At 40.5% G+C, this 70727-nt stretch overlaps 3 protein-coding genes across 12 annotated transcripts in view; 2 read left to right on the top strand and 1 right to left on the bottom strand.

Moving 5' to 3' along the window:
• The window catches only part of ZMYM3 (zinc finger MYM-type containing 3), a 14837-nt gene extending 5259 nt beyond the window's left edge, over window positions 1-9578 (bottom strand). The window contains exons 1-18 of one of the 5 annotated variants that reach the window (XM_077146127.1): window positions 9504-9578; window positions 7612-8297; window positions 6565-6608; window positions 6159-6231; window positions 5440-5734; window positions 5028-5205; window positions 4464-4682; window positions 4006-4156; window positions 3601-3716; window positions 3357-3443; window positions 3090-3240; window positions 2658-2830; window positions 2289-2454; window positions 1513-1610; window positions 1267-1426; window positions 876-988; window positions 552-726; window positions 213-359 (exon numbers count right to left, since the gene is read on the bottom strand). In XM_077146127.1, coding sequence (XP_077002242.1) covers window positions 213-359; window positions 552-726; window positions 876-988; window positions 1267-1426; window positions 1513-1610; window positions 2289-2454; window positions 2658-2830; window positions 3090-3240; window positions 3357-3443; window positions 3601-3716; window positions 4006-4156; window positions 4464-4682; window positions 5028-5205; window positions 5440-5734; window positions 6159-6231; window positions 6565-6608; window positions 7612-8278 — 3013 coding nt within the window. In that variant the 5' untranslated portion in view covers window positions 8279-8297; window positions 9504-9578. Of the gene's footprint in view, window positions 1-212; window positions 360-551; window positions 727-875; window positions 989-1266; window positions 1427-1512; window positions 1611-2288; window positions 2455-2657; window positions 2831-3089; window positions 3241-3356; window positions 3444-3600; window positions 3717-4005; window positions 4157-4463; window positions 4683-5027; window positions 5206-5439; window positions 5735-6158; window positions 6232-6564; window positions 6609-7611; window positions 8298-9052; window positions 9193-9503 lie in introns of those variants that run through there. The other 4 variants (XM_077146128.1, XM_077146125.1, XM_077146129.1 and 1 more) reach the window with 4 other exon arrangements.
• An 18183-nt stretch (window positions 9579-27761) lies between these two features.
• NONO (non-POU domain containing octamer binding) lies at window positions 27762-42072 on the top strand. Of its 3 annotated transcripts, XM_077145566.1 has the most exons (13): window positions 27779-27887; window positions 28562-28622; window positions 31493-31565; window positions 33448-33609; window positions 34982-35175; window positions 36419-36720; window positions 37372-37467; window positions 37660-37856; window positions 38154-38238; window positions 38658-38760; window positions 39299-39338; window positions 39523-39632; window positions 40413-42072. In XM_077145566.1, the coding sequence occupies exons 4-13, from the start codon at window positions 33456-33458 to the stop codon at window positions 40545-40547; spliced, it is 1416 nt and encodes a 471-aa protein (XP_077001681.1). In that variant the 5' UTR covers window positions 27779-27887; window positions 28562-28622; window positions 31493-31565; window positions 33448-33455; the 3' UTR covers window positions 40548-42072. The 3 variants fall into 3 exon arrangements, with proteins under 3 accessions (XP_077001679.1, XP_077001681.1, XP_077001680.1); XM_077145565.1 differs by lacking the exon at window positions 31493-31565 and having other exon boundaries at window positions 27780-27887; XM_077145564.1 differs by lacking the exons at window positions 28562-28622; window positions 31493-31565 and having other exon boundaries at window positions 27762-27887.
• Window positions 42039-61163, top strand: ITGB1BP2 (integrin subunit beta 1 binding protein 2). Of its 4 annotated transcripts, none has more exons than XM_077145570.1 (11): window positions 42039-42143; window positions 42384-42433; window positions 42520-42576; window positions 42652-42797; window positions 43572-43666; window positions 43780-43838; window positions 43967-44037; window positions 44147-44246; window positions 44504-44617; window positions 44841-44903; window positions 60550-61163. In XM_077145570.1, the coding sequence occupies exons 1-11, from the start codon at window positions 42080-42082 to the stop codon at window positions 60574-60576; spliced, it is 846 nt and encodes a 281-aa protein (XP_077001685.1). In that variant the 5' UTR covers window positions 42039-42079; the 3' UTR covers window positions 60577-61163. The 4 variants fall into 4 exon arrangements, with proteins under 4 accessions (XP_077001685.1, XP_077001682.1, XP_077001683.1 ...); XM_077145567.1 differs by lacking the exon at window positions 60550-61163 and adding an exon at window positions 45232-57254; XM_077145568.1 differs by lacking the exons at window positions 42520-42576; window positions 60550-61163 and adding an exon at window positions 45232-57254.
• Window positions 61164-70727: the final 9564 nt, after the last annotated feature.

Genomic DNA, 70727 nt, shown 5'->3' with positions numbered 1-70727 from the left:
AGGAACCAGCAAAGCTACACCAAAAATATGCTTAGAAGTCCGAAAGAATGGACCTGTCCTGGTATCTCTGGCATTGCTCCCTGTGAGAACCTTCTATCTCAGGGTCACAATGCAACACTCATCAGGATTATGCGCAAGGTCATGAGGAACACTGTCTTCCTGATTGCATGAATGCAACTGTACTCAGCAAGCACGCCTTGAACCCTACTCACTCTTGGGAAAGTCCGCCTCCAGGTCTTGCCCAGGCTCATCCAAGACATTGGCCATCTTGACAGCCATCGCCAGGACATCGTCTCGAGCCGGCCCAAACAGGTCACAATCTTCCAGAAGTCCCTCCGCGCTCTGGTTGCTTACAAGATCTGGAAAGCCGAGAAACTCGCTACGTCATTACAGCTCCTCCCCCTGATGCTTGGGGACTGTCAGGGGCCAAACCCCACTATGAATCCCTGTCCAACTAGGAACCAAACTACCACTTGCCACCCCCTGGGGGAGACGAGTATCACCCTGTCCCCACCCCCCACCCCCACCTCTGTGCCTCTGTCCATGCATACCACAAAGGTCAGAAGAGGCCTTGTCTAACTCTTCAGCCTCTGCGATCATTTCGGCCATAGCCAGGATGTCGGCCTCCAAAGGGTTGGAAGGGATCTTCACCTTTAGCTCCTCAATGGTCTCTACAATCTTGTCTGTGCTCTCCAGGGTGGTGGGAAGGAACATGGGCACAGGCACCTGGGGACACAGATCCAACTAAATGCCAAAGATCCACATTAGCAGGTGAGAGGGAGAGCAGATGAGAGTGAGGGGAAGAGATGGTCTCATTACCAGAAAGGGTAAAGGAGGAAAACCTACCACCCCAGAGGAAGGGAGGGGGAATTTACCGGAATAGGCATTGAGAAAGGCACCGGGACTTTCTGGCAGTATAGATGCATAGGCACTGGCACAAAGATGGGTACTGGAATGGGCAGCACAATCACCTGTGGCTTCCACTCTTCTGCCGATGAGAAAGGGTTCTTCTCAGAGCCCCTGCTAGATGGAGCACCTCCTACCCAAGTGGCCTAATGCTGGCTTGTCACTCCCAAAAGCTCTAACACAAGCCTGCTTTCACCCCGCCACCCTCGAAGCAGAGCTACAGACAACTCTGTGGTCCTAGGACACCACATGCATCATGCTTCAACAACCGAAGAAATTCCCCTGTCCAGCTTTCAGGCATGGGGCTGGAGGCCTGGGACAAGGGGACACAGCCCGTGATGTCCAGCTCCCCTAGCTTACCTGTCTGACTTCCTTTGGACTTCATCTCCACCTTACAGGAGACCCCCCGATTCTGCATCAGAGGCTTACACATGGCAGCTTTGTTTTTGCGAGGCGTTGCGGGAGGTGGTGGGGGAGGAGGGGTGGGAGCAGTTGGAGCTGATCGGGTCTTAGCAGGGAGCTGCAGAAACAAAGGAACAGTAGTGCTGCCAATCTCCTTCCCCTCCTCTGAGATGTTTCTCTTTCCCCCTTGGCTTTGGCCCTGACCTTGCCCAAATTCCCATTTTCCTCTGGGGTCCTCACTGTGCTGTTGTTCTCCACTTTGGTTTGAGAGGGAGTCTGGGGCTTCAACTCAGAAGACTGACCTGCAGATCAAAACAAATGAACGCTTGCATCCAAAGAACCAGTTCTCCATTTGCCTCACCTCTGTTCCAGCAGAGTGTCACAAAGAAGCACAACAACCATAAATGGGAAATCTAGGATTTTCCCTTCTGGCCACCCCAGGTCCTGTGTTTTTTAGGCTCCAGAAACAGTGGCCAAGATGATATTTTACTCTTGGCTGCCCAGGAGATGGAAAAACATTACATGTTTTCCACTACCCCACAACTTGAGACCTTCCATTCAGAGGGCCTTCAGGAGTTCGGGACTCCTTGAGTACCCAAGGGACAGGGTAACATTCCAGACTCAACAAAACTCTTCAGTCTTGCTAAAGGGAAAGCGTACCACTGACACTTCCTTTCTCTGAAAACAAGGATCATGATTATCACAACCCCCACACTCTCCATCCAAACTGGGTAAATATTCTTCCCCCCCCCCTCAAAATATATGTACTTTATGGAAAATCAGTACACTCTAACCCCCAAAGCCTTTTAAAAAGACCCTCCCTAGTACTTGCAGGGTCCAGAAGCCAAAAGAGAATACCACACCAAGAGCTCTGGCCAAGGATGAGATGGAAGCACCCGAGGAAGGAGAAAGGAGCTAGGCCTGGGATTAGAAGATTCTGGCCCAGTTCTAACAGCATGGGCCCTCTGCCCGAGACTCACTGTTAAGAAGGCTCTCAGGCCCACTCTGGGTATCTAAGTTGGGTTGGTTCTGTTGGCTGTAGAAACGCAGAAGACACTGCTGGTTGCAGAAATGACGGATCTGTCCACGCCAGTGGATGGTCTCCAGCAACTTCCCCTGACGCTTACAGGCATGGCACCGGGCAGCCTGAGAAGGTTGTCAGAATGGTCAGACCTGCCTCCCTAAAATGCACCAGGCACACTTTCTCCTGATATAAACCAGGCCCCACCCCTTGGAAACTGGGCCGGCTACCAACATCCCCTCCCAGGAGCTCTACCCATACCTTGATCTCCCAGCCCCACAGTCCATGCTCCCTGCTGCTCCCGTTCTAACCTGCCAGCCCTCCGTACCTTGCAATACCACAGCAGGTACTTGCTCTTACAGTCTTCACTGCAAAAATCCCAGGTGCTGCCATCCAGTTGCTCGGTGACTCCACGCTGGCAGGTCTGGGAGCAGTAAGTACAAGTGATACAGCACAAGCCCAGCTTCTTAGTGAAGTCCTGTTTGTACAGCAACACACAGCCTAGAAAGAGAGGGAGAGGGGAAAAAAAGAGGCCAGAGACACAAACTTTTCAAGGTGCTGCACCTGAAACCTCTAACTGTTCCCCTTTCACCCATCTCCCATGGCGTTGTACCCACAGCCTTAGACTGGGTGGGGATGGAGCCTCCTGAGCAGAAGACTCTGCCCCACAGACTGCATTCCACCCCTTCCTCCCTTCCTTCTCCACCATTCTCCATGGCTGTGAGGTGTGGGGCCTCCTGGCCCTTCGCCATCTCCTTACCTTCGCTGCAGAAGCTCTTCTCCACCCCACTGAATCGGAGTTTCTCATGCAGGAGTTTTTCTTGCCGGCAATGCTCACACTGGGACACCACACCCCGAAGCCGCTTGAAGTCCTCACAGCAATCACGACAGCAAAACTGGAACACCTGGTCCTGGGGTGGGGGCACAGGGCGGGGAGGACAGAGCTGTAACATTTGGGCCTGGCAGGAACCCAGAGGAAGGACCCCTTCAGACTGAAAGCGTGGCAAGACATGGGGGGGGGTCTTACCTGCCAGTCCAAGACCTCAGGCTTGCCACTGAAGAGGCTGTGGCAGTAGTGACAGCTCAGGTGAATGCCCCCCTCAGGGCTTGTACGCTGGAGGGAAGGAAGACAAGTAAGGGAGGGGCAAGATGTGCCTGGTAGTGGTGGGGGCGGTCAGGCTTGTTCTTTGTTCTGCCCAGGCCTACCTACCCCATTTCTCCTACCCTCTGTGTTGCTACACCCTCTGTCCCTGGTCCAGGGTCTGGAGTACCTGGAACTTGGTCCAGCAGCTGGGGCTGCAGAACTGGTAGACTGTGCGATCAACCTTGTTGTAGTAACAGGGGTCAGAGAGGCTGCGGCGGCAGAAGCTGCAGGGTCGGGGAGGGCCTGGGGCACAGAGAGAGAGAGAGAGAGACAGAGAGGGACAGAGAGAGAGAGACAGAGAGACAGAGAGAGAGAGAGAAAGAGAAGGAGAAAGAGAGAGAGAAAGAGGAAGAGAGAGAAAGAGAGAGAGAGTACACAGAGGGTGTAAGGCAGTGTAGAGATGGAACAGGAAATTCATGGGAAGATGTGGTTGGGGCCAAGGTTGGGCAGCAGGGATCACTTTAGAAGAGGGGAGTATGGGAGGTAGAAGGAAGGCCAGCAGGGGTCTCAGAGAAGAGGGCTTTGCACCTACCAGTGAGCCCTGCCTGCTTCACTTTGTAAGAAGTGGTACAGCACAGGGAACAGAACAAGCTGGTCTTGCCATTACGATCCACATGTGATAGCATCTCAAAGTTCTTACACAGGGTCTTGCACCAGACACATGGGTACACACGTGTGTTTTTCTGTGAGGATGGGGAAGGAGAGGCTGAGGCTGGGTTTGTCCCTTCGCTTTTATTTTTTTTTTAAGTTTTTTAAACATGAAATATTTCAGGCATACAAAAAAGTATAGATGATGATATAACAAAGACCTGCGCATCTACCAGCCAGCTTAAAAAATAAAACATAACAGATACAATTGAAACCCCCTTGATTATGATTATGATTATTTTTTATTTTTCCCAGCCCTCGACCCATCAGGCACCTTTATTTATCACCCAAGGACCGCACCCCCTTCCACAGCCCTCTAATTCACTACTCCCTCGGCCCCACCTTCTTGTATGCCCCCAAGCAGGTTGTGTTGCAGAACCGCTTTTGTTGGCCCTCATGGAAAAGGAGCTCGGGCCCAGGGCTTCCGGTCTTGGTGTAGATGTAAGCCCCACACTGGTCACAACAGTTGGTTTTCAGTCCCTTGTTGGCCCGAAATTTGGAGAAGCAAGAATCGCTGCAGAGCCGGTGTACCACGCTGCCATTGCTGACCTCGTGCAGGACCTGCCACACACACGCGTATCCTGAGCTAAGGCCCGCTGGCTACCGCCCACCCTGGCACAAGGTCCTCCCCCGACCTCCCCCTAAACCTTCACAGCAGACAGTGGGCCCAGGGACCCCCCAACCTGCACAGCGGGCTGCCAACTTGATGGTGAGGTCCTGGGAAGCAAGGAAGGCCGGCTGCACACATCCTGGAGAAGCTCTATCCTTGAATATGCTCCCTCATGATGGCTGCCTTTCCTCCCCACTCCCCTTTTCCACAGGGCCTGGCCCCTCCAGCCCTGGGATTGGAGGGGCAGGGCAGGCTGGCCAGGCTCTGTAAATCAGCCCCCAACCAGGCTTCCTCACCTCTCCAGTCTTCTGGCATATGCTGCAGCGAGTGGCATCGGCAGGATCCCCAGCCTGAGGGATTGGGCGCTGCTGCTGGGCCTCATACAGGGAGAGGCAGACAGATGTGCAGAACTCATGGAAGGAGCCTCCTGAACCGGTCTGTGCCACAACTGAGTCCTTGGTGTTCCAGATCTCCCTGGAGGTGGGAATAGGTTGGAAAACTTGCTTGGTACTACCCTCTGATTTCATCAGCTTCCACTCTTCCTGTGGGATAAATGACCACAGAGCCAAATACTCTCTGATCCCCCTCCCTAAATGGCTCTCTCTCCCACAGCTCAGTTCTGGTAGGATCTTGCCAATGTCACCTCTGTCTTATCTGCTACTCCCAGTCTGATCCCTCCCCACCCTGTGCCCTAGGATCTCCACGCACTTCTTGCAGAAAGTACAGGTCTTTTTGCCTGAGGGCTTCTTGGAGAAAGTTGTGAGGCAGGATGAGGAGCAGAAGAGCTGAGGCAGCCCCTTGCGCTGGTAGGCTGTCTGCCCCTTCTGCAGCGGTGTTCGGCAATGAGCGCAAGTCATCTTGGTGCCTACTGCGGAGCGCCCAGCCCTTTGTGCCACGCTGGAGCGTAGGGACATGCGAGGAGAGCGCCGGGGCCGGAAGGGCACAAAGTCCTCATCGTTGGGGTCATCTACCATGGCATCAGAATCCTCATCTGACACTGGAACTGAGGAAGTCAGGAGGGGCAGTGAGAAAAGCCACCAGCCCAGCTCTCCAACCATCCCAGGACCAACAGTCATTCAGATCAGCCAGGATACTGGGACACCACTGTTCCCCAACCCCTACCCCTACCCCAACAACACTGGTATCTTAAGCAATGGGTGTCTTGCTCCCTTGGTTGCTCCCTAATTTCCTAGGGAAGAAAGAGCTCTAAGTGAGAAGATTCAGGGCATAGGGATGCCATGGCCAAAAGAGGAAACCCTCCATGCTCACCACACTTGTTTTCAATTTCACCCACTGTCCCCAGTTCCCATGCCAACTTATAGCAGAGAGAGGCAGAATGCTAGACGATCTCTGCCCTGCCACATCCCACTTTCTGCCCTTCTCTCCACCCAGAATTCCCAGGTTACACTTCCTCAAGTCCTACTCACTGCTCTCAGTGGAATCCACAACCTCAGGTTTTGGAGGCTCTACTCTTCGCACGCGCTCGCTTCTCTTCTGCACCTTGGAAACAGGGAGAGGAGGAAAGCTGACACCAGGGGCAGGCTAATGGGCCAGCTGCACTAGCACTGGGTTGGGGAGGCGGGGGCAAGGTATGGAGATGGGAGGGGGAAGGGGGAGTAGGGACCCTTGGCCCAGCCCTTGAGAGGAAGAAAGAAAAGGAGGCTGGATTTTCTCCTGAAGAAGCAGGAGATACAACAGCTCCCACCCTCCTCTTCACTCCACTCACACACACCCTCCACAAAACAACATCTGGGAGGGAAAATGAAGGGCCTGTCCTTCCCAGAGCTATAGGGATAACCAGACTCCTTCCCCTCCCCTCCCCCACCCCCTCACCCTCTCAGGCGGCTTCTCACTCGCCTTCCCAGTCAGGCCATCTCCTGCAAAGGAAGCAGAAGGTAGCCTAAATCTTGAGCCTGCCCTTGCCCACCCCACCCTGCCCCAACCCCCACCTCCCAATTCAGGGAAAGAACTTACTCAAAACTGAAAGGGAAAACTCGAGTGTCTGTGGCTTCTTGGGGCCCCTCCCCTGGTTACCTTGGGCTCTGTACTAAGGGGGCAGGGCGCAGCTACTCTCTATGAAAACAAAAAGCACCCCTACCCTTCCCATCAGCTTTTCTGTCCTCAATCATTGGGAGTTAAGGAAACACAGATAACACACCTTTCATCCAGAATTTGTTTTACCAACAAAGACAAATGCAACCACCCAACAGCAGCAAGGGGGAAAGGAAGTACAAATGTATGGGTAGGTTCCTCTGGCCTCAGGTGGTTGGTTATATAAAAGCCCTAGGACCCTGGGCACACACAGCCTGGGAGAGGAACAGGACTAGGCCAAACAGGGGAGGAACTGGAGCTTCTCACGTTCAGGCTGCCCCTCCCACATCAGAGACACACTCTACATTTCTACCATTCTCCTGAAATCTTTATGCTCTTGGTGGCTCCAGAATCTAGTTGTCATTCATCAAACCCAGAAACCCCACTCCCATTTAGAATAAAACAGTTGCAGAGATCTTAGAACCAAGAAGCCTATTTTCTTCCCTAAATCCTGAGGGATGGATCCTGGCACCAAAAGCCCATTTGAGTAATAATAAAAGGGAACATCTCCCATCAAAACCACTCCCCCCAACCCACCACCCTGATACCTCACCCCTATCCCTCCCTCCACACCCCCTGTGCTTCCCCTCACCCCTACTTTCCTTCCTCTTCTTCACCACATCCCCACTCCTCCCTCCCAAACCTCCGCCTTCTTACCCCCTCCCACACCTCTACTCTTCCCTCTCCATTCTCCTCCTCTCCTGCTTCTTCCCCCAAACACAGAGCCACTCCTCCTTACACCCACCCTCTCTGCCCAGCCTCAATTCATCATCTGATTAGGCAACCTACCTGGCAAGGAAGGGTGTGCAGGGGGGCTGGGGCCCCTAGGTTTGGTCTGAGAACCGTTGATTCCATCCCCCAGAGTCTCTCCCACTGAAGGACTGGGGGGGCCATTGGGGCTCTGTGGCTGCCCTCGGGGAAGCTCCTCCTCCTGCCCAGGGGGATCCCTTCTCCCTGTAGTAATGGAACTGGTCTCCTCCTCTTCAATATGGGGAGACTGCAGGGTTATTGGAGAATCTGGGGCCAAAGGCTCTAGTAGCCCCTGGGGAGAAGAGGGGTTTGCCCCAGTCCCTGGGTCAGGTGGCACCACCTCAGGGGTCTGGCCCCCTGGTCCAGGCTCTAGGGTCTGATCCCCTGCATCCCACGCAAGGGTCCCCTCAGGACCATGGTCCACTTCTGGGGGTGAGGGGGCTTTATAGAGCAGCCCCCCCAGCCCCAGCAGCTCAGTGGCTCCACCTAGGACTCCAGGGTCTTTTTCCAGACCAGCAGGGGTATCAAGCAGGTCCAGGGCTCCAGAGGATGGAGAAGGGCCAGGGGGGACCCATCCTCGAGTCGGGGCAGTCTGGGATTCCAGCAGATCTTCTCCAAATTCCATGTCCACTGGAAGGTCTCCAGCCAGGGGTTTCTCTGGCAGGGTCAATGGGTCAAATGGACTGGGGAAATCACTGGGGTCCATGAGGAAGGCCGGATATGGGCTGGAGATCAGGGGTACAACAGAAGGCAAGTAGAGGTGGTCTTAGCCAGAATTCCTTCTCATGGAGGCTCTGAGACACACCCCAACATCCACTTGGATTTCACATGAACAGCCCCCATCACCACAACCAAAAAGCATTTCCACAGGCTTTAGTCCAAAAGACCACTCCCCCCCTCCCCATACAGCGCCCCCTGTGGGGAGAGGCGTTCCCCGCCCTGGCCCTGTGCCCACACTCAATAAGCCAGTGGGTCATTCAACCGCCCGATTGCAACCCCCACCCCCGACTGCAACTCCCACTTCCCCTCCCCCCTTACCTTTCAACCCCCCCCCCCAACTCGGCCTTAAGAGTCTCCTAGGGCCTTCGCCACCCGGAGGCTTTCCCGCCCCCGCGATCTCAGTTTCTATTTCCTTCCCATTCCCCTTAAAGCCCCCCCAGCTCCCCAGTCTTTACCCACCCTGTCTAGCCCCACCCCCCCTCCCCGCGTAGCATGGTCCTCCCTTGGCCCTTCCCCCGCCCCCACAAACTGCCCTTCCTAACCCCTCCCCCCCAATTACCTTTCAGGGTCGCCCACTTCCTCAACCCCGTCCCCTTTTCCTATTGCTCCCCCAGTCCTCCCTTCTCCTGTTGCCCACCCCCCACCTCAGGCATTTACAGGAAGACATTTTGGAGCTACGATCTCTCCTTAGACCCCCCTCCCGGCTACTGCGAGCTCCCGCCTGCAGGTTCGGTTCGGCTGGATCAGGCCCGACCCCTACCTGCGGCAGGGTTAGTGTAACCGCTACAAGCCTAGAACTGCAGACAGCGATGGCCCCGCGCTCCTTCTCCACCTCCCTCCCTAGCAGCCGGGACAGGGGTCGCGGCCCCTTTAAATGGCAGCGCCGCTCACAGCGCCCAGCGCTCTGCACCAGGCGGGCGGGCGGCGCCAGCAACCAACCCCATTGGCTGGCTCGAGGAGGGGGCTCGCGAGACAGCGCCGGCCCCCGGCGCGAGACTCCCAGCCCAGTGGCCGCCTGGAAATTGCGGAGTGGAGTTTGGTCGTTGGAGATGGAGCTTGAGCCCCCGCCCGGGGCCCCGTTAGTTGAGCAGGAAAAGATAGCCTCTGGAGCTTTGAAGCCCGCCCCCGGGAAAGGCGTCGCCCCCTTTTCACCAAGGGGCCGAGTACACTAACCCACAGAAAACACAGATCTACGCACCTGCTTCCCTTACCTGGCCCAAGAGTCTGGCCCCCGTCACACCCGTGCCCGCCCTACCTCCTGGAGCCCACTCTACCCGTGATCCCCTCCTCTCATTCAAATGGTTCCCGGTCCCCTCCCCCTCCCCGTGTCTCTCTTCTCTTCCCACTCGTGTTCAACCCTCCGGCATCCGCCCCCCCTCAACAGTCACTACCTACGCCATGCAGCAGGCGCCTGCCAAGCTTACCCTCCCCCCATCCCCACCTCTCCGGGGCCTGCCCCCGGGGCGACTGTTGGGGTAATGAGTGACAGCAGAGGGTGGAGGGAGGCAGGGACCCAGCCTTCACGTGCCCCTCCTCCCCTTGTCTACAGCCTCGGGCCCCCCTAACCAGTCGAAGGGTCGTAGTTTTGAGGCGTCTTAAGCTTGGTCTCCAGCCACCCCGGGCGGGTTAAATGGCTCTGGCTCAGTGTCAACGCCTATGCAGTGACCATTATTGCTGATGCCCCCCAAATCCAGGCCCTGCAAAGACACCCCCCCCTACACACACACACACACACTCCCTCAGCGGTCTTAGGGTAAGTTCTAGGATCTTCTTCCTGAGTCCTCCTACAAGAGCTCCCTGCATTATCTCTGGAATAGTTTTTCTCACCAGGGCCGATAGCCCTCCTCCCTCCCTTTCTGTCTCCCGTCTGTCTGTCTTTTGCTTCCACTCTTTCTCCCTCTCTCTTTCTGTCCTTGTCTGTCTCTTTTTGCTCTCTCTCTTCCTCGCGCGCGCTCTTTCTCTCTCTCTCTCCCCGGTCTCTTTTTGTCTCCGTCTCTGTCTCTTCTATGCACGAGCTTGCATGCGTGTAAATACACACGCACTCACACACACACGCTCCCCCCTCCTGGATGGTCCTTAACATGTGGGTGTGGCTGAGGTTGAGGCTAGAGAGGTGGGATGGGGGGAGGGGGCACTAGCCTTAGGCCAGGGCTTTAAACAAGTGTGCAAGGATCCTTTCTCAGTCCTCATTATAGTTAGAGCACTTTACAATCCCTGCTTCTCACCTTTCCTCCCCAGCTCTTAAGGGGTATTTAATAGCTGAGATATTGGAGGAGGCTCCTGCTGGAAGGGAGTTCAGCCACAGAACTTGTAGGCTTGGTGGCTGGTATTGAATACTGTAGCCTGACTCTTTGCCCTCGGGACTTTTCTCCTTCCCACCCTAAGCCTCTCCTAGCCTTATAGTCCTCCCAAGTTTTATCCTCCCTTTACTCATCCGCTTTTCCAGAAACCTTATCCCTCCCAGTTCCTCACATGGCCTTGAGGTTATCTTTGCTCTTTCCTATATACATATAAAGACAAAAGCAAAAGCTTTTTTTTTCCTTTTAAATTTCACAACTGCAGCTTTCTCCTTATCTCAATCAGTGTTCTGTGTACCCATCTCCCACCTTCTGCTTATTTCTATGTCCTTGTGCCTCCCTGTTGTTTTTCAGTTTGTTCCATCTCAGTTGGGCCACCTAGTTCTTTTGTATTATCTGTGTTCCTCATGCTTGGATCCTTTGCTGTTCTGGTTGTGGAGAGTGCTTTGTCACTAGCTTTCAAGTTGAGAGGAGAAAATGGAAGGGCAGTTAATGGTGTATTATTATTTCTAGAGCTGGTGTGGTGTATAAAGTGCTTGAGTTCTAGAGTCAGCTAGACCAAAATTCTAATCTCAACTCAGCCTGCTTTCTAGCCAGATAACTTGGGACAAGTGACTTGTCAAGTCACTGGGGTTTACTTTTCTCATCCTTAAACAGAGGTGAGGAAACAGTCTTAAGTGTCCAATAATAGGCACTAGGTTAAATCAATTTAGTTACTGTCATGCAATGTATGTCATCATTAACAACCACATTTTGAAAAACCAATTACATGCAAAAATACTCATAGAATATTAAATGTCAAAAAGGAGTTAAAATATCCTAATTTTATAGAAAAAAATCTATTTTTACCACGTATGCATACGAAATGACTGGAAAGAAATACATCAACATTTTTAGAGTAATTATGTGTGGTTGGAATATATATGAGTTTAAAAAATAGTTTCTTGCATTGCTTCTCTTTATTTTCTAAATTTGTCTACTAACACATATTGCTCTTATAATCAGGAGAAATATTAACATTTTAAAATGAGGATATTAATACCTACTTTGCAGGGTAAAGTAGGAAGGAAGTTTGGAAGGATTAGAAATAATGTGCCAGGCACATGATAGGCTTTCAATAATTTGTTTTCTAAGGAGCCAGTGTGCATAATAGAAAGAGACTTCCTTTTTCAGTCAGAAAGATAAGGGTCCAAATACTGATTCTGTGATTCAGTACTTATGGGACTATTCTGAATGTTAGTTGTCCACAAACATAAAGTGGGGATAATAATACCCATAGGCCTCATATCCATAAAGGGACTATTTTTTTTTTTTAAGTGGAAAGTAATAAAGTGCTGACGAGGATGTATTGGTTCATTGTTAGTGGGAATGTACAATGGTGCAGCACCAGTGGAAAACACCTTGGCAATTCCTCAAAAACTTAAGCATACGGCTACCATATGACCCGACAGTCCCACTTCTGGAAATTTACTTGAAAGAACAGAAAGCAGGAATTCAGACAGATATTTGTACACCAATGTTCATAGCAGCACGAGTCACAATAGCCAAAAGGTAGAAGCAATCCAAATGTCCATCAACAGATGAATGAATAAGCAAAATATGGTATATACATACAATGGAGTATTAGCCTTAAAATAGGAATGAAGTTCTGATGCATGCAAAAACATGGAAGAACTTTGAAGGCATCATGTCAAGTGAAATAAGTCAGACACAAATGGACAGATATTGGATGATTCCACGCATATGAAATAGCTAACAAAACTTGCAAATTCATAGAGACCGAAAGTAGAGTACAGGTTACCAGGGGCGGGGTGGGGAGAGGGGGAATAGGGAGTTGATACCTGATGGGCGAGGGATTTCTGTTTGGGGCGATGGGAAAATTCTGGAAATGGATGGTATGAAGGGAGTGCAACATTATGAATGTGATTAATCCCACTGAATAGTATGCTTGGGAGTGGTTGAGATGGGAAAGTTTATGTGGTATATATGCTACCATACAGGTACAAAAAAACAACTAAGGAAACAATGACAAGTAAATAATCCTGAATGAGGTCTAATAATGGAGGAGTAAAGGCCCAAAAGGACATTACTGAGACATATGAAAAAATTGGAATATACTTATAAGTTTTATCTCAATGTCAAATTCCTTGAAATTGATCATTGTACTTAAGGTGGTTACATAAGTGAATCTCCTTATTCTTAGGCAATATATGTGGGAGTATTAAGTGTTCAAGGAGCTGATATATACAACCTGCTTTCAAAGGTTTAAAAAATAGATAAATGGGTAGATAAATGGACTGATATGCTGAGTGATACAGCAAATGTAGAAGAAATGTTGAAAATTGGTGGATCTGAGTATCTAGGTGTTGGAGTTCTCTGTGTGGGTTTTGTGTTAATTTCGCATCTGTCTTGTAAGTTTGAAATAACTTCAAAACTAAAAGTTAAAGAGTAAAAAAATAATAACTCATAGGGATGCTATTGAGATTAAGTGAGATGTGACCTTTGCCTGACATATAGCAGGTTCTCAATAATGTTGGTAACTATTATCTTTATAAAAGAAACATGTAGCCAAGAGAGATCAAATGGAGTCAAGATGCTATTCTGGAGGTTGCTCTTATGCAAGCTTTAGTTACATAGTGCTAATTGCCATGGTTTGCTAACCCCCAACCAACATCACTCCTGTTGACTCTTAAAAACAACTACGCTCAGACTGAGACTCTATAAAAGTTTCATGCACTAAGTTTGCTTTCCTGGAACCTATAACTCCAGGAGGGTTCTTAGGTCAGATAAATCCTGAAACCCAGAGGGACTAGCCGGTCCAAGATAACCAATTAATTAGAGTCCCCTATTTTTAGTGTCGACCCCTTTCTGAACATGAAAAAGTTAAAACGGGTCTTGTCCAAAGATCCCTATAGATTGGGAGAAGAATCAGAAAAGAAGGAGGAGGTGTAACAGAATAGAGGATTTAACAAATGAGTTATGATTGCTGAATCACTAGTTTTTAAGTATTTTTATTGACAAATATTCACAAATGTACAGTCCATACATGGCGTACAATCAATGGCTCACAATATAATCACATAGTTGTGTATTCATCACCTTGATCGTTTTTAAAACATTTGCATCACTTCAGACTATAAAGTGTTCTAGTTTGCAAGCTGCTGGAATGCAATACACCAGAATGGGACGGGCTTTAAAAAGGGGAATTTAATAAGTTGCTAGTTTACAATTCTAAGGCCAAGAAAATGTCCTAATTTAAGCAAGTCTATAAAAATGTCCAAATTAAGGCAATCACAAGAGGTTACCTTAACTCAAGAAAGGCTGGTGAAGTTCAGGGTTTCTCTCTCAACTGGAAAGGCACATGGAGACCATAGTGATGTCTTCTAGCTTCCTCTCCAGGCCTTTTGCTTCATGAAGCTCCCCCAGGGGCGTTCTCCTTCTTTATCTCCAAAGGTTGCTGGCTGGTGGTCTCTGTAGTTCATGTGTCTCTGCTGTTCCTGTCATCCTCAAGCTTTCTCCAAAATGCTTCCTCTTGTAAAGGCTTCCAGTAAAGTAATGAAGACCCACCTGGAATGGGTGGAGAAACAGCTCCCTCTATTCAAAAGTTAATACTCAGAATTAGGTGAGTTACATCTCCGTGGAATAACCTAATCAAGTTTCCAGCCCATAGTATTGAATAGAGGTTGAAGAAATGGTTGCTCCTGCAAGATTGATTAGGTTTAAAACATGGTTTTCCTAGGGTACATAAATCCTTTCAAACCAACACAAAAGAAAGAAGCCTCATACATCCCCTTACCCTTACCACTCCCTCTCATTGACCACTAGTATTTCAATCTACCCAATTTATTTTACCCCCTATCGCCCCTGTTATTTATTTATTATTTATCCATACTTTTTTTTTACCCATCTGTCCATACCCTGGATAAAAGGAGCATCAGGCAGAAGGTTTTCACAATCACATAGTTACATTGTAAAAGTTATATCATTATACAATCGTCTTCAAGAGTCAAGGCTACTGGAACACACTTCAACAGTTTCAAGTATTTCCCTCCAATACACCATAAACTAAAAAGGGATATCTAAGTAATGCATAAGAATAATCTCCAGGATAACCTCTTGACTCTGTCTGAAATCTCTCAGCCACTGACACTTTATTTTGTCTCATTTCTCTCTTTCCCCTTTTGGTCAAGAAAGCTTTCTCAATTCCATGATGCTGGGTCCCAATGAATCCTGGGAGTCCTGTCCTACATTACCAGGAAGAATTTACACCCTGGGAGTTTTGTCCCACGTAGGGGGGAGGGCAGTGAGTTCACCTGCCAAGTTGACTTAGAGAGAAAGGCCACAACTGAGCAACAAAAAAGGTTCTCTGAGGGTGGCTCTTAAGCATAATTATAAGTAGGCTTAGCCTATCCTTTGCAGGAATAAGTTTCGTAGGGGCAAACCCCAAGATTGAGGGCTCGGCCTATTGATTTGGTTGTCCCCACTGCTTGCTGAACATCAGGAATTCCCCAGATGGGGAAGTTGAATATGTCCTCCTTTCTCCCCAGTCCCCAGGGGGACTTTGCAAGCACTTGTTTATTCGCTGCCCAAATTACTCTGGGATATATCAGGGCATCATACTGGACAACCTGGACAAACCAATAAGATCTCACACCCTATTCAAGATTCCATGTACTTATGGTATTCAACTAAACTGACCATACAAGTTAAATTAGGTAGTGTACTACCCAAAATACAAATTTTGCACCAAGTAAACATCTCTCCCTTTGGTCTCACACAGAAGTTGAAGTTTCATAATATGGGTGATATCATCCTTTACCCTATACTCTTTTTTTTTTAATCTACTAAGTTTATTTTAACATTTGTTCCCCCTATTATTTATTTATTTTTAATCCATATATTTTACTCATCTGTTGATAAGGTAGATAAAAGGAGCATCAGACACAAGGTTTTCACAATTACACAGTCACACTGCGAAAGCTATATCCTTATACAATCATCTTCAAGAAACATGGCTACTGGAACACAGCTCTACATTTTCAGGAAGTTCCCTCTAACCTCTCCATATTACACCTAAAAAGGTGATATCTATATAATGTGTAAGAATAACCTCCAGGATAACCTCTCAACTCTGTTTGGAATCTCTCAGCCATTGACACTTTATTTTGTCTCATTTCGCTCTTCCCCCTTTTGGTCAAGAAGGTTTTCTCAATCCCTTGATGCTGATTCATTACCCTATATTCTAATCTACCCCAGTCCTATCCCAATCAGCTCCATTCATATCTCTAGTAGAAGCTTGAGACCTTCTTCAACTTTTTAAACAGTTCCTGTGTGGGGTAGTGCTGATTTTCATGGCTTCAGAGCTCTAACTCTGAGTCTCTGGTGCCACATAAATACCCAAAGTTTCTGGGAATGACCAGGTTTTACACAAACAGGTCAGTATCTCAGAATTTAAAAATAACAGCTACAACTCCTGAATATATGTGACTGTTATGAGAGCTTACAATCGACCATTTATGGTAGGCCCCAACCTGATAACCCATGTTCTCAACTTCAGTTCTCTGAGTTTTTATATTATAGTTAGTCTATATGAGTGAAGCATGATAGTATTTGTGCTTTTTTTTCTGACATTTCATTCAACATACAGTCTTTAAGTTTCATTCACATAGTTGCATGCCTCACAATGAATCACTACATTAATATTCCTTCTAGCATCCAGTGTTTTAGAGCAGCTAGAAGGAAAAATCTGAGATGGTGGAATGGTAGCCCATGACAAACTCTGGGATCTGCTAGTTCTGTAACTGCTTGTCGAAGCATGCTTTGAAAATTATTGCTTTCTTCTTTCTTTGCTTTGTAAATAGGTTATATTTTACAATAAAAAATGTTAAAAAATAGAAACATCTGGTTTCATGCATGGTCTTGAACTTCTCACCCTGGAGCCTTCATATTCTTAAAATAAATAATGGATTTTTTTTGTCTTTGACTAAGCCAAGAGTACCCACAGTGAAAGGTTTGAGTATGTATCAGCCACTAATGAAAACCTCTAACATAAAATGGGCTAATATTTGGGGGGATTGGACAAGAACATGGCCTGCAATTCAATGCTCTCATTTTCAGCCTTGCTTACAGTTATTTCATAGAAATTAATTCAATACATGTTGTGCTGGTTTGAATCTGTGGTGGACTCCAGAAAAGCCATGTCCCTTAATCTTCATTCAGTATTGCTGGCTGGGAGCATTTTGATTGTTCCCATGGAGATGTGACCCACCCAATTGTGGGTAGAAACTTTTGATCAAATAGTTTCCATGGAGCTGCAACTCCACCCATTAATCCTTTAAAAGAGGAAACATTTTGGAGGGAGTCCCTTTTTAGAGCCATGAGAAAGCCACAGCAGAGCCGAGCAGAGCCATGAGGACCAACAGAGCCCACGCAGCCAGAGACCTTTGGTCATAAAAAAGGAAAATGCCCCTGGGGGAGCTTCATGAAACAAGAACCTTGAAAAGAAAGCTAGCAGAAGTCTCCATGTTTGCCATGTTCCTTTCCAATTAAGAGAGAAACCCTGCACATCATCAGTCTTCTTGAACCAAGGTATCTTTCCCTGGATGCCTTAGATTGGACATTTCGATAGCCTTGTTTTAATTTAGACATTTTTTTGGCTTTAGAACTTTAAATTTGCAACTTAATAAATTCCCTTTTAAAAAATCCGTTCTGTTTCTGGTATATTGTATTCTGGCAGCTTGCAAACTAGAACACATGTCATTCAGAGTTTATAAAGCACCCTTAAAGTTCTATATGCAATATAAGGCATGTAAAAAGCTCAGATTTTTTTTTACATGCTTATATGTGCATAGGAAATTTGTGGAAGGATACCCAAGGGACTATATTGTTTTTTATGATTACAAACATAAAAATAAGTGTTCATTGTTTTGCATGGGCAGGCACTGGAAATCGAACCCAGGTCTCCGGCATGGCAGGCGAGAACTCTGCCTGCTGAGCCACCATGGCCCACCCAATAAATGTTCATTGTAAAAATTTTGGAAGTACAGAAAAGTCTGAAGAAGAAAGCAATAATCACTTATATCCTATCACTACTTCAATAACCACTGCTATTCTTTTGAGGTGTACCCTTCTGGTCTTTTTCTTCATTGCATACATATATATATTTTCATTGGGAACATCTTATACGATATGTTCTATAACATAACTGTAACGTCTGTATATAGTATTCCATCATTCGGACGTACCATGCTTTATTTAACTACTTAATTACTCTGGATATTAAACATTTAGTTTTTCATGACAGGCAAGGCTACATATAACTTGGTCAAACAAATAAAAGTATAGTATTTTCTGAATTCAGATATTTCCTTGGACACCATTAGGGACTGTGTAGAATTCCAAATAAACAGGCATCTGAATGGTTAACTCAAAGTAGAGTTAAGCTGTTGACTCTTCGGTAATATTTGATTAGAGCAAGGTTCATTCTTTAGAACTAACTCTGGAACCACATAGATTCTTCTCTTTTTTTTCTTTACCACATAGATTCTTATGTTTTTGTAGAATTCTAAAATACTCTGGAATTAAAAAATTGAATAAATGTCTATTTAGCGAGATACTGGGAAAATGCTAGGCTGTGAGCTCTTCAGCAGTTGGGACCACATCATACTACTCTCTATCTCCAGCATCTGGCACAGTTCTTTGTAGATAATAAATGTTTATTAGATGGATTGATGGATGGATGAATAAAGGACAGAGAGAAAAGCTCCAATCAATTCAAAATTATAGTTAATAATTCTATAATATAAGGCTTAATAAGGAAAGAAATAACAGTGAAACAAGAGGGGAGCAAAGGCAGGCAGTCAAAGATAAAGACTCATCTTTATCTTTAAGAAGAAGGATACGTCATTTTCACGATACCCAAAAAGTGGAAACAACCCAAGTGTCCACCAACAGATGAATGGATGAGCAAAATGTGGTATATCCATAAAATGGAATACTGTGCAGTCACAGAAAGGAATGAAATTCAGATCGACACTACCACATGGATGAACCTTGAAAACATTATGCTAAGTGAAAAAAGTCAGTCACATAAGGACAAATATTGTTTGATTCCACTAAAATGAAGCATTTAGAAAAAACGAATTCATAGAGACAGAAAATAGATTAAAGGTTACCATGGGCCAGGGTTAGGGGGGAAGTTAATGGGTACAGAGTTTCTCTTGGTGATGAAAAAATTTTGGTGATATATGGTGATGATAGCAGCAAAACACTTTAAATGTAATTAATGCTACTGAATTGTACATTTAAAATGGTTAATTTTATGTTATGTATATACTACCAACATAAAAAATAAAGAGGAGGATACGTGAAATATAGTGAAAATGAATCCTTATTATCATCAACTGCAATAATGGCAATCAGTCTTGGTGGTGTGACTCTAACTGTACTTCAACTCTAACATTCACTCTGTCCTATCCAAGTATCTCTCTGAACTTTAGAGACAACATATGTTCCACAGAAGTTCAACTGACTTCATGTGCCCGGTGACCCTAGGGTGAATAGCAAGGTTTTCTAAGACATTATCCCTTGGGAAAATAACTTAGATTAATATTACTTTTTTGGGTACCATTTATAGTTATTTTTTAAAAAATAATAAGAGCCTTATTGAGATATAATTCATATAATATACAATTCACCCAATTCAGATGTACAATTCAATAGTTTTTAGTATATTTACAGATATGTGTAACCATCACCATGGTCAATTTTTGAACATTTTCATCACCTGGAGAAGAAACCCTCAACTGGGTATGTGAAGGGGAATATATGGGAACTCTGTACTTTCTGGGTGATTTTTCTGTAAACCTATGACTTCTTTAATTAAATAATAATAATAAATGAAAGAAAGAAGAAAAAAGCCCTTGCACCCTTTAGTTATCACCCTCCTATACCCACATATCCTCAAGCCCTAAGCAGCCACTAATCTACTTTCTGTCTCTATGAATTTGCCTATTCTGGACGTTTAATATAAATGAACTATATAATATGTGGTCTTCTGTGACTGGCTTCTTTCACTTATAATGTTTTCAAGGTTTATTCATGTTGTAGCATGTACTGGTTCTTCATTCCTTTTGATGACCATATATTTCAATGTATGGACATACCACATTTTATTTATCCATTCACCAGTTGATGGGTATTTGGCTTATTTCCACCTTTCAGCTATTATGAATAATATGTACAGGTTATTGTGTGGACATGTGTTTTCATTTTACTTGGGTATATACCTAGGAGTGGGATTGTTTGATCAAATGGGAACTCTATGTTTAATTGTTTGGGGAACGGCCAGATCTTTTACCAAAGCAGTTGCACCATTTTACATTCCCACCATCCTCACCAACACTTGTTATTATCTGACTTTTGATTCTAGCCATCCTAGTGAGTGTAAAGTGGTATCTCATTGTAGTTTTGATTTTTGCACTTTCCTGATGACTAATGACTGCTGAGCATCTTTTCATGTGCTATGGCCTTTTATTTTTAGATTTTGAGATTTAGATAATAATTTAATTAATTCATGATTACCATTAAAATGTTTAAGCATCAGTGGCATATGTGGACTGTTCCAGAAATGCACAAGACAAGGGTGTTGTATTCATTCACCCATATCAAATAGCAGACAAAAGTCCAAAGAACCCTGTGATAAGATGAAAGAAAATAAGTGGCAACCACACCAAATTTGCCTTAACAACAGCCAAATTGCAAATAAGATCTGGCTAAACTTTGATATGTCAAAGAATGACAAATGTCCCTTGAGATTTTGTGAAGAAGGGCAACTTTTAGAGATATTCTCTTAGGTGTCAGATAAATCTGATAAAGCAATAGGACTTTGTAAACAGCTAGTTGCCTGGAATTTCTTATTTCTTTTCCCTCTTCTCTCCTTCCTGAGGTAAATCTTAAATGTTATGTAAAGGCCACCTTGATGGAGAAATTCCCTAGCATTAGCCAGTCCATTATTGTGTGTCCATAATGAGCACAGCATCAGAAGGATAGAGTTCACGAGCTGTGTCTTCAGAGACCTGGCCTGAAATATGACTAATTAGCTCTTCACAAATCAAGAAATAGCTTTAGTTCACATTTTCTGCTTTGGTCTTTTTTATATCTCCCGTGAAGAAATATCTGTTCAGATCCTTTACCCATTTTTAAATTGGATTAATTGTCTTTTATTATTGAATGGCAAGGGTCCTTTATATATCCTATATACAAGGCCCTTATCAGATAAATGATTTGCAAATATTTTCTCCCATTCAGTGAGCTGTCTTTTCACTTTCTTGATAGTGTCCTTTGAAGCCCCCAAAATTTCAATCTTGATGAAATCCAATTTACCTATTTTTTCTTCGTTGTGTGTGTCATTGGTGTCACATTTTAGAATCCCTTGCCAAATATGAGGTCGTGAAGATTTATGCCTATGCTTTTTAAATAAGAGCTTTGTAGTTTTAGCTCTTATATGGTGTGTGGTAAGAGTCCAGCTTCATTCTTTTGCATGTGGCTATCCATACATCCCAGCAACATTTGTCGAAAAGACTCTTCCTTTACCTGTGAATGTTCTTGGCACCTTTGTTAAAATTCAGTTGTCCATAGACACATGGATTTATATCTGGACTTCAATTCTATTCCACAGAGCTACCTGTTTATCTTTATACCAGTACCACACTGTCTTCATTACTGCTGCTTTGTGGTAAGTTTTGAAATCAGGAAATGTGAGTCTTCCAACTTTTTTCTTTTTCAGCATTGTGTTGGCTATTCTGGATCCCTTCCAATTCCAAAGAACTTTAGAATCAGCTTGTCAGTTTCTACAACGAAGCCAACTGGGATTCTGATAGGAGCAGCATTGAGTCTGTAGATCAACTTGGGGGAATATTGCCATTGTTATAGATTGAACTGTGAACCCCAGAAATATGTTCAATTCCTAACTCTCAGTCTCAAAAATGTGACCACATTTGGAAATAGGCTCTTTGAAGACGTGATTAGTTAAAATGAGGCCAAATTGGATTAGGATGGGCCTTAATTCAATATGACTGGTGTCCTTATAAGAAGAGGAGATTTGGATGTAGTCAGAGAGAGAAGACAGCGATGCAGTGGGGACGGAGATTGAGTTATGCCATGGATTGCCGGCACACCACTGCCAGAACCCTACGAATACCAGGGGAAGTATGACCCCATTGACACCTTGATTCGGACTTCTAGCTCCCAAAATTGTGAGACAATAAATTTCTGTAGTTTAATTCTACTAATCTGTGCTACTTTGCTACAACAGTCTTGGAAAAGTAAGATGGCCATCTTAACACTATTGTCTTCCAATCCATGAGAAAAGGGTGTTTTTCCATTTATTTGGATCATCTTTAATTCCTCTCAACAATATTTAGTAGTTTTCAGAGCATAGGTTTTTCACTTCTTTTGTTAAATTGTCTCTTAAGTATTTTATTCTTTTTCATGCTATTGTATGTGGAATTGTTTTCTTAATTTCGTTTTCAGATTGTCCATTGCAAATATGTAGAAATACAACCGTTTTTCACATTTTAATCTTATATATTTTACAACCTTGCCAAACTCGTTTTATTAGTTCTAATGGCTTTCTAGTGGATTCCTTAGGATTTTCTATATATAAGATGATGTCATCTGCAAATGTAGTTTTACCTCTCCCTTTCCAATTTGTATACCTTTTATTTCTTCTTTCTTGACTAATTGCCCTGGACAGAACCTCTAGAATGATGCTCAATAGAAGTGGTGTCCAATTATAATTTTTAAGACCATGTCTTGCACACTGGGGACATTCATTTTTCTCTTGTTTCCTATTTATCCAGGTAGTAATTTTTTGGCATCATCATGTGATAAACCCCATATGATTAGGTTCAGTGCCTTGAAAGTATTCAATAAATACTATGTGATTGATAATGATATTTAGAAAAAATTGCCTTTGCCAGGCCTCCCTTGGATCCGTTTTCTCTGTTACTTTGGCCAGCTCCTCTCCTTCATCTTTCTCTTAATTGTAGATGTTTTCCAGGCTTCTGTCTCTAGGTCCTCTTTTCTTTTCTCATTCATGCCTTCAGCTTCTTCTACCAACTTTAGGCTGACAACTCACACATCTGTATCTCCAACCAAGACCTTTCTCTTGGACTTCAGATCTACATATCTAATCGGTTAACAAACAATTGCATGTTCTCTCCACGTAGATATTCGATGTACACCTTAAACACAACATGACCAAAACTGCACTGATTGATTTTCACCAAAATAGTTTTCTTCTTTTTTAAATTTATTACCCTGGCACAAGCAGATAATCAGGCACCCAGACCAGAAACCTGGGATTCATTCTACTCTTCTTCCATTTCTTACCCTCTACATTTAATTGGTTATTATGTTCTCTTGAGCCTACCTTCTAAATATATGGATTTGATTTCCTCTTCTCTTTCCCCACAATCACTGCCTTGTGCTAGGCCCTCCACATCTCTCACCTGATTTATTATTATTATGTCCTAACTGGTATCCCTACCTCCTAGCTCATGCCCACAAATCTATTTTACATACAATTGCCAGGTGACTGTGACAGGCTGAAAAATGGCACCCCAAAACATATCTACATCCTGATCACTGGAATCTATGAATGTTACCTGAAATGGTCAAAAGAGACTTTATAGATGTGATAAAGTTAAAGTTTTTGAGATGGGGAGATCATCCTGGATTATCTGGGTCAGTCCCACATGCAATCGCAGTGTCCTTATGAGAGAGGAGCAGAGATTTGACACTCACAGAAGAGAAGAAGGCCATGTGACCACAGAGAAAGAGACTGGAGTGGTGTTGCCACAAACCAAGGAATGTTGGTAACTGTCAAAAGTTGGAAGAGGCAGATGACAAATTGTCCCCTGGAGCCTATGGAAGGATCACAGGTCTGCTGACACCTTGATTTTGGCTCAGTGATACTGATTTCAGACTTCTGGCCTCCAGAACTATGAAAAAATAAATTTCTGTTGTTTTTGAAATTATCATTTGACCTGCAATGACACTTTGAGGTATATATTCCAAAGAACTAAAAGCAGGGACCCGAACAGATACTTGCGTACCAATGTTTATGGCAGTATTATTCACAATAGTCAAAAGGTGGAAACAACTCAAGTGTCCATCAACAGAAGAAGGGATAAACGAAATATGATATATATACACAATGGAATACTATGCAGACATAACAAAGAATAAAGTTCTAATACATATTACAACATGGATGTATCCTGAAAACAGTATGCTGGGTGAGATGAGAGAAACACAGAAAGTTAAATATTGTATGATTCCACTTGTATGAAATATCTAGAATAAGCAAATTCATAGAGACAGAAATTATTAGAGGTTACCAGGGGCTGGGGAAAGTATGTAATGGGAAGTTATTGCTAAATGGGTACATGGTTTCTGTCTGGCATGATGAAAAAGTTTTGATAATGAATGGTGGTGATGGTAGCACACATTTTTTTTTATGCTTCAATAAAACTTTATTTTTTTTTAACTTTTTTTATTAAAAAAAATTAACAAACAAAACATTAAGATATCATTCCATTCTATATGTACAATCAGTAATTCTTAATATCATCACATAGTTGCATATTCATCATTTCTTAGAACATTTGCATCGATTTAGAAAAAGAAATAAAGACAACAGAAAAAGAAATAAAATGATAACAGAGAAAAAAAAATTATACATACCATACCCCTTACCCCTCGCTTTCATTTACCACTAGCATTTCAAACTAAATTTATTTTAACATTTGTTCCCCCCTATTATTTATTTTTATTCCATATGTTCTACTCTTCTGTTGATATAGTAGCTAAAAGGAGCCTCAGACACAAGGTTTTCACATTCACAGAGTCTCATTGTGAAAGCTATATCATTGTTCAATCATCATCAGGAAACATGGCTACTGGAACACAGCTCTACATTTTCAGGCAGTTCCTTCCAGCCTCTCCGCTACATCTTGAACAACAAGGTGATATCTACTTTTTTTTTATTATTATTTTTTATTTCTATTTTTTTATTTTTTTTATTAATTAAAAAAATTAACTAACACAACATTAGAAATCAATCCATTCTACATATGCAATCAGTAATTCTTAATATCATCACATAGGTGTATGGTCATCATTTCTCAGTACATATGCATCGATTTAGAGAAAGAAATAGCACGACAACAGAAAAAGAAATAAAGTGATAACACAGAGAGAAAACACAAATAAAAATAAAAAGTACAAAAATATATAAGAGAAAAGAAAAAACAAAAAAAAACTATAGCTCAGATGCAGCTTCATTCAGCGTTCCAACATAATTACATTACAATTAGGCAGTATTGTGCTGACCATTTTTTTTTTATTTTTTTTATTTTTAGAAATCATACCATTCTACATATGCAATCAGTAATTCTTAACATTAGAAATCATACCATTCTACATATGCAATCAGTAATTCTTAACATCATCACATAGATGCATGATCATCGTTTCTTAGTACATTTGCATCGGTTTAGAAGAACTAGCAATATAACAGAAAAAGATATAGAATGTTAATATAGAGAAAAAAATAAAAGTAATAATAATAACAAAACAAACAAAACAAAACAGAACAAAAACCTATAGCTCGGATGCAGCTTCATTCAGTATTTTAACATGATTACTTTACACATTTTAATATAATTAATGACATCAAATTGTAAACTTTTAAATGGTAAAAATGGCTAACTCTATGTTGTGATATGTTGCCACAATAAAAAGAATTCTGTTGTTTTAAGCCATCAAATTTGCATTAATTTGTACAGCAACCTCAGGAAACCTGATACAGTGATCTTTCTAAAGTTCAAACCTATCACACATGGAAAAAGAAAATATACCACAATGTTAATAGTTATTTTTCAACAGTGGGATTATGATTTTCATTCTTCTGTGTACTTTCCAATTTTTTCCTCAGTAAGCATAAATTACTTTTAAAATCAGAAAACGCAATGCAAGTTTTTTTTTAATCCTTCAATGACTTCTCATCACCTACAAATTAAAGTAGAAACTTCTAAACATGGCAAAGCCCTTAATTTTTTTACCTCTGCATATCTCTAGCTTAATTTCTTATGACTCAGCCTCTCCCTTCTTTTGCCACTACAAAAAAAACAAAACAAAAACTAAAACATGTCATTATGATTCTGACCCTTTGTACATTGAACTGATCTCATCCACTTAGTGAAGACCCAATTCAAGAATGTCTTTTCCTGTGAAGCCATTCCTGATCCACTCAAGCAGAGTACTGCTACCTTTATGTACCTCCCATATGCTTCTATTGTTCCATCTGTCCACAGTATTGCACTTCTTTTTTTACATGACCTTCTCTCTGCTTACGTTATGAGTGCCTTAAAGAATATGCACACGCAACACACAGATGTGTACAACAATTTTTCTTTTCTTTTGCTACTTCAGTTTTTCAAGGGTATATAGTTATTGTAATGAACCAAGCATAAAAATGTTATTGGATCCATGGTAGCCTTTTTGTCATTATGTATTTTTTCACCAAAAAAGATACTAAAAACTATAATGTGGGAGTGTATAAAAGAAGTCGTTATAGGTTTTTATGGAAACATATTAGGTATTTTTTTATTTGAGAAAGTCGTGGCTAGTATGTGTAGCTTAATCCTACATGTATATAGAAGCATAAACATTTATGTTTGACCAAGACAGTACATACATATAGAAAACAGAAATGCAAGAATGTGATCATAATTGTTACTTCTGGAGAGTGGGAATGGGGAATGAGTGGGGGGAGGGCTTTTCCCTTTATAATGTTGGGTATTGTTTCATTTTCTTTCCATGAGCAGACTTTTTTTAAAAAAAAATGAAAAGGTGTCAATTATTCTCAATAAGTTTGGGAGCCATTGGTCCAATATGGTAGCCACTAGCTGCTTGTGGTTATTTAAACTTAAATTTAGGCTAATTAAAATGAAATAGAATTTTAAAATCTGTTCCTCAGTTGTACTGGTCACAATTCAAGTCCTCAATGACCACAGATGGCTAGTAGCTACTGAATTGAACAGAGGAGATATAGAACATTTCTATCATTGAAGAGAGTTCTGTTGGACAGAACACTTGTAGATCGTTGCGGCCCCACATAAGATGGTGCCAGTTGGGATATCCTGAAACCGTGAGTGGGGATTAATTAATTAGTGTGTTAACTACAAAGACGGCACCTATCAATTGAGGCCTGTAGCCTTTGGTTGACCACAGGGGCTAGTTAGGTGTTACTGAAGGTGATTACTTGACCAGCAGCCTGCTGAATACAGAATCAGTTTGATCTGGAGGACTCCAGTGTATCCATGGCAATGATGACACCTGTTGAATCTCTCTAGATCACAGGAAAAATAGTGATATTTGGACCACCGAGTTCCCTGGTTACCATGGAAATGAGGGCGCTGGTTACAATTCTGAGTAACCACAGAGACTAAGGTGTCAATCTACCGCATCCCCCACCCTGTCTCTTTCTTTCTATAACCGTAGAGATGACTATTCCAGTTGGAGTTCGTGAGTAGCCATGGCAGCAGACGAAGCAAGTAGAAACCCGGGTGTCAGGGTGCGTGCCCTAATGAGAGAAGTGTGAAAAAAGAAACATGGCGGGGCATTTTCTTTTCCATAGAAAAAGGCTAAATCTACTACATTGAATACAATGACATTGTTACTCTTGCTTCTTGCACAGGCGCAGTGCAGGAATTCTCAGAGTACGCCTACACGCACACATTTTCTCCCCTTCTCTCCCTCTTTCCATTTTTGTCTCTCTCGCTTCGCTTTCTCCCTCTCCTTTCCCCCTCCCATCACTTGATCTTTCAGTCTTTCCGTTAGTCCCTTTACGTCTCTCCTTTCCATCCTCCGTCTCCCCACCCCTTCATCCCCCTCCCCCCCGCCCTTCCTTTTCCGTCTCACGCGCACAGCCACTTGAGCATGCGCATTAGGTACAAAACCTCGCTCTTTGTCCCCATCTGTCGTTCACACGAACTCACAGCTTTGGCATTCGGTAGCCAATAGAATCTAAGAAATGGCGGAAAAATGATTCCGCCTCTGGAGATAAACTTTGATTGACAGTTACGGTAGCCAATCGGAGACACCACTTGGGACCCCTAGGGAGGCTCCGAGCCCCGTCGTCTCGTTTCCGGCGGTCGCGCGCTCTTTTCTCGGGACGGTAGAGGCCGTGTAGCGTCGCCGTTACTCTGAGGAGAAAACAGTCGGTAGAGGGTGAGTGTACGGATGGTTTGTTTTTTGTTTAGGAGGGAAGCGGAATTTCTTGCAGTAATCGGTAAAGGAAGAGGCTAGGGCGAGATTAGGTTTGGAGGGAGGAAGGCCGTTACAAGGCCCCTTGAGGCCTTGCCACCGCCGCCACACGGCCTCCTCAGCCCACCCGCCGGGGCCCAGCACTCTACTTATCTCCCCTTCTGGTTGACCCTGTCTCCCGTTTTCTGTGCCGTCCGCTTTCTTTGTGTGACTCATCTTCGAATCTTTGCCCGGTCAGTAAGTTCCCAGGCCTTGTAGCCGCCCCGGGCCTGAGGGTGTGGGGTCTATTATCCGAGGGCACTGAAGTCGTTGTTGGAGGAGGAGGTGCTTTGTCGGGTGCTCCACCTCTCGGCCTCAGCGAGGCCATTAATTCAGAAAAGGGAAAGTGGGCCCCCCCACCCCCCAAGCGATATTTCTTTGTCAGAACTCTTAGCTTTGAAGTTGATCTGCTCGTCCCTAGACCCCACCGCTTTCGTTGTCGGTTCCTGTGTGCCTTTTTTCCGGTCTTAACTGCCGGGTTACTCAACCGGTAGCGTCGCTTTTCTAAATGAAACTTAATTTTATGGATTTCGTATCGGTTATTTTCCTCTTGGAGAAACTATCGTCACAATCTGACACCTTGCTTTGTGTCTTAACAGAAAAGTCCAGGTTAGAGGGGACTTGGGAGACATTTGATTGCCTTCTCCAGTCGAAGTTGAGGTACGTGTAGGAGATAGGGTTGTTGTATGGTTAGCTCTGAATTTCCTATAGACAAGAAATTTTTTTTTAGTGTAAGTATGCTGCATGGGATATACACCAGAAAAAGTATCTGTTTTTTTTTTAATCTGAAAATCAAATTTAACTGGGTTATAAATTTTTATTTGCTAAATCTGGCACACCTAGTAGGGGGCACTGGCTAGATTTAAATTTGTATCTGTCTGATTTCATTGTTAATAAATGAACTGTTGTAAGAAACTCTTAGAAAATTGCTCTGTCAATTCATTCCCCAGCTTTAGGGCTGGTCCATATCCAGGTGGCTATCCGGTAAATATACCAAATTTTCCTCCACAGTTTCCACTTAAAAAGTTGATTTTTTTTTTCCTGAAAATTGAAGTAACATTTATTTAGATTACAGATACATGTGATGTAATGATCCAGGTGGCCATCCGGTAAATATTATACCAGATTTTCCTCCACAGTTTCCACTTAAAAAGTTGATTTTTTTTTCCTGAAAATTGAAGTAACATTTATTTAGATTACAGATACATGTGATGTAATGTTTGGTCCTGTAACATAGCTACAAGTCTTGAGGCCTTATCATGCCCAATAGCCACAGTATTTCTAATCTAGCCATATATATATATCTTCTCTAGGGCAGTTAAGTAGACAAAAACGCTGGCTGTTGATCTTTGTGCTTTGTTCTTTTAGAGGCCAATGATTAAGGGGCAGTGAATTTATTGCTCCAAAAGAGATTTCTGCACGTTTCCAACTTATATTGAAAAAGTAGGTACTTATTAGTACCTGTTACTTAGTAGGCACTGTTCTAGGTGCTTTATATGTATTACTTAGTTGTCACCAGTGAATGCCTGCTTGGGAAAAAATAAACTGAAGGGAAAGATAAAAACTAGCATTATGGAGACATTTATTTAAAAACACAAAGGTAGGCAATTTGGTTATAAAAAATGATTTTTGCTGAAATTCAGAAGAGGAGAAGACAGACTATAATTACTGATATTTTCCTTACTGGAGCACCCACTATATGTAGAAATAGGGGTGGTGGTTGCCAGCAGGAACAAGTGTCTGCTATCTTCCTGTATGGGAGCTAAGTTTTCTATGTACATTATCTCTTTTAGTTCTTAAAAACCCAACCCTGTGAGGTAATATTATGAGACCCAGGTGAGAAAACTGAGGCTCAGAAGTTAGACAAGTTTATTGAACTCTTAACTGAAATCAAGGTTCAAGGTGTTTGTCTACAGAAGCTATAGCATGGTATTGAGTATGAGCTTTAGAGTTCACAGCAATCTTGGGTTCCACTCCATGCTCCATCTCAGTATGTGACGTTGAATGGGCAAAGTAGTTATCTAGATTTCAGTTTTCTTATCCCGAAGAATAATAGTTGTGAGCCCCCAAATGAGATCATTAATATAGCACAATATCTGGCATATATGGCCAATAAATAACTGGTATTATCATTTTAACTACCAAACTGCACTTTCTAAAAGCCAAAGACAACTTGCCTTGAGATGATAATCTTAAATGGTTTAGAACATTCTTAAAATTTTGGGCCCAGAGCTTTATCCTCTGGGACTTAGATCATTTCTACTAGAAGTTGTGGTAAAATGGCCTTTTTGAAATGGAGTGGTGAGGTATCTGTTAACATGTAAATTAGGGTTTCGATATTTAAATTTTGAATGGCTCTCTGGGGGGGTTTCTGTTAACATGTACATTAATATTGTGGGTTCTTCAATGGGATGGAGGATACTGAAGCTGGGGTTACTGGCTTCTAAATTAAGGTGGGAGGAAAAAGAGGGGTTCCTTGGATTTTAACCTAGGGTAAGAAATAACACTGTGGGAGAAATGGCTAAGATAACCCAGGTTTCTGCCATCAGTCACTTTGGAGTCAGTGGAAGGGGGGTACTTAATACTTGGAACACAAAAAGGAAAATATCTGACTATCCCCCAACTGTCGCTGGGGTGCACTTTATATTTTGTATGTTCTAATTTATTTTCTATCTTTATTTAAAAAAATATATTTCCTTTTTCTTTTTTCTTAAGGTATCCCATTTGCCATGAAGCTGCTACACCTACTCATGGCATTTAAAATTGTTATAACTTTTTGTGAGAACCGTACTGTACTATGAGGCATTGGTTCAGTGGTACTATTTTTAAGAATTTATCCTAAGGAAATAAACAGAAGCAGAGCTATAAGCAAGAAGATATTTATTGCAGCCTTATAATAGGAAAAGGCTGTGACCAGCCTAAATGTCTCAGAGGAGGGAGTAGTTTAGTAAATTAGTATCCATCCAGATGGACTTTCGGTAGCTTAAAAGCTATAATTATGTCTACACTATAGAAATGAGGCAGAGCTGAATGTACATTGGTGCATTATGATTGCAGTTTTTGAAGCAATAATGCATCATCTTGGAAGGTAAAGAAGCAAAAATTGAAACAGTAGGAAGAAGATTTAATCATGGATGTGCCCAAAGATTTAACTGAGCATCATTTATACCAAGGGGCTTAAAGAAATTATGGTGCATGCATACAGCTGAATACTGTGCCCATTAACACAATAGAAGATTTAATGACATGAAAGCTATTTGTGATCTGTATCATTAAAGTAGAAAAAAGTTTAAAATATTTTTTATAATCCCATTAAAAGATAGAAATATATAAATTAATGACTGGGAAAAGTGTACTAAAATGTCAACAATTACTATGTAGTGGTGGGTTTATGGGTTTTTTTTCCTAAGTTTTCTGTATTAAAAATGTATTTTGTATATTGTAACTTCTGAGGCTGAGAAACAGATTGATGAAATAATATAACATATGTAATTTACTTATTTATGATGTATGTTGTTTTGTCTCTCCAGAAGTTAATCTTTGCTTTGTTCACTGATGCATCCCAAGCACCTAGAATAGTGCCTGGCAAATAGTAGGCATTCAGTGAGTATTTGTTGAATGAATTAATAAAATGAAAAATTATCAATACCTTACAAACAAGGCAGTTGATTAATCTTTGCCTACTTTCTGTTTTTTTGTCTACATTCCAGCTTTTTTTTAAAAAAAAAATCTTCCCCCTTAAAGCATTTGCACTTTTTCATGTTTACATGGTCTTTAATGCTGTGTAAAATTCTATTGTATGGACATACCATGATTTTTAAAAGCCATTCCCCTTATTTTGGATATTTAAGTCATTTTTATTGTTTTGCTACCATAAGACCATTACGATGAACATTTTCATGTAATAGTTTTTTAATTTTAAAATTATTTTCTTAGGATAAATATCTAGGAGTAGAATTCTCAGTTAAAGAATATGAACACCTTAATAGTTCTTGCTGCATATTATCTTGTGAAACAGCTTTTGGATATGGATTTTGATATTTGCATTGATGGTTTCAATTTTGGTGAGATATGGTATCATAAAATAAATTCAAGGTCTTAATACACATAAAAGAGTGCACTATTCCCGTATAGCCATGATCCAAAATCAGCAGTTATCAAGCCTTTGTCACATTTCAGCTGAGGAATGTAATTTTCTCTATTTTTTAAAGAGCTGTAATGCTTAACAATGTAATATTTATGAAAGGTTCCTTTTTTGCATCTTTGTTTCAGTTAAATTCTGATAGCAGTTATTAAGCCTTTGTCACATTTCAGCTGAGGAGTGTAATTTTCTCTATTTTTTAAAGAGCTGTAATGCTTAACAATATAATATTTATGAAAGGTTCCTTTTCTGCATCTTTGTTTCAGTTAAATTCTGATAATTGTGTTTGGGGAAAAGGATTTAGGATTGACACTGTCCTTTTATTTCATTTAATGGAGAACTGTCCTTGGATTAGGGAGACAATTCTTAGCTTGTTAATCTAATCAGGGAGGAAATTTTCATTTTAAAATTGTCAGCTTTTGAATTCAGGCATTTAAAAAGTTCAGTCTAGATTCTACCAGGAATGTTCATTTTGCTTTCTTTTTTTAATCTTGGTCTTGATTTTTAAATGACAGAACTTAACATTTTATGATTGTTTATTAATCTTTTTATATTTGCATCTTTTATTGCTTTGGTAATCACATTTATCTTTCCCTAGTGATTAACAACAGTATTTACTTAGTTTTTCCTATAAACCAGTGGTGAGCTAGTGTTTCCACATATTTATTTAATCCTCATAACCGCCTTGATCGATAGTTTTTTCATCTCTTTTATAGTAGCTGAAGAAACAGCTGGCAGAAATCATTTACTAAGTAGTTCATGGCTAGTAAGTTCTAGGATCATGGTTCCAATCTTAAGTGTCTGTGTCACGCTCCATACTTTTCCCACTGTTCACTCCACAACTTCTGCTATGGGCTAGAATTAGGTGTCAAGAGAAGAACAAGACTTATTAGTCCTTGGCCTTGTGTGATACAAGGTTCTATTTCTGAACCCTCTGTTCTGTTCATTTTGTCTGTATTTTGTATTGGTAGTAAACCATTTTGATATTTTGACTGTATAATGTACTTTAATAGGTGGTAGAGCTGTTTTTTTAAGGGGTGCATCCTTTTGGGAAAGTGGTTTCTTATTGATGTGTATTAATGAACTGGAAGTTTCCTTAGGTCTAGTTTCTGTGTGCAGCATAATTGCTAATGCTTAGTAGTTTTTAGATTTTGGAATTGTACCCTTTTGCCATGCTTGTTCGGAGTAATCAGTTGTTTGGATCTGGCAAAAATCAGGATATCAAAGGTGATTAATGACAGTGCATTCTTATAACTGAATGCATTTTGACAGTCTACTTTAGAAAAAATAGTTTTAACTATAGCCACTTACAGTAAAGTAATAGTCCAGTTTTTCTTTTTTAAGGTGCAGAAATGCAGAGCAATAAAACCTTTAACCTGGAGAAGCAAAACCATACTCCGAGAAAGCATCATCAACATCACCACCCGCAGCACCACCCACAGCAACAACAGCAGCAACCACCACCACCACCAATACCTGCAAATGGGCAACAGGCCAGCAGCCAAAGTAAGTAGACACTAGGCAATGGGGTAGTAATAGGTTCCCTCTTGGGAATGATTTCTTGGGTTTTAGAGTAATCTCTCAAGGGAATAGGCCTTTGTAGCATGTCTTTGTTCTTTTTCCTATTTACCTCTTAGTATGTTTATGATGGAAAAAAGCTGATTCCCTGAAACTGAGGAGCAGACCTGTTTACAGGACAGCAGTTGAGTATAGGCTGCTTTGCTGTGTTAGCACATTTTACTGCTAAACAGATGCCTGCATATTTTACCTCAAAGCTTGGTTCTTAGAGGTAGACATCAGATGACTAGTAATTAAAGAGAATATGGATTAAGTCTTTAAAGCTCAGTGGAGAAGAGGTCTGGTACTGTTAAACTTGTAGTCTGGGGCCTATACCACTCCATTTTTTTTTTCCTTTCAAAAACAAAGTTTTATTCTATAATAGCAGCCTTATACCACTCCATTTTAAAAAATATTTTTATTGACAAAACAACATTCAAGCACAAACATTCTTAACATAAATATTCCATACTTTATGCCACCCCATTTTTAATCAGTGAAAAGTCTTTAAATGTACTTTCTTGTTCATTTAGTAAACTTTGGGCTAGAACCAACCTCAATCCTCTTTATTTCCAGAAGTTCCTACAAAGAATACTCTTTTTATAGCTCTTTTTGAGAGATTGGGAAATTTGAGCAATTAATTTTTTTTAACTTTTTCTTATTGTGAAATAACATATAGACAAAAGCAATAAATTTCCAAGTATATTTTTTTACTTTTGGCTACATGGTCTGGGAATCCAACCCGGGTCTCCTGCATGGAAGGCAAGCGTTCTACCACTGAACCACCCGTGCACTCTCTCCAAGTACACTTTAACAAGTAGTTATAGAACAGATTCTAAAGTTTGGTATGGGTTACAGTTCATGAGCAATTATGGGTTTGTTTCTTTGTTTTTCTTCTTTTTTGCATAGGCAGGCACCGGGAATCAAACCCGGGTCTGTGGCACAGCATGCAAGAACTCTGCCTACTGAGCCACTGTTGCCCACCCAGTTATGTTTTAAATGTGGAAATCTGATCCCTTATGACATGGTGTTTCTAGACTTCCTTAATTTTCTTTGGCCAGTGGCTTCAATATTATCTTTCTGTCTCTGGCTTTTCAACAGTAGAGCTGTTGGGAACTCCTCCTTAGATATCTGCATTCTGCTTTCACGTTTTAAGGAACAATTTGCTATAAATGATTAGTGGATGGGTTGCATTGGGAAATGGTATTTGGCTTCACTACATTAATTATGTTTCCTAATCTAGCAACAATTATAATTCTTCAGGAGTGTGACTATAATTCTCTTTCCCCAATCTTTTAAGTGATTATTTGTCTTCCCTCAGATGAAGGCTTGACTATTGACCTGAAGAATTTTAGGAAACCAGGAGAGAAGACCTTTACCCAACGTAGCCGTCTCTTTGTGGGCAATCTTCCTCCTGACATCACTGAGGAGGAAATGAGGAAACTATTTGAAAAATATGGGAAAGCAGGCGAGGTCTTCATTCATAAGGATAAAGGCTTTGGCTTTATCCGCCTGGTGAGCAGCCTTGGGCTTTGGGGCATGTGCTCTGAAAGGTGGGGAATGATATATATGAAAAAATAGGCAGTGGGAATAATTCTCAGATGATCTGATTGTCAAAAGCTTGTAGTTGATGAAATAGGACAAAAAAATACAGATTTTATTTTTATTTATCATAATTGATTTATGTTTTTAGTTAATTTTTAAATTAAAAAAAATTTAACAACAAACACAAACATTGTTAACATATGATCATTCCATTCTATATATATTCACAGTATAGTAATTCACAGTATCACAACATAGGTGCATATTCATCATCATGATCATTTCTTAGAACATTTGCATCGATTTGGATTTATATTTTAAGGACAGCTTAGGTTTATTTGCTCAGTATACCGGGGCTAAAGTATGCCCTTGGAACCTTTAAAATTTTTAATTGGAAATTTTCAAGTGTCCAGAAGTACAGAATAGTATAATGAATCTGCCCACACCCATTATCCAGCTTCATAGCGGTTACCAACTCATAGCTAATTTTCCTTCATTTATACCTCTCCCCATTTGCTCCCCAACCCCCAGTAAGTATTTTAGTATTTCAGAGCTAAAGTGTGGTTTGACTTAGGAAAAGTTTTTAAGCATATGGGGATAAATTATTTTTAGGCATTATCTATCATAAGTAAGGAGCATAATCTGGTAGCAGGATTACTGGATGGCATGTTGGAATGTTTTTATTCACGATTTGCCACTAATTTATGAGACTTTATAAAGGGAAATCAATTCCGCTGGGGTTCAGGTTCCTCTTTAGTAACATGAAGAGGTGCTTTCAAGGTCTGTGGTTCTAAAGAGGCTTTTTGGAGGGCATAGGCAATTCTGGTTAAATTTGTATCCAACTAGCTAAAATTAAAATATTTGGGGTGCTGTGTCATAATGGTAGATTTTAAGGTGGTCTTTGTTTTCTGGATGATCTACTACCCTTGGGAGAATAACCTATGAAACTGATGATGTAGGTATAATTAACTTATAGAATTTCCAATTATATTTGATTTGTTGCAAGGCCATCGGAGCAATTAGGCTATAACTGAAGAGTTATCTGAAATATACAATTTCCATTCTTCCAATTCTACCCATGTTTCTTTGTATGCTTCTTGCTAAGGTTTTTTTTTTTTTTTTTTGGAGACATTTTGTTATTGAGCCATGATACTGTTGATGGTTTGCTCAGGTGGTCTTTGTTAAACCAAGTTATTTTAACTTTATTCTGCAGGAAACCCGGACCCTAGCGGAGATTGCCAAAGTAGAGCTGGACAACATGCCACTCCGTGGAAAGCAGCTACGTGTGCGCTTTGCCTGCCATAGTGCATCCCTTACAGTCAGAAACCTTCCTCAGTATGTGTCCAACGAACTGCTGGAGGAGGCCTTTTCTGTGTTTGGTCAGGTGGAGAGGGCTGTAGTAATTGTAGATGATCGAGGAAGGCCCTCAGGAAAAGGCATTGTTGAGTTCTCAGGGAAGCCAGCTGCTCGGAAAGCTCTGGACAGATGCAGTGAAGGCTCGTTCCTACTAACCACGTAAGTAAGGGATAGTTTTCAGAAATAAATCTTAGGTTGCTCCTTCCTTGCTATTGTGGGCTGAGAAGTTAATCTCTAGGAACCATGTCCTTGCATTCTTTTAAGACTTGAAACTAATTCACATTTCTGGAACATTTTTAAAGCAATCCTCTATTTTTATTCAGAAGAAATGGTTTTCAATGTAATCTTAAACCATTGGAAATGGTGTGAGGATTAAGAAATAACATTTTCAGACTTTCAGTAGATTTGTCCTTTAATCAGAGTTAAATTTCCACTTCAAAAGTTTTCAGAACTCTGAAAAGTTGTTTTGTGCACGTGACGTTTCTTAATATTTTCCTGAGTTGTTTTCTGCAGATACCAGGTATTTAGTTTACACATAAGTACTGTACCTTCCTACTTTGAACATCTTTTTGAGGCTGTGTCTATAGTCAGAGATCTAAAGCCTAACTCCATCCTGATTGTCAACCCCAAATCCTCCTTAATACCATTAAAAAAACTTTGTTCCTTGGGCTTGGATGTAAGAACCCTTTCAGAAGTATGTTTAATTATCTGGTCTGATCCCTAAGTACTTCATTGTGTCAGTGGTTGATGTACAGAGGGAGCCTGATAGAGTGTGATTTGACTGACCATGAACTACCTTCTTTCTCCCAGATTTCCTCGACCTGTGACTGTGGAGCCCATGGACCAGTTAGATGATGAAGAGGGACTTCCAGAGAAGCTGGTTATAAAGAACCAGCAATTTCACAAGTATGTGGTTTTGACACATTTAGGTGTTTAGGTGTTTGCCTAATCCTAAGGAAGCTTGTAAAGGGGTGAGTAAAAGAAGGTCTTTTGCTGGATGTGTTCACTGGCTGCCATTATCTTGGCCCTTGGAAGGAATGTGATACTTAGTTGTGGGAATCTTGAGCAAAGTTAATGATCTGGGACCCTTATCCATAGGGAGCGAGAACAGCCACCCAGATTTGCACAGCCTGGCTCTTTTGAGTATGAGTATGCCATGCGTTGGAAGGCACTCATTGAGATGGAGAAGCAGCAGCAAGACCAAGTGGACCGCAACATCAAGGAAGCTCGTGAGAAGCTGGAAATGGAGATGGAGGCTGCTCGCCATGAGCACCAGGTCATGCTAATGAGGCAGGGTGAGTAGAGAGGCCTGTAAGAACAAAATGACATTTTTGAGATTTCTTTGGGCCAATCAGTAGAGAAAGGCCCAAATCTGAAATGTTTCGTTCATGTGGTAGGCAAAACGAGTTGGTAGTTGTGACAGAATCCTAGACTCTTTGGAGAAGGAGATATAGGTTGATGGATACCTTGGACAACTACTTCGGAATTATATTCCCTTTGCTTTCTGTATCTTTATTTTTGGAAATGTCTTGAGCCTATATGAGGAGAACAAAAGATATTTGAAAGAATACTGTGAATCAATTTTTTTCTAGATTTAATGAGGCGCCAAGAAGAACTTCGGAGGATGGAGGAGCTGCACAACCAAGAGGTGCAAAAACGAAAGCAACTGGAGCTCAGGTAACTTTCTTTCTTAAGCCTTATTTTCCAGACAACTCTAAGAGGAAATCTGTCACTCATGCTTTGTACCCATCATGCTACCTGGTGTGTAAACATGTTGGAAAATATTTCCTGACTTCTCAGTTTTTCTCTTTAGCTGAGATTTTTCTAGCTGTCTGTGGTTCTAGGCATTACTTGGGGCTGCACTAAAGGGAAAGCAGCTGAGTGCTGGTTTCATGAGTCTCCTTTTGGAGAGAACTTTTTGTTCCCTGAAGGACACATCCAAGTTACCTTAGGCTGGACACACTTAACTCTACTGCTTCCTGGGGAGCTGTGATAGTTTTCTGTAGGTTCTTGATTTCCTTGGCAGAGTCCCCTAGTAAGATAGCTTGTTCAAGTTCTGAAATGCCCCTGTCTTAAATACCTTGATGACTCTCAAGGCAGGAGGAGGAACGCAGACGCCGTGAGGAAGAGATGAGACGGCAGCAGGAAGAAATGATGCGGCGACAGCAGGAGGGATTCAAGGGAACCTTCCCTGATGCGGTATATCTCCCATGTGCCCATGATGTACCAGGCCACTCATGACAGACACATCATGCATCATCCACTAGGACTGTAAAATACCCCAGGGCTAGGACCAGTTTTCCCATACTGTGGAAATCCTTTTAGGAAGAATTCATGGAAAGGTTTGAAGGGGAGCTCTTCTTGCTCCACATACCATTTAGAATGAAAAGTTGAGGCCATTTGTATGCTGTTTAAACTTGGTAATGTAGGATGAGATGTATTGAGTCCTTTAGCAGCCTTTAGCAGTCCTTATAGTTGTACACGTTAAAGGTCTAGAACAAATCAATTTTCTCCTTCCTTTCTTTCCTTCTGTTCTTAATAGGATACTCTGACTTGTGTCTTGGTAGCTCTGTGACCTTGAACTCACTGCACAACTAGCAAGGAGCTGTTGGTGTTCCTCAGCTTGATCTCAGTACTCTTAGGATGTCTTACTATTCTGACTCCATACCTTGGTGTGTGGTTCTTAATAGATTGTGGTAGAATGTATTGTTGTCTTGAGTAGTTTTTTGTTTTTCAGAGAGAGCAGGAGATACGAATGGGCCAGATGGCTATGGGAGGTAAGAACTTAGGAAGCTGATGGCTCTGATACAGTTTTTTTTGTCTGGTCTTCAGTGAACTGTGTAACTTTTTGTGCTAAGTCTAGATTTAAATATCGTTTACCGTGTGTGTGTGTGTGTGTGTGTGTGTGTGTGTGTGCGCGCGCGCCTTCCTCCCTATGCTGATCATACTACTCTGCTTTAGGTGCTATGGGCATAAACAACAGAGGTGCCATGCCACCTGCTCCTGTGCCAGCTGGTACTCCAGCTCCTCCAGGACCAGCCACTATGATGCCAGATGGAACCTTGGGATTGGTAATAAACTGTAGAGTCTTATTATACCTCTGAATGGTGGTCGGAGGGGAAAGGGCTTTGCCTTCATAGCCCCTGGGCCTACCCAATTTTGCTACAGAGAGCAGGCTTTAAGACTACTGGTTATCTCTTAAATGTAACCTCAAGATCTTTATTTTTGACTCTTGAGCAAATCTAGTCTTAAACTATACTTTGCCTAGAAGTAAAGCAAATGACTCTGACTGGCCATTCTGGTTGCTATTTAGCTGGTACCCTGGGTGAACAGGTTGTTCTTTTTGGAGGGAAGGCAACGAAAAATAGACATTATCACATAAAATAGATGTGACTCCAAAGACTTTATGACTCATTACAATGTCTTAACGTTGTTTTGGTTCTAGTGTCAAGCTGAATAGGTGTAAGGTTGCTGAAGAACGGTGGCCTCCCCTTGTCCAGAAACCTAGCTTAGGAAAAAGAAAGATCTAGTTTAGAACTTATCTAACCTAAGAATTTAGTACATAGCATTGCTTAGTCACTCATGAGAAATTGGGATAAATAATTAAAGGTAAGATAGTTGGATGGGTCCCTAATCCAGACAACCTTCTTTTCAGGGTTATCCCTCTAAATTTTTGTTCTAAAGAAGTTTGGTCACCCCTAGAATCAGGAGCTTTATTGAAGAGTTAGTTGGGTGGACAGTTTCTTCCCAGTCAGTTTTAATGGCCTCCAGGGGAGGGACTGCAGATGAGTGGGAAGCTTGGGACGAAGGTTGCTATTTTAACATTGCTCTTATTTTTCGTTTTTCTTAAGACCCCACCGACAACTGAACGCTTTGGCCAAGCTGCTACAATGGAAGGAATTGGGGCCATTGGTGGAACCCCACCTGCATTCAACCGTGCAGCTCCTGGAGCTGAATTTGCTCCAAACAAACGTCGCCGATACTAATAAAGTTGCAGTGTCTAGTTTCCCAAACCCTTAAAAGAAGGACCCTTTTTGGACTAGCCAGAATTCTTCCCTGGAAGAGTGTTAGGGATTCCTCCCAATAGTTAGGTTTTCCCTTTCTGTACTACTCTAGGGAGACCTAGGGCAAGGGGGGGAGAGTGGTATTTAACAAATCAGTTCAGTGTGGTATATTATTTAACAAATCAGTTCTGTGTGGTGCATTCCTGAAGTCTCAAATGTTATTGATGTCGAGGGCCTGGGGGAACCATGGCAAAAATGGATCCAGTTAGAGCCCTATTAATCTTGATCATTCCATTCTTTGTCCATCCTGTTCTGTTTGCTTTTTTTTATCCTTATACTCCCTGTCCCCCAATCTGAGACACTGCCACATATACCACAAAAACCAAACGTTACCCTGCGACCTTAGCCCCATTGTTCCATTCACTTCCAGGTCAGAATTCAGGCAAATGTCCACAGAGATCACAGACAGCGTACATACGGTTCTGTTATAGCCCATATATTACCCCTTCATGTCCTAAAGAAGTTTTCTCATAGATTTTCATTTTAGTATATCTTTAAAATATCTTGTGTTAACTTGCATCCATCTTTTTCTTGGGTGAGGACTGCCCGGGAATGGCCCCTTTTGTGTCTATGATGTTACTATTCACAGCTTTTCTTGATAGGCTTAGTACAATCTTGGGAACAGGGTTGCTGTATGCTGAAGGTCTGACAGTAGCTCTTAGCCATGCCTATCTTAGGTAGTTATGCTGTGCATTTTTTATTGGTGTACCATGCTTGATTTGTCTCTGATACCATGAATTTGGAGTTTTTCTGAGAAATGGATCAGTAATGCAGCATCAACTTATTAAACTACATTTTAAGCCTTTTAATTTTCTGTGCTATTTTTGAAGGGTGAGGGAAGGAGGGAGGGATGGGGAGTTTTATCTTAGGAGATGAACACTAGGCTCTATAAGAAAAATCCTTTATGACCTTTTGATTAAAGTATTACTTATACATCCGGGCAAACACGGGGAGGGGGTGGGAATGATGTGCATACAATGGCTGAAATGGTTTACAAGGATTGGCGCTACACCGAAGCAATGAGGATAGAAGCAAAGCTGTGTAGAAAGAAAATTTGGATGAGTTGGGGTACCCTCATTGAGCCTGGGGGTGGGGTCTCGAAATTGGTATTCATTTCTGAGCAGCTGCTAGTATGTCATTGGCTTGGAATTGGTATGATGAATCTAAAACTGTCTCGGAGCAGTGGTTAGCTGACCTCACCCAAGTTCTAACCCCTATTCTGCCTGATCCTTTTTTCTTGAGCCTCAGAGCTGAAACGCTCCTGAGCTGTTTCCCATTGGCTGGGAAGGCCAATTGAAGTTCCCTTGCCCATGTTAGGAGGTGTACGCCTCCTGAACTAAAGATAGAAACAGCTGGTCCTTCCAGGCAGCTAAAAGCCTCCAGACTAAGAGGTGTTCCCCACTCGGCAGTCAGACTCCTTGAAATATCCTTTTCGTAATTCTACGAACGCCTCCATGTCTCTACTCTGCCATAACAAAGGCTGTGGGCAGCATTTTGACCCCAATGCCAACTTTCCTGGTGAGTAATCCTGACTGCCAGGGGTTCCGTATGGATCTTGGGAATGGTCAATTGGGAGGCAGCCTGTTAATGGAACAAGGAAAGAAATGCCCTAGGCTGGGGTGGTCTTCAAACGTCACTGGGTTTTTATTTGTTTTTAACATATAGAATGAAACCATAAGCATATAAATCTAGGAAAGAGGTGAGAAGTGGTAATTCGAATAGTTATCTTTGCTTCCTTGGTCCTTCTGGTATCCACAGATTCCTGTTGCCATCACCCTGGGGTCCCAATCTTCCATGATGCACTTAAGGTGAGGAGTAGATGAGGGGGGATTGCAAGAGCATTTCCCAAAGGAAATATACCCAGCAATCTAAGCTGAGCTGGGTCTCTTGTCAGGGTTGGTCCTGTTGCTGGAAGCGAACTGTAGATTTCACTGAGTTCTTAAACATCAAGGTAAATCCTTTACTTTCTTGAATTTTGCCCCTAATAGAATTCTACCCCTAATCCTTATCTCCTTGTCTATACTAGGGCTGTACTGTGGGACCACACTGTGCTGAGAAGCTCCCTGAGGCCCCTCAACCTGAGGGCCCTGCCACAAGCAGTTCACTTCAAGAGCAAAAACCTGTGAATATGATTCCAAAATCAGCCGAGACCTTGCACCGGGAGAGGCCCAAGTAAAGAGGAGGAGGTCCCCGGGTTTTTCCTACATTGATTTAGCCTCCTAGAAGTGATTATTGGGTCATTGGGGTTTGGGTACTAGGACCAGATATGTGACCAGGTGTCAGGGGGTTGAATGGTGTATATTCTGTGCCTTACGGAAAAATCCATGTTCCAAAAAAATGCCCTTTGCTCTAGGGTGATGAGTGATGATGGAAAATCAAGACAACAAAGTAGAAATAGAATACTCCTCACAGATACATACTTAGTGTATAACACAAAATGGATTCTTGACAATGACTTGATTTTTCTTTTTGAAAAAGCTTTACGTTTTACATCAAGGAAAGGTTTTAGCATTGGTACTAGGAAGTTGTAGAGTAGAATAAATTTTGTGGGAATAGCGTGAGCAACAGAAGATCATATTAACTCTACAATTTATAGAGGGAGATGAGGATGACTAGAACTATTGGGAAAGTAGAGGTCAAGAATCAGATCATGTTAAATACTAGGGTCTAAGTAGTTGGAAATGAAGATGTAGAGGAAATGATGCAGCTCTGCAGACAAATGTTAGATTTAGAGCAACTGAGTAGATGGGCAAGAGAAGCCCTGAGGATTTCCCCAGGGTTCAGGGATTTGGGATGTCAACAGAGATGGAATTTGACAATGGGGATGCTGTCTTATCTGCTCCAACCCTGCCCCACTTTCACTAAACTCTGTATCACGGTGGGAGTGTTGGAGCTGGTGATCGTGGTTAATGAGCCAGGATTAAATCCCCCACCCATAACCCCTAGGTCAGAGTTACCTCTGAAGCTGCTGCCACTCAATATATCCCAAGCCCTGGAAATGGCACTGGAGCAGAAAGAATTAGACCAGGAACCTGGGGCAGGTAGGTGGGTCTTTCATAGAATAAGCCTCAAAAGATTGAAATTTAGTGGAAGTGGCAATTTGGTGGTGGTGGTGGGGATTTGATAGGTTCCTGATTCTGTTTCCCTTGCTTAGGACATGACAGTAATCTGATCCGGATGGGTTCCAGCTGCCAGAACCCAGGATGTGATGCTGTGAGTTTTGGGGGCTCAAGCATGTGGCTGAGAGGTGCAATACCTGAGGACTGTTTATAGATATGAGATTGAGTGGGGTACACCTTAGAATGACCCGACTCTTCCTGATTCTCCCTTATCCATCTTAGGTTTACCAGGGCCCCGAGAGCGATGCTACTCCATGTACCTACCACCCAGGAGCACCTCGATTCCATGAGGGGTAAGGGAAGGAACTGGTGGATGTAAGAAGTTTCTCCCAATATTGATCATAGGATGTGAATGGAGGCTTGGGAAAAAGGGAGATTTAGTTGATAATCTTCCTACCTCAGGATGAAATCTTGGAGTTGTTGTGGCATCCAGACCCTAGATTTTGGGGCATTCCTGGCACAGCCAGGATGCAGAGTTGGCAGACATGACTGGGGGAAGCAGGTAAGCCCCAACTTTTCTGAACTCTTGATTAGAACCCAATCCTAGAGATAACCTCGTTTCCCTGTACTTATGAACATGTTCTCCCTTCAGGATGGACCCAATAAGATTCTGTTCCTTATTTCTTAACAGCCCAGAGACTTTGTAATCTGTGGTAGTATTAATCTTTCTGAGGCTATCTCTTCTACACACACACCATGAGGATTCCCCTTGGATTAAGATTTCAATCTTACCACCATCATTTCATATCTTATTTTTAGCTGCCAGCATCTTGCCGCCATGATTGGCACCAGACAGATTCCTTAGTAGTGGTGACTGTGTATGGCCAGATGCCACTGCCTGCGTTCAACTGGGTGAAAGCCAGTCAAACTGAGGTGAGGAATCATCTGATGCTGAATGGGAGGCTAGTGAGTTGGGTGATAATACAATCTTTCAGGAAGAGTGGCTGTGTCCAGTTAACCTAGAGGCTCCATAGTCCCCTGAGAAGAAGGTAGAGGTATTAGGTTAGGGTTGTTTGGCTGGTCCGTGGATGTAGGTATCACAACTCTGGCCTGGATCTTTGGGATTGTTACTACCCCTGTAATTCTTTTCTCTCAGCTTCATGTCCACATTGTCTTTGATGGTAACCGTGTGTTCCAAGCACAGATGAAGCTCTGGGGGGTAAGTGAAGTTAAGGGGGCACAGGAGGGGGAGGCAGATGGGGTAAAAGGAAGGACTAGATTCAGATTCGAATGAATAGAGGGTATCTTGAGGGAAGGAGTTATAGTGGGAAAGTGGAGATTTTCTCTTTATTTGCTTTGATATTTTCTTTCTCTCTCTCTCTCCCCCTCTCCCTGACTGTTGTCTTCCCATGTCTTTTTTTTCTCTTTATATATTTCTGTCCTGATTCCCCGCCCCCATTCACCACCACCCCACCCCTGACCCCAAACCCTTGATTTCCTCATTCTCTCTTTCTTTCTATGTTCCTCTATCTTTTCCTCCTTCTTAGGTCATAAACGTGGAGCAGAGCTCTGTCTCCTTGATGCCATCTCGGGTTGAAATATCCCTGGTCAAGGCTGACCCAGGATCCTGGGCCCAGCTGGAGCACCCTGATGCACTAGCTGAGAAGGCTAAGGCAGGGGATGGGTTAGAGGTGGATGAGGAAGAATCTGATGATTCAGATGATGATCTGAGCTGGACAGAGGAGGAGGAAGAGGAGGAAGCCATGGGGGAATAGTCACACCAGGCAGCCGAGTATCTAGATAGATCTGCAATGACTGCCTTAGGACCTCAGATACCAGGATATGGTTGGCCATGTGGTGTGATTGAGCAGCAGGGGGCTGAAGGAGGGGAGAACAAAAGTATCCAAACCATGATATTTTTTCCCTTAAATAAATCTTGTATTCTACAGATTAACATAGTGTCATTCTCTCATCTCACAATCTAAGGTCATACTCATTTTCTCCCAGCTTCTGTGTATGTTTACACATATGTGAAAACAAACACATGCACATTCAGTCTATTCTTCTCTACCATTTATTGAATACTTACTATGTGCCCAGTTATGTGTTAGGTGGTTTAGAGATATCTGAAAAACAGAAGACTTATTCATTTCTCTCAAGAAAATTAAAGTCTGGCTGACAAAGTCAAGGCCAATCTGCATGAAATAATAATAAACATTGTCAGGCAGTTTAACAGAGTGCTAAGTTGTGCAGTACACTTTTTAAAAATTTTTATTGCTAAAACAATGTACAAACACATACATTTTTTAAGCACATACATTCTTAACCTACAAACATTCCATACATGGTATACAATCAACGGCTCACAATATCATCACGTAGTTGTATACTCATCACCATGGTTATTTTTTAGAACATTTGCATCACTCCAGGAAAAAAAAAGAGAAAAGAGAAAACTCATACGTATATACCCCTTACCCCTCCCTCTCATTGACCACTAGTATTTCCATTTACCCCATATATTTTTTTAAAATTTTAACATTTGTGCCCCTTATTATTTATTTATTTAATTTAAACTCTTTATTTTGAGATCATTGTACTTTGACATGCAAAATACAGAAATCTCATGTACTTTTTACATCACTCCCCCCAATTGTAACATGTTGCAAAACTTATTTATTTTTTATCCATATGTTTTACTCATCTGTACATACAGTAGATAAAAGGAGCATCAGACATTCACAATCACACAGTCACATTACAAAAGATATATCATTATACAATCATCTTCAAGAAACATGGGTGCTGGAACACAGCTCTACAGTTTCAGGCACTTCCTTCTAGCCTAATACACCTTAAACTAAAAAGGGGATATCTATATAATGCATAAGAATAACCTCCAGGATAACTTCTCGACTCTGTTTGAAATCTCTGAGCCACTGACAACAGTACACTTTTTAAAAGAGTTATAGAAGTTGAGAAAGTAGAGAGGTTGATGTGGGCTGTAGTAGTAAGGGAAGGCTCCATAGAAGAAATACATTTTTCTTTATAGCTTTCTTGAGAAGTCACTCATGTACCATATGATTCACCCATTTAAAGCGTACTTCAAAATTTTTTAGTATAGTCACAGAATTGTGCAAACACAATCAATTTTAGAACATCTTCATCTCCTCTAAAAGAAACCCTATACCAATTAGCCATCATGCCCATTTCCCCCCCAAACCTACAGTCCTTTATAACCACTAATCTACTTTTTGTAGATTTCCCCTTTCTGAACATTTCATATAAATGAAATCATAAAATATGTGGTCTTTTATGATGTCTTCTTTCACTTAGCATGATATTTTTGAGGTTCATCCATCTTGTAACATGTCTCAGTACTTTATTCCTTTATATGGCCAAATAATATTCCATTATGTGGATACATCACATTTTTATCTATTTAAAATAAAATACATTCCACCTATGTATATGCTTTTATGCCTAATGTTCCTATGGACATTTGTGTACAAATTTTTGTGTGGGCATTTATTTTCATGTCTCTTGGGCATTTATATATATATATATATATATATATATATATACACACCTAGGAGTGGAAATGCTGAGTCATATGTAACTCTGTTTAACCTTTGAGGAATTGCCAGACTTTTCCAAAGCAGCTGTACCATTTTACATTCCTACCAGCAGCATGTGAGGGGGCCAGTTTTTCCACAACCTTGCAAATGCTTGTTGTTATCCATCTTTTTAATTATAGCCATCCTAGTGGATGTGAAGTGGTATCTCATTTTGTTTTTCACTTGTATTTCCCTGATGGCTAATGATGTTGAACATCTTTTCATGTGTTAACTGCTCATCTGTGTATCTTTTTTTTGAGGAATGTCTATTCAAGTCCTTTGCCCATTTTTAATTGGAATATTTGTCTTATTAATGTTGACTTACAGGAGTTCTTTATATATTCTGAACACAAGTACCTTACCAAATATATGATTTGCAAATATTTTCTTCTGTTCAATGGTTTGTCTTTCTACTTTCTTGATGGTGTCCTTTGCATAAAATTTTAAATTTTGATGTCATATTCAAGAAATTGCAGCCTAATTCAAGGTCATGAAATTTATGTCTGTGTTTTCTTCTAAGAGTTTTATAGTTTTAGCTCTTACATTTAGGTCTCTGATCCATTTTGAGTTCATGTTCACATGTAGTATGAAGTAGGGGTCCAACTTTATTTTTTTGTATGTGTATGTCCAGTTATCTGAGCACTATTTGTTGAAAAGCACCTGACAGATTGTCTTGGTACTCTAGTTGAAAATCAATCGACTGTAAATATGAGGGTTAAGAAGGATATTTTGAATGGAAATTTGAGGAATGGAAAATTTGAATGGGTATGGAAGAGTTGGGAGAGTCAGACTCTGATATAAAGTTATGTGTGTATGTGTGTGTTGTTTTAAATTGTCATTGTAAAGAAAACTCAGTGCAGAAGTATGTAGAATAAGTGAATTCTCCTCTTCAGCTTACCCCCAAGGTTAGTCCTTTTGTTGTTTTAACATTACTAATGTAAGAGAGGGTATGTTTAAGGGAAGGGATGATCAAGTTAAAATAGAGTGTAGCAAGTAAACACAATGTCCTTCCCACGTACCTGGGACATGACTCCCAGGGGTATAAATCTCCCTGGCAGCATGGGACCTGAATCCCGGGGATTCACTGGGACCTGGCATCATGGAATTGAGAAAGCCTTCTTGAGCAAAAGGGGGAAGAGAGAAATGAGACAAAATAAAATCTCAGTGGTTGAGAGGTTTCAGACAGAGTTGAGAGGCTATTCTGGAGGCTATTCTTATGCATTATATAAATATCCCTTTTTAGCTTATAGTATATTGGAGTGGCTGGAGGAAAGTACCCGAAACTGTTGAACTGTGTTCCGGTAGCCTTGAGTCTTGAAGACGTTTGTACAACTATATAGCTTTTACAGTGTGACTGTGTGACTGTGAAACCTTGTGTATGATGCTCTTTTATCTAAGATATGGACAGATCAGTAAAAAATAAGGATAAAAAAATAAATAATAGGAATAAAGGGTGAAATTTTAGGTGGATTGAAATACTAGTGGTCAGTTGAGGGGGGCAGTAAGGGGTATGGGATATATGAATTTTTTCTTTTTTAAATTTCTTTTTCTGGAGTGATGCAAATGTTCTAAAAATGATCATGGTGATGAGTACACAACCATGAGATGATATTGTGAGCCATTTTTGTATACTGTGAATGGACTATATGTGTATGAAGATTTCTCAATAAAAATATTTTAAAAATATAAGTAAAAAAATAGAGTGTGGGTACATGATTTAAAAAGAGAGTGAAAAGGCGTTTAGGTTTTTTCTTTTTAAATGTAGAAGACTGATATTTCTTTTTTGAGTCTCCCTTGAGCCAGATTTATTCCTTCAGTAGGGTGGCCAAGAATTTGGGAGAATGAAGCTCAAAACGCTGAGCTAGGAAGCTTACCAAATTTCACATTCTTTTCTCAGGTTCTTTTCATAATACCTTCTAGTCTCAGTTCAGGTTTAAGGAGCATAGGGCCAGGAAAGTGGATATGGGCAGTGAAAATGAGGGATTACAGCATAGCACATCTTGAGAATTTGGAAGCAAGATTAGGGGATATTAGGGAATGCATCCAGGGAATATGAACTCTCCCTCACAGAGAAGTTTGATCAGAAGTAAAGTACTTTTTGGACCTTCAGGCTAGTCAGCAATTCTGGTTATACCTCCTGCTCTCATCTGACGAATTTGAAGTGCAAATAAAGCTTCCCTTTGAACTTGAACCTTTCAAGTTAGGTCCTTCCTAACTTGGGCAGCAGTTTGATCACTTTTTCAACTTTTTAAATAGTTCCTGGGATACTGCTGACTCATAGCTTTAGAGCTGTAACTCTGAGTCTCAGGTATCATAAATACCCAAAGTTTCTGGAAACGACCATGTTACATACAAACAGCTCAGTATCTCAGAATTCAGAATTGACAGTGCACTTCCTGAAAAATGTGACTGCTGTAAGAGCTTACAATCTAGGACCCTTTACAATAGGCCCCAACCTGATAACCCATGCTCTCAACTTTAGTTCACCGAGTTTTTATATTATAGTTAGTCCATATGATTGAGGCATGATACTATTTGTCTTTTTGTTCCTGACATTTCATTCAGCATACAGTACTTAATGTCCATTCACCTAGTTGTATGCCTCACAACTTTATTCCTTCTTGCAGCCGGTCAATAGTCCATTTGTATGTATACTCCATAGTGCCCCCTTCCATTCCTCTGTTGTTATACCCTTAGACCACCTTCATTCATTGTGGATCAGGAACGCCACCATAAATGTTCATTTGTGACCCACACTCAGTTCCTGCAAGAATATACTGAGCTAAGCCGATTTCAGGATCATATGGCAACCCTACCCCTAGCCTCCTGTGGAACCATCAAACTGCCCTCTAAGGTGCTGCACCTCTCAGATTCCCTGCCAACAGTGAATAGGTACATCTCTTTCTCCGCATTTTCTCTGGCACTTGTTTCTCTCTGTTCATTTTTAAACAGCATTATTCACATACAATACAATCCAACCTAAGTGTATAGACATGCCTTCACTACCATACTTTATCTGAAGACATTTCCTCCCACAAAGAATCCATACCCCTTTCCAATGCCCCCTACCTATTGACATTTAGTTTTGGCATAATGCCTTTGTTACATTCAGTGGAAGCAATATTATAATATTACTGTTAATTATAGACCCTAGCTTGCATTGATTGTACTTTTTCCCATATATTATCTATTTTCAACACCCTGCAATATTGACATCATTTGTTCTCCCTCATGCAAAAACGTTTTTTAATTTGTACACTTAATACCAACACTGTACACTCTAGGCATTCCTAAATTATACCATCCAGTCTTTATCCTCTATCTTTCCTTCTGGTTTTATACATACCCCCAGCCCTTCTCTGTCTATCATACTCACATTCAACTTCATTCAGTGTGCTTATGTTATTGTGCTAAAATCAAGTAGTAGTGTGCTATCCATTTCTGAATTTTTACAATCAGTCCTGCTGCACAATCTGTATTCCTTCAGCACCAATTGCCCAATCTCTGCCCTATTTCTATCACCTGATAACCTGTGTTCTTAATTCCAGTTCCCAAGGCCACTCTTTAATGTTAGGTCATATTAGTGAGATCACAGAGTATTTGTCCTTTCGGTTCTGGTTAATTTCACTCAGCATAATGTGCTCAGGGTCCATTCAGGTTGTTACATGCTTCATAAATTTAGTCTGTCTTACAGGTGTATAATATTCCATTGTATGTATATACCACGGCTTGTTTAGTCACTAATCCGTTGATGGACATTTGGGCTGTTTCTATCTCTTGGCAGTCATAAAGAATGGTGCTATAAATATCGGTGTGCAAATGTCCTTTTGTGTCCTTGTCCTCGTGTCTTCTGCATATATACCTAGCAATGGGATTGCTGGATCATATGGCAATTCTATACTTAGCTTCCTGAGGAACCACCAAACTACCTACCAGAGTGGTTGTACCATTTTACATTCCCACCAATAGTGGATAAGTGTGCCTTTTTCTCCACATCCTCTCTAGCACTTGTCCTTTTTTTGTAATGGTCATTCTAGTGGGTGTCAGATGATATCTCATTGTGGTTTTGATTTGTATTTCCCTAATAGCCAGTAAAATTGAACATCTTTTCATGTGCCTTTTAGCCATTTGTATTTCCTCTTCTGAGAAGTGTCTGTTCGTGTTTTTTGCCTGTTTTTTAATTGAGTTGTTTGTCTTTTTGTTGTTGAGTTGAAAAATCTTATATATTCTGGATACTAAACCCTTATATGATATATGGTTTCCAAATATTGTCTCCCATTGCATAGGCTACCTTTTTACTTTCTTGACAGAGTTCTTTGATGCAAAAAAGTGTTTACTTTTGAGAAGTTCCCATTTCTTTCTTTCTTTCTTCAGTGCTCGTGCTTTGGGTGTAAGGTCTAGGAAACCGCCTCCTATTATAAGATTGATAAGATATTTCCCTGCATATTCTTCTAAAAGTTTTATGGTCTTAGATCTAATGTTTAGATCTTTGATCCGTTTTGAGTTAATTTTTGGATAGGGTGTGAGATATGGATCCTCTTTCATTCTTTTGCATGTGGATATACAGTTCTCTAGGCACCATTTATTGAAGAGACTGTTCTGTCCTAGGTGAGTTGGCTTGACTGCCTTATCAATGATCAATTGTCCATAGATGAGAGGGTCTATATCTGAACACTCTATTCGATTCCATTGGTCAGTATATCTATCTTTATGCCAGTTCCATGCTGTTTTGACCACTGTCGCTTTGTAGTATGCTTTAAAGTCAGATAGTGTGAGATCTCCCACTTCATTTTTCTTTCTCAAGATATTTTTAGCTATTCGGGGCACCCTTCCTTTCCAAATAGATTTGGTTATTGGTTTTTCTATTTCTGCAAAGTAAGTTTTTGGGATTTTAATTAGTTTTACATTGACTCTATAAATCAATTTGGGTAGAGTTGACAACTACATTTAGTCTTCCAATTCATGACACAGTATGCCCTTCCATTTATTTAGGTCTTCCATGATGTCTTTTAGCAATTTCTTGTAGTTTTCTGTGTATAGGTCTTTTGTATCCTTAGTTAAATTTGTTCCTAAATATTTGAGTTTTTTGGTTGCTGTTGTAAATGGAATTTTTTTTCTTGAGTTCTTCCTCAGATTGCTCATTACTAGTGTATAGAAACACTACTGATTTTGGGGTGTTGATCTTGTACCCTGGTTACTTTGCTGTACTCATTTATTAGCTCTAGTAGCTTTGTTGTAGATATTTCCTGATCTTCGACATATAGTATGATATCTGCAAACAGTGAGAATTTTACTTCTTTCTTTGCAATTTGGATACCTTTTATTTTTCTTGTCTAATTGTTCTGGCTAGAAATTCCAGCACCATGTTGAGTATCATTGGTGACACTGGGCATCCTTGTCTTGTTCCTGACCTTAGAGGGAAGGCTTTCAGACTTTTCCCATTGAAGATGCTGTTACCTGTGGGTTTTTCATATATTCCCTTTATCTTGTTGAGGAAGTCCCCTTCTATTCCTATCCTTTGAAGTGTTTTCATCAAGAAAGGATGTTGAATTTTGTCAAATGCCTTTTCTGTATTAATCGAGATGATCATGTGGTTTTCTGCTTTGATTTGTTGATACGGTGTATAACATTAATTGATTTTCTTATGTTGAACCAAACTTGCATACCTGAAATAAATCCTGCTTGGTCATGGTGTATAATTCTTTTAATCTGCTGCTGGATTCGATTTGCAAGAATTTTCTTGAGGATTTTTACATCTGTATTCATTAGAGAGATTGGTCTGTAATTTCTTTTCTTGTAGTATCTTGTGTGGCTTTGGAATTAGGGTGATGTTGGCTTCATAGAATAAGTTAGGTAGCTTTCCTTCCTCTTCAATTTTTTTTGAAGCAGGATTTGAGCAAGGTTGGTACTCTTTCTTTCTTGAATGTTTGGTAGAATTCACATGTGAAGCCATCTGGTCTTGGAGTTTCTTTTTTGGGAGTTTTTTGATGACTGATTGAAAATCTTTATTTGTGATAGGTTTGTTGAGGTGTCTATTTCTTCTTGAGTGAGTGTTGTTTATGCTTTTCTAGGGCATTGTCCATTTCATCTATGTTGTCTAGTTTTATAGCATACAGTTGCTCGTAGTATCTTCTTATTACCTCCTTAATTTCTGTGGAGTCTTTAGTTATGCCCCCTCTCCCATTTCTGATTTTATTTATTTGCATCCTCTCATCCTCCCTCTCTCTCTTTCTCTTTTTTCTCAGCCTCATTAAGGGTCCATTGATTTTTTTTATTTTATTTTCTCAAAGAACCAACTGCTAGTTTTGTTCATTTTCTCTATTGTCTTTGTAGTCTCAATTTCATTCGTTTCTGCTCTAATCTTTATTTCTTTCCTTCTGTTTGCTTTGGGGTCAGTTTGCTGTTCTTTCTCTAATTCCTCCAGGCAAAGTTAATTCCTCAATTTTTGTTCTTTCTCTTTTCTTAATATAGGCATTTGGGGCAATAAATTTCTCTCTCAGCACTGCCTTTGCTGCATTCCATAAGTTTTGATGTGTTGCATTTTCATTTTCATTTGCCTTGAAATATTTATTGATTTTTCTTGTAATTTATTCCTTGACCCACTGGTTGTTTAAGTGAATTTTCAGACCCAGTGCTGTTATTGATTCCCAGCTTCATTCCATTATGATATGAGAAGTGCTTTGTATAATTTTAATAACTTATATAATTTTTTAAAATTTATTGATACTTGCTTTGTGACCAAGCATGTGGCCTATGCTTTAGGATGATCCATGAGTACTTGAGAAAAATGTGTATCCTGCTGTTGTGGGGTGTAATGTTCTGTAAATGTCTGTTAAGTCTAGTTCATTTATCATAGTATTCAAAATCTGTTTCCTTCTTGGTGCTCTGTCTAGATGTTCTATCCATTGATGAGAGTGATGTATTGAAGTCTCCAGCTATTATTGTAGAGGTGTCTATTTCTCCCTTCAGTGTTGTCAGTGTTTGCCTCATGTATTTTAGAGTACTGTGGCTTAGTAGATAAATATTTATGATTGTTATGTCTTCTTGATGAATTGTTCCTTTTATTAATACATAGTATCCTTCTTTGTCTTTTGTTTTACATTTGAAGTCTAATTTATTGTTAAATCTTATTTTTTTCTTTTTTACCTTTATTGACAGTCTTCATTTCTCCACTCTTCCTCAGACCTCTCTCTCCTGTCTTTTCCTATATGCCTTTAGTGCTGCCTTTAGTATTTCTCGTAGAGCCAGTCTCTTAGTCACAAACTCTCCCAGTGACTGTTTGTCTGATATTTAAAACTCCTCCTTGTTTTTGAAGAACAATTTTTTTGTTGGGTGTAGAATTTTTGGTTGGCAGTTTTTCTCTTTCAGAATCTTAAATATGCCAAACCACTGCCTTCTCACCTCCATTTTGTCTGCTGAGAAATCTGCACATAGTCTCATCGAGCTTCCCTTATGTGTGATGGATTGCTTTTTTCTTGCTGCTTTCAAAATTCTTTCTCTCTCTTTGACATTTGCCAATCTGATTAGTAAGTGTTTTGGAATATGTCTATTTGGATCTATTCTGTTTGGGGTATGCTGTGCTTCTTGAATCTGTAATTTTATGTCTTTCATAAGAGATGGGAAATTTTCAGTGAATATTTCCTCCGTTAATCTTTCTGCCCCTTTTCCCTTCCATTCCCCTTCTGGGACACCCATAACACATATATCCATGTGCTTCATGCTGTCATTCAATTCCCTGAAACCCTGCTCATATTTTTCAGTTCTTTTCCCTGTCTGTTCTTTTGTGTGTAGGATTCAGATGCACTGTCCTCTAGTTCACTAATCCTTTCTTTTGCCTCTTCAAATCTGCTGTTGTCGGTTTCAATTATTTTTTTCATCTCTTCTGTTTTCATCTTTCATTCCTATAAGTTCCACTGTTTGTTTTTTCAAACTTTCATGTTCTTCTTTATGTTCACCCAATGTCCTTATATCCTTCAACTCTTTTGCCATATCTTCCCTGAACTCGATTTGATTTCTTATGTGATTTTGCATGTCTGTTCGAACATCCTTAATTAGTTGTTTTAACTCCTATATCTCATTTGAAATGTTAGTTTATTCCTTTGACTGGGCCATATCTTCGATTTTCCTTTTATGACTCATTATTTTTTGCTGGCATCTAGGCATTTGATTTCCTTAATTAGTTTGTTCTGAAGGTCATTTTCAGTCTTTTACTTAGGATTTTCTTGTTGGTTGGCTTTGTTCTCTATCTGTTCTTTGGCATTCAGTTCAATTTATTCTAGCCCCTCTAGCATAGCTTCTGTTTAACTGATCAGATTTTTTCAGCTCTTGTTTTCTGGTTCTTACCTAGCCTATGTGAAACTTTTTTTTGAAGAGGATCTTCTCAGATATGATCGACCCCCGTCAGATTTTTCCAGACCAGACTGGCCTCCTCTCAGGAGGAAAGAGTCACCAGTATCAGTTTCCCCTAAGGGTGAGACCCTGCAGGTTGTCAGACTTTCCTATGAAGCCTCTAGACTCTGTACTTTTCCTATCCTGCCCAGCCTGTGGCACTTTTCAGCCTGCAGCTTCCCACCAGTGTAAAGTGAGGCAATGTCTTAAATTCTCAGCAGCTTCTGCCTGCCAGTGGTATGGTTGAGACAAAGGCTGAGATAGGAGGTTGGCTTAGCTTGCTTCTGTTTTTCCAGCCCCTGAGGCCTGAAATCCCCGAAAGGGGTCCTCCACTTGAGCTGGGCCCCACCCCCTTTTCTTGGGGGAAGATACACCCTTTAGGGAATTATCTTCCTCATTTACCTGACTAATTACTTTGTCTCAGGCATGCCTACATTCCGCCCTTGCCTGGGGCAATGCTGAAGCTTGAGAGTGCTTGCAGTTCTATTTAATGAGCTGTTAAGAATTTTTAAAAAAAGAGGAAAAAAAGCTGGGTTTGCCAATCAAGATTTGGAGTTGGTACATGGCTCTGCATGTCTCCAGGTTCTATGTGCCCACTTTTCTTGGGACCTAACCCTTTTCCAGTATAATGTGCTGTCCGACTCAAAAAGCCTCTGTTGTTTTTTTCTGTTGGTCCTGACCCTCTCTGCTGGGGCAAAAACTCTGGCTCCTTTAGTGCTTACTACAGTTTCAATTTTGCTCAGAGTCTATTTTCAGCAGTCGGAATTTGTTATTAATTCTACTATTGGAGCTTGGTTGAGTTTTGTCCCTAGTAATATCTATTTCTTTTTACCTTGGGAACCACGTGCCATGCCCATGCAGGAAGAGTGCTGGCCTCCCTGGCTTGGAAGACTTATAGTTTTGTGTGAGAATTCAGTCATTCCACCTGTTTCAGACTGGTGTATGATGTGTGTCCAGCCACTGAAGTCCCCCAAACATTGTTCCATTCAGTTCCTGGGTATTTACTAGCTGCTCTGGAGGACTAGCTAAATTCCATACCTCTCTATGCCGTCATCTTGCCCCACCTCTTTGTCCCATAGTAACCTTTTTTTTTTTCCTGACAATCAATGTTCCTACTTTTTTGTTGTCCACTACTTTACAGTGGGATTTTTGTTGGGTCTCACAACTCTGAAATGCAAGTGGGGAAATCATGGCTTCCATTTTAGAGATGAGGAAACTGAGGCTTGGTGACTGGAAAAGTCTTACTCTGGGTGACCCAGCTAGTCAGTGGAGCTGCTGGGACATGAACACAAACTTTCTTGGCTCAAAGCCATTGCAGCTTTTCTTTGTTGCATAGTAACCGTTTTTAATGCAAACTACCTGCCAGGCACTATGCTAAATGCTCTGCACTGTCATTTAATCCCCCACTTCCCACCATCAAATCTATACATTTGCTCACATTAGCACAAATCATCTCCCTCCCTCCTTTTACACTTCTTATTCTCCCTGACCTTTATATCCTATCCCTTCACACCTTCCCAGAAACTTTACATTATTAATCATCCCTTCTCTCTCCTGTTTATTCAGCCATTCCCTCTCAGTGGAATATTTTCATTGATATTAAACATGATCAAGTCTCTCCAATCTTACCAAAACAAAGTTTCCCTTACATTTACATCCCTCTCCAGCTACTGCTTAGCTCCCTTCTTTCCTTTATAACCAAACTTCTTAAAATAATTGCGCTCTCCATTTCCTTCTCACTTCTCAACAATCTCAGATCTGACTTCCAACCCACTCAATCTGTGGTAATAAGGTCACCATTGACCACAAAGTCCCACTAAATCCAAGCAAAATTTGGTAGTCATGATTGTTTTTTTCCTTGAAATACTTTCACACGTTGGCTTCTGTGTGACATCCCTCCTCTTGGTTGTCCTCCTATTTCTCTAGCCACTTGTTTCAGTTTCCTTTATAGACTCCTTCTTTTTTACCTGGTCATTCAGTGAAGTTCCTCAAGATTCAATCTAGGTACTCGCTCTTCTTAGATAACCTTCTTCTAGACTCTCTGTTATATCCTTGGCTTTAAATACTACCCACATGCAGCTGACTCACACTTTTATCTCTAGGCCATATCTTTACTCTGAGAGCCAGATCTGAGTATTATAGGAATAATAACTAACAAATAGTAGAATAGTGCCTGCCATATAGCTGGTACTATATAGTGTTATTGTTAGTATTACTAGTACTATTACTACTACACTCTTCACCAAAAGCTTTCACCTTAGCCTACCAGGAAAGTTGGGGTGTTTTCTTTGTTTCTGTGGAGAGGTGGGGTTACATTGCCAATAAGCAATTTTATAATCTTTCAGTAGGAAAATCGGACTTACTTGACAGATTTTGCTAGACTATAAAGTAATATTGTATTTACCACATCATAGCATCTGCTCCACAATTAAGGGAGAGTTGAGTTTGTATAGTACTATCTATAAAATGTTACTGTTCTAAGCACTTCTACCTACATTATCTTAATCCTCACACTTGCTCTTTGAGGTAGGTATTATTATCCTAACATTTTATAGGTGAAGAAGCCAAGACTCAAAGAAGGAAATAGCATGTTTGAGGGCCCACAACTATTGATTAAAATTGCTAAGAGTTGTCCTAGAGTCCCTAAGTGCCCAGGAGGTATCTTCAAAGAGGAGCCTGATGCTACACCCTCTAGCCTAGCAGAGTTCCTCTGACAAGCCTAGCTAGGGACCAGGGAGACCTTTGGTTGATCACTGATATCTTCATTGACATAAGCCTTTTCCAAACAACTTTTATATCCCTGATCACCTGATCTCTATCCTCAGTGGACCCTTAGATACTCCACTCTCACTTCATTCACATTAGTAATTATCTCCCAGTTCCGCTAGATTCCTCCCCATCCCCTATTCCGTGGGCAGCCACTTCAGTGTTACTGTCTCCAGGATCCTTGCCTTCACTGTCCTCTTTCTCCCTTTTTGCTCTCATAGTCCTAGAACACTGCTGGAGGGAGTCCAAGCAGACCAATATAAATTCATGCTGTCCAGTTTCAATTTGGCCCTTGCAAGTGCTCAGCAACCCTTTTATTTGTCTCATGCATTCCTTGGCATTCTTCCCACAAAGGCTGTTCCAGACCTCTTTCTCTTCAAACTCCAAATTCCAATCCCCCTCCACTGCCACTTCTACTTCTGCAGACTCCATATTAAACACTTTTAACAAATGAACTGTCCCTCCTGCAACAAATCATCAACATCTTTCTCCCTTCCATCATTTGCCCTCTATTTAGCATCTATTTCCTTTCCTGGAAAGGCAGCTGATGTTATGGATCTGGATCTCTTATTTATCCTTCTAGAGATATTTTATGACTCTCTTTCAAGCAAAAAATATGGAGAAGAGGGAACTTGTACTGGTTGTTAAAGATTAGTAGGATTTGGATAGGTGGAGAGAAAGATGATATTCCAAGCAGAGGAAATGTTCCAGATAAAGATACAGAAGTGGGAATGAATGAGATGTATTTAGAAAACAGGGTATATCAAGTAGAGCAGTCTATCAAGAAATATTCCCAGCTGCTGCCTCAACTGCTGCTTCTCCTTTTTCAATTCTAACTTCTGCTTGATTATTGCTCCCCTCCCTGCCCTGCTCTACTTACCAGCTCAGTGGAAATCTGAGACTACATGGCCCCTCACCCATCCTGTCTTGTCTGACCCTCTGTTACTATTTATTGAGCTTTCACCCCAACCATCTGTTTCAGCCCTGCTAAAGAGGTCCCAGTTTCTTCCTGAGTGACACTCCTAGCCATCCACCTTCCATTTCCTTGGACACATGGACAGTTTCCCCACACCACTGAAAACAGAACAATGAATATAGATGAAATATTGGGAATGTGCTGTTGATTTTACTAAGACATGCGGAGGTCAAAGCAACAGGTATAAATTATGCAACAGAGATGCAACTAGCAAAATCCAGACTCTGAGAAATTCTACTAAAAAAAGAGCCTGATTTCTTCAACAAAAAAATTGCAAGCGAAAAAAAAGATGGAGGGAGATCTTTTTATTTAAAATTAACATATAATATATATCTGCCATTAATATATGGCCTTTATTGGGCATTGAATCAAACAAAACATTTTAAAACCAAAACAATTACATTTATGATACTATTGGAAATTTGAATATTAATGTAGGATTCAATATATTAAAAATTTATTTTACATGTGCTAATGGTATTGCAATTATGGTTTTTTTTAATTTAAAGATCCCTCCTTTTTAGAGTTACGTACTAAAATATTTAGGTATGGAAGTCTATCATGTTTGGGATTGGCTCCAAAATAATATAGGAGGGAGGAAGTATATGGAGGTATAGATGAAACAAGATTGCCTAAGAGTTGATACTAATTGAAACTGAGTATTTGGTACATAGGGATTCATTATACTATTCTGTCTACTTTTGTACATATTTTAAATTCTCCCTAAAAAACTTTTAAAACAATATTATTGAATTGTCAAGCATATGATTAAAGTCTGTTTATTACTCTGAAGGAGTGGAAACAGGAGGAGCAAGAATTTGAGAAGAGGAGGATCTGAAACATCCTCTGTAGAGAAAAGTGCCAGGGAATGTACAAGACTAATAAATGGGTTGCTGAGCATTTGCAAGGGTCAAGTTGAAATTGGACAGCACAAATTTATATTGGTGTGCTGGTTTGAATCTGTTGTGGACCCCAGAAAAGCCATGTCCTTTAATCTTCATTCAGTATTGCTGGGTGGGAGCGTTTTGATTGTTTACATGGAGATGTGACTCACCCAGTTGTGGGTGGTAACTTTTGATTAGGTGGTTTCCATTGAGATGTGTCTCCACCCATTCAAGGTGGAGTTGCCTACTGGAGCCCTTTAAGAGGGAACCATTTTTGGAAAAAGCTACTGTGCCCACGCAGCCATAGACCTTTGGTGATGAAGAAAGAAAATGCCCCTGGGGGAGCTTCATGAAACAAGAAGCTGGGAGAGCTAGCAGATATTGCCATGTTCGCCATATGCCTTTCCAGTTGAGAGAGAAACCCTGAAAATCATCAACCTTCTTGAACCAAGGTATCTTTCCCTGGATACTTTAGATTGGACATTTCTATAGCTTTGCATTAATTTGAACATTTTTACGGGTTTAGAACTGTAAACTTGCAACTTAATAAATTCTCCTTTTTAAAAGCTATTCCATTTCTGGTATGTTGCATTCTGGCAGCTAGCAAACGAGAACAATTGGTCTGCATGTTTCTCCCTCCAGCAGTGTTGTAGGACCATGAGAGCAGAAAGGGAGAAAGAGGACAAGGGAGGCAGGGGTCCCAGAGACAGTAACACTGAAATGGTTGCTCATGGAATAGGAGATGGGAGGAATCTAGTGGAACTGGGAGATAATTACTGATGTGGGTGAAGTGAGAGGTGGAGTATCTAAAGGTCCATTGAGAGCAGGTGATCAGGGATATAAAAGTTGTTTGGAAAAGGCTTATGTCAATGAAGATATCATTGATCAACCAAAGGTCTCCCTGGTCCCCCGTTTGGCTTGTCAGAGGGACTCTGCTAGGCTAGAAGGGTGTAGTGTCAGGTTCCTTCGAAGTTCCCTGCTGGGTCCTTAGGTTTTAAATGTTCTCAAATGCCCCTAGGATTGCTCTTAGCAATGACTGAGAGTTTAAATAGGTGGATTTCATCTCTAAAACTGCAAGATGCATGGTGGGAGTAATTAAAAAAAAAAAGTACCTTGGGATTTGTTTTATTATTGCAGCTGTCCTGCAAATTTGATAATATTTCAAAATAAAAAAGTTTTTTTTAAGACTATTTATTGTGTCTTTACTGTGATCCAGGTACCATACTAAAATTTTATAAATATATACATACATACTCATTTAATTCTCACAACTATGTATAAGAAAGTGTTACTATTGTCATTTTTTTCTTCAACAATGTGTCTTTTGTTTTTTTAAATACTGTTATTGACAAATCTTTATACACGTACAGTCCAACCATATTATACAATCAACACCTCATAAAATCATCACATAGTTGTATACTCATCACCATGATCATTTTCAGAACATTTGTAGCACTTCAGAAAAAGAATTCAAAGAAAATGGAAAAAACTCATACATCCCATACTCCTTACCCCTCTCTCTCATTGACCCACAGTATTTCAATCTAACTAATTTTTACCCTTTATCTCCCCCTGTTATTATTATTACTTTCGATCCTTATTTTTTATTTTAAATATTTTTATTGAGAAATATCCACACACATACAGTCCAACAATATTATACAATCAGTGGCTCACAATATCATCATATAGTTGTACATTCTTCACCATGATCATTTTTAGAATATTTGCATCACCCCAGAAAAAAATAAGAAAAAATAATAATTCATACATCCCATGCCCCTTACCCCTCCCTCTCAGTGACCCACAGTATTTCAATCTATCCAGTTTTTACCCTTTATCTCCCCCCATTATTTATTTATTTTTTATCCTTTTTTTTTTTACTCATCTGTCAATACCCTGCATAAAAGGAGCATCAGACCAAGGTTTTCACAATCACATAGTAACATTGTAAAAGCTATTTAGTTATGTAGTCCTCTCAAGAAGCAAGGCTACTGGAACACAGTTCTACAGTTTCAGGTACTTCCCTCCAGCCACTCCAATACATCATAAACTAAAAAGAGATATCTATAAAATGCATAAGAATAACCTCTGGGATAACCTGAATCTGTTTGAAATCTCTCAGCCACTGAGACTTTCTTTTGTCTCATTTCTCTCTTCCCTCTTTTGTTCAAGGCTTTCTCATTCCTATGATGCTGGACCTGGTTCATGTCCGGGAGTCAGGTTCCCACATTGCTAGGGAGATTTACACCCCTGGGAATCATGTCCCACGTATTGGGGAGGGCAGTGAGTTCACCTGCAGAGTTGGCTTACAGTGAGAGGCCACATCTGAGCAACAAAAAGATCCTCTGTGGGGTGACACTAAGGCATAATTATCAGTACACTTAGCTTCTCCTTTGCTAGAATAAATTTCATTGGGGCGAGCCCCAAGATTGAGGGCTCAGCCTATTGAATTTGTTGTCCCCACTGCTTGCTAGAACATCAGGAATTCCCCAGATGGAAAATTGAATATTTCCTCCTTTCTCCCCACCCCCAAGGCGACTTTGTAGATACTTTTTTATCCTCTGCCCAAATTACTCTGAGATATATCAGGACATCACACTAACCTGTACAAACCATTAAGAACTCACACACTATTTAAGATTCCATGTTCTTATGGTGTTCAACTAAACTGACCATACAAGTTAAATTAGATAATGTGCTACCCAAAATATGAATTTTGCACCAAATGAATATCTCCCTTTTGGTCACAAAGGTTGAAGTTTGAAATATGGTCCATATCATCCTTTACCCAGAATTCTGATTTACCTTAGTCCTGTCAAGATCAGCTTCATGTCTCTAGATGAAGTCTGATCACTTTTTCAGCTTTTTTGAACAGTTCCTGTATGGGGTACTGCTGACTTTCATAGCTTCAGAGCTCTAACTCTGAGTTTCAGGTGTCACATAAATACCTGAAGATTCAGGGAATAACTAGGTTATATACAAATAGCTCAATATCTCAGAATTTAGAAATATCAGTTACAACTCCTAAATATATGTGACTGTTCTAAGCGTTTACAATCTAGGAACCTTTAACAACAGGCCCCAACCTGATAACCCATGCTCTCGACTTCAATTCTCTGAGTTTATGTATTATAGTTTGTCCATATGAGTGAAGCATGATAATGTTGTTTTTTTGTGTGTCCGCCATTTCATTCAATGTACTGTCTTTAGGGTTCACTCACCTACTTGTATACCTAATAAAAAAGATCTGTTTCTTAACTTGACTTGTAATAATTCAGTAAGCTATACATTTGATTTGTGTGGTTTGTGTGGTTTTCTGCATCTCTGCTTTATTTTACAATGAAAAGATTTTTAAAAACGAAAAAATATCATTTCTCATAGAGGCTCTCTAAATTACTACCTACCTTTCACACCACTATCCCATTACCCTGTTTGACTTTTGCTATAGCCCTTAACATCAACTGAGGTTTCCTTACATGAGAAGCAGTATAGCACAGTGGTTAAGAGGACAGACTGTAACACTGGGCTGCTTGGGTTCAAGTCTTGTCTCTGTCATTTACTAGCTATATGACCTTCAACTACTTAGTTAAAATATCTGTGGTTCAGTTTGCCCAGCTGTAAAATGGGGATAATAACAATGCCTATATCACTCAGTAATTAGGAGTATTAATCAAATTAACACTTGAAGTGCTTAGCACAGTGCCGATACTGTATAAATGTTAATAATATTATTGCATAATGATTTGTTGTACATTACTTGTCTAATTAGAATATAAATTTGTCTCAGTGCACTATTACCAGCACCTAAAACAGTGCCTAAGACATAATGTGTGCACAATAAATAGCTGTTGAGTGAAGGGTCTGAATTAGGATGCCAACAGAATGGATAGGAGAGGCATGTAAAATATTGAGGAAGGGACAAAACACCCTGAACTTGATGATTTTTTTCTGTTATGGGAGGAAAGTGTATAAGATGACTCCAAGTCTTCAAGCTCAAGTAACAGAAGACTGCTGCTTTTAATAGAAATAGGAGAACCAAGAAATGGAGCGAATATTATTTTAATATTGTGCTGATAATGAATTTAGTTTTAGATATGAGTTTGAAGTGATGGCAAAACATACAAGTAGAAACATTTGCCGGCAGTTTGTTGTAAGAATTGGAGTTTGTGTGAAAGGTCAGCACTGAAGATTTTTTAAGTTTCACCTGCATCGATATAACGTAATATTCAACAATCTGGCATGAGCTTCCTTCATCTTTAAAGAGCAAAACCAAAACCAAACAGGAACCTTTCACCATTTTTAATTACAGAAGTAATGCATGCTACTTGCAACAAATGCAAACAATATACAGTGAATAAAATATTTGAACCCTCAAATTTATTCTTCAGAGAAAGTTACTGTTAGCAGTTTGGCATGTATCCTTTTAAGCATCTTCAAATGAATTTACAAACATATTGGCATACCACATGTAGAGGCATAGAAAACGTCTGACAGGATATATATATATATATATATATGACGTTTCTTTTTCTTTTTAGCCAATTCAAATATTTCTATGATATTCTATAACTTGCTTAATTGTTAAATATTTTGATTCATAGTTCTTTTTTTTTTATACTATTTTTTTATTAATTAAAAAAAGAATTAACAAAACAATTAGAAATCATTCCAATCTACATGTACAATCAGTAATTCTTAATAACATCACATAGTTGCATATTCATCATTTCTTAGTACATTTGCATCGATTTAGAAAAAGAAATAAAAAGACAACAGAATACGAATTAAAACAATAATAGAAAGAAAAAAAAACAAAAACAAAAAACCTATACCTCACATGCAGCTTCATTCAGTGTTTTAACATAATTGCATTACAATTGGGTAGTATTGTGCTGTCCATTTCTGAGTTTTTATATCCAGTCCCGTTGTACAGTCTGTATCCCTTAATCTCCAATTATCCCTTCTCTTTTTTTTTTTTTAATTAACGGAAAAAAAGAAATTAACCCAACATTTAGAGATCATACCATTCTACACATGCAATCATTAATTCTTAACATCATCACATAGATGCATGATCATCATTTCTTAGTACATTTGCATTGGTTTAGAAGAACTAGCAACATAACCGAAAAAGATATAGAATGTTAATATAGAGAAAAAAATAAAAGTAATAATAGTAAAATCAAAACAAAACAAAACAAAACAAAGCAAAAACCTATAGCTCAGATGCAGCTTCATTCAGTGTTTTAACATGATTACTTTACAATTAGGTATTATTGTGCTGTCCATTTTTGAGTTTTTGTATCTAGTCCTGTTGCACAGTCTGTATCCCTTCAGCTTCAATTACCCATTGTCTTACCCTGTTTCTAACTCCTGCTGAACTCTGTTACCAATGACATATTTCAAGTTTATTCTCAAATGTCCGTTCACATCAGTGGGACCATACAGTATTTGTCCTTTAGTTTTTGGCTGGATTCACTCAGCATAATATTCTCTAGGTCCATCCATGTTATTACATGGTTCATAAGTTTATCTTGTCTTAAAGCTACATAATATTCCATCGTATGTATATACCACAGTTTGTTTAGCCACTCTTCTGTTGATGGAGATTTTGGCTGTTTCCATCTCTTTGCAATTGTAAATAATGCTGCTATAAACATTGGTGTGCAAATGTCCGTTTGTGTCTTTGCCCTTAAGTCCTTTGAGTAGATACCTAGCAATGGTATTGCTGGGTCGTATGGCAATTCTATATTCAGCTTTTTGAGGAACCGCCAAACTGCCTTCCACAGTTGATTCATAGTTCTTAAAGATATTTCCGTGTCAGTAAATATAGAACTCTGACAATCTTTATTTTTTTAACATTTTTATTGTGAAATAGAACATATATACAAAAAAGCAATAAATTTCGAAGTACATTGTAACAAGGAATTATAAGAACAGATTTCAGACTGTGGTATGGGTTACAGTTCTACAATTTCAGTTTTTTCCTTCTAGCTTCTCCAAGATATTGGAGATTACAAGAAATATAAATATAATTGAGCAATCATACTCATTTGCTAAATCCTATGTTCTCTGTTATAACTCCACCTTCTTTGATCTTTCTCTCACTCTTTAGAGGTATTTAGGCTATGCTCATTATAACTTTTTCATGTTGGAAAGGGCTGTTGATAATATGGGATAAGGGATGGAACTTATCTGGCCTAGGAACCCATATTCAGGTTATAGGTTTCTTGAAAGTAATCATAGTGCATGGAACCTTTGTAGAATCTCAGATAATGTCCTAGCTGTTTTTTAGGGTTGGCAGGAATGGTTTTGGTTGGTGTTTGGCAAGTTATGGTAGCAATGTCCAGTTGAAGCTCATGTAAGAGTAGCCTCTCGACTCTACTTGAACTCTCTCAGCCAGTGGTACCTTATTACAATTCTTTTCCCGCTTTTCGTTCATCCTGCAGCACCAGGGCCAGGTTCATCCCTGGGAGTCATATCCCATGTTGCCAGGGAGGCTTTCACCCCTGGAGGGCTGACAGTCTTTTTATTGTACTTTATTGTATGGATGTCCATTGTGTATTGAAATAGTCCACTATTAATGGACACAAATTGTCTCCAATTTTTTACAAATTATGCAGCAATGAAAATTCTTGTACATGTATCAATGAACATTTGTACTAATATTTCTTGAGGACAGATTCCTAGAAGTGGACTTGCTGGATAAAAAGGCATACACATCCTATACTCATCTAAAATTTTAATAGATACTGCTGAATTTCGTTCCACAAAGTCTGTTTCAATTACCATGAACAAACAATAGTATATGATGTACTATTTTCCTCAATACTCTCATCAATACTTGATTTTATCAATTAAAAAATTATTTTACCAATCAGATAAGCAAATAATGGTATTTTATTTTGGCTTTACTCTTTTTACAAGAAAGGGTAAGCATTCTAAACAAAATGTTCAAGTACAAGCTTTAAACTCTTTTCTGCTCTAATTGTTACCCCCCAATTACATGGTAGCTTGAACTCTGGAGCCTTTCCATAGTTTTTCTTGTAAAATGGACTCCTTCTCAACTATATTCCTCTTTCCACTAGGCCAGTGTTTCCTTTCAGGGGCTATTTCACCTACCACTTTTTCTTTACATATATATATATAATTTTTTTTTTGGGCATGGGCAGGTACCAGGATTGGGCATGGCAGGCGAGAACTCTGCCACTGAGCCACCATTGCCCACTCTTAATATATTTTTATTGCAATATCTTCACAAACCATACAGTCCATCCAAAATATACGATCGCTGGCTCACAGTATCATCACATAGTTGTGTATTCATCACCATGACCATTTTTAGAACATTTGAATCATTCTAAAAAAAGAAATTAAAAAAACCCATATATGCCATACCTCTTAACCCTCCCTCATTGACCACTAGTATTGCAAACTACCTAAATTTTTTACCCCTTATTCCCCCATTGTTTATTTTTTTTTTTAACTTTTTTTATGGTATAATATAACATATATTCAAAGCAAAGAAAGAAAAAAGCAGTAGTTTTCAAAGCACTCTTCAACAAGTAGTTACAGGACAGATCTCAGAGTTTGTCATGGGCTACCATACCATCATCTCAGATTTTTCTTCTAATTGCTCCAGAAGATTGGAGGCTAGAAGGAATAAATATTTTTTATCATCGCAATCAATTTTTCTTTTCTTGTGAAAAGTAATGTATATACAAGAAAGCAATAAATTTCAAAGCACATCGCAACAATTAGTTGTAGAACAAATTTCAGAGTTTGGTATGGGTTACAATGACACAATTTTGAGTTTTTATTTCTAGCTACTCTAAGATACTGGAGACTAAAAGAAATATCAATTTAATGATTCAGCAATCATATTTGTATGTTAAATCCTACCTTCTCCGTATAACTCCATCATCACCTTTGATCTTTCTATCCCACTCTTTAGGGGTATTGGGGCTATGGCCATTCTAACTTTTTCATGTTGGAAGGGGCTGTCAATAATATGGGGAAGGGAGATGGAACTAGCTGATGTTCTGGAGAGGCTGGGCCCTCTAGGTTTCAAGACTTATCTGGCCCAGGGACCCATCTGAAGGTTGTAGGTTTCTGGAAAGTTACCTTAGTGCATGGAACCTTTGTAGGATTTTATATATTGCCCTAGGTGTTCTTTAGAATTGGCTGGAATGGTTTTGGTTGAGGTTTGGCAAGTTATGATACGTAACAATGTCTAACTGAAGCTTGCGTAAGAGTAACCTCCAGAGTAACCTCTCTATTTGAACTCTTTCTGCCACTAATACCTTATTTGTTACACTTCTTTTCCCCCTTGAGGTCAGGGTGGCATTGTTGATCCCACATCCCTGGGGGTCATCTCCCCAATGCCACCAGGAAGACTTTCACCCCGGGATGTCATGTCCCACGTAGAGGGGAAGGTTATGATTTCACTTGCAGAGTTGGGCTTAGAAAGAGTGAGGCCTCACCTGAGCAACAAAAGAGGTCCTCCAGAAGTAACCCTTAGGCATACCTATATGTAGGCTAAGCTTCTCTGCTACCTACATAAGCTTCACAAGAGCAAGCCTCAAGATCCAGGGCTTGACCTATTGATTTGGGTGTCCCTAATGTTTGACACAAAATCAGGGGTTTCCCTTGTGGTAAAGTTTAACAGTTCCATATTTTTTCTCCAAACCCTCAAGGGACTTTGCCAATACTTTTTAATCATCTGCTTAATATATTCTAGGATGTAACTGGGCACTGCATTATGCCCTTACAATTTTTAAAATTTTTTTTAATTTTTAAATTTTTTGTTAATTAAAAAAAATTACAAGAAAGAAACACAAACATTGCCAACACATACACTCAGAAATACACAACATCATATGGTTGCATATTCATCATCATGATCATTTCTTAGAACATTTACATCAATTTAGAAAAAAAAAGACAACAGAAAAATAAAATGAAAACAGAAAAAAAAAATTTTACATACCATTCCCCTTACCCCTCCTTTTCATTGATCACCAGCATTTCAAACTAACTTTTTTAACATTTGTTCCCCCTATTATTTATTTTTATTCCATATGTTCTACTCATCTGTTGACAAGGTAGATAAAAGGAGCATCAGACACAAGGTTTTCACAATCACACAGTCACATTGTGAAAGCTATATCATTATACAATCATCATCAAGAAACATGGCTACTGGAACACAGCTCTACATTTTCAGGCAGTTCCCTCCAACCTCTCCATTACATCTTGGTTACCAAGGTGATATCTACTTAATATATAAGAATAACCTCCAGGATAACCTCTCGACTCTGTTTAGAATCTCTCAGCCATTGACACTTTGTCTCATTTCACTCTTCCCCCTTTTGGTCGAGAGGATTTTCTCAATCCCTTGATGCCGGGTCTCAGCTCATTCTAGGGTTTTTCTCAATCCCTTGATGCTGAGTCCCAGCTCATTCTGAGATTTCTGTCCCATGTTGCCAGGAAGGTCCACACCGCTGGGAGTCATGTCCCACGTAGACAGGGGGAGAGTGGTGAGTTTGCTTGTTGTGTTGGCTGGAGAGAGAGACCACATCTGAGCAACAAAAGAGGTTCTCTTGGGGGTGACTCTTAGGCCTAATTTTAAGTAGGCTTGACCTATCCCCTATGGGGTTAGGTTTCATATGAACAAACCCCAAGACTGGGGGCTCAGCCTATAGCTTTGGTTGCCCACACTGCTTGTGAGAATATCAAGAATTCAACTTGGGGAAGTTGAGTTTTCCCCCGTTCTCACCATTCCCCGAAGGGGACTTTGCAAATACTTTTCCACTCACTGATCAAATCACTCTGGGATTCATCAGGGCATCACCTGGACAAACCAACAATATCTCATGTCCTATACAGAGTTCCATGTACTTAAGGTGTTCAACCGTCTACATAAGTTATATTAGGAGATGCACTAGTCAAAGTATAAAGTTGTACAAATAAACATTTTTTGCTTTAGTCTCACACATAAATTGAAATTTTAAAATATTAATTACCATCTATTTTCAGAACAAAAAAATGACATTCTTTTGTTCTTCCTCATGCAAAAACATTTTAAAAATTTGTACATTTAGTCACCATCATTATATACTCTAGGCATTCCTAGATTATGCCATCTCAATCTTTATCGTCTATCTTTCTTTGTGATTTCATTTATGCCCCAGCTTTCCTCCCTCTATCATTCTCATATGCAGCTTCATTCAGTGTTTTAATATAATTGTATTACGGTTAGGTAATATTGTGCTGTCCATTTCTGAGTTTTTTTTTTTTTTTTAACATGGGCAGGTACCGGGAATTGAACCTGGGTCCTCTGGCATGGCAGGCAAGAACTCTGCCTGCTGAGCCATCGTGGCCTGCCCAATTTCTGAGTTTTTATA

The sequence above is a fragment of the Tamandua tetradactyla genome, chromosome X (genome assembly GCF_023851605.1).
Source record: "Tamandua tetradactyla isolate mTamTet1 chromosome X, mTamTet1.pri, whole genome shotgun sequence".
Classification (NCBI taxonomy): domain Eukaryota; kingdom Metazoa; phylum Chordata; class Mammalia; order Pilosa; family Myrmecophagidae; genus Tamandua; species Tamandua tetradactyla.
The sequence above is the reverse complement of the archived record's forward strand: the minus strand, read 5'-3'. Positions and strand labels throughout refer to the sequence as shown.

Bases quoted from the DNA above. Each gene is read 5' to 3' on its own strand.
- ITGB1BP2 (XM_077145567.1), top strand. From the start codon at position 42,080: ATGTCTCTACTCTGCCATAACAAAGGCTGTGGGCAGCATTTTGACCCC. The intron at 44,038-44,146 runs GTAAGGGAAGGA...TTCCTACCTCAG, and splicing joins GCACCTCGATTCCATGAGGG to GATGAAATCTTGGAGTTGTT. The intron at 44,618-44,840 runs GTGAGGAATCAT...CTTTTCTCTCAG, and splicing joins TGAAAGCCAGTCAAACTGAG to CTTCATGTCCACATTGTCTT.
- NONO (XM_077145564.1), top strand. From the start codon at position 33,456: ATGCAGAGCAATAAAACCTTTAACCTGGAGAAGCAAAACCATACTCCG. The intron at 33,610-34,981 runs GTAAGTAGACAC...GTCTTCCCTCAG, and splicing joins GCAACAGGCCAGCAGCCAAA to ATGAAGGCTTGACTATTGAC. The intron at 37,857-38,153 runs GTGAGTAGAGAG...ATTTTTTTCTAG, and splicing joins GGTCATGCTAATGAGGCAGG to ATTTAATGAGGCGCCAAGAA.